The sequence below is a fragment of the Nuphar pumila genome, chromosome 4, assembly GCF_984573655.1.
Source record: "Nuphar pumila chromosome 4, dmNupPumi1.hap1.1, whole genome shotgun sequence".
NCBI lineage: Eukaryota > Viridiplantae > Streptophyta > Magnoliopsida > Nymphaeales > Nymphaeaceae > Nuphar > Nuphar pumila.
Genome location: NC_143252.1, coordinates 24,778,548 through 24,850,636, shown reverse-complemented (window position 1 = coordinate 24,850,636; position 72,089 = coordinate 24,778,548). Strand labels below are relative to the sequence as shown.

The following is a 72,089-nucleotide window of genomic DNA, read 5'->3' as shown; positions in this document are numbered from 1 at the left end:
CTCTAAACCACCACATTCCCGTAAGTCATGAAAGTGTTTCACCATATTAGTTGAAGCCAAGAAATGGTCCAGTTTTCTCATCACCAGGGGACCCCTATCATTCTCATTTTTTTTAAACATTGTTCCCCCTGTCTTGTTCTCACCATAACAAGGGGCAGAATAGTGAAACATCATTCCAAAGATGCGACAGACGTACATTGTGCACGTCTGGCACATCTAATGTTTGATTGCGGCACCATTTCACGCATCTACAGTGTCTTGCTCGATGCATGAGACACGATTAAACAACCCCTTAATATACAAGTTGAGTATTAACGTAACAAGCTGACCATGTATGCATGTCCCTTGATAAGTTTCACACCAAGACAAAATTGGGTTTATGACGGTTTATGCACTCATCAGAAAGGCTATCGGATTGCTCCATCAATCTGTGGGAAAACCTATGGACCTAATGTTCATCTATCTATAGGATGATCCTAAGATAGGACTGGGTAGGCTTTTCCTAATAAGACAATTGGGTTTCTAAGAACTGTGTCAGCTGCAAGAAATCTTGTCAGTAACATGCAGAAAAATGCATATGACATAACATGATGCATGATGAAATGCTTTGACTTTATCCATTTTGATCAAGGTGATCCCGAAGCAAGTTCTTAAAGCAAATCTTTCTAACGCATGAAAGATCTATTTTTTTAGAAAAAAATACATAAGACACATGTCATTAGCTTGCTTGAAGTTGATATTATCATCTTTGACGAAAAATATCTATGTTGACAAAATACATTTTCAGACGTTCCTCACTCTTTGGCTTAGTGATTAGCCATTCAAGGTGGGAGGTCGTGCTAACGACCAACCATTTGTCTTAAGACCAAGAAGGAACCTTGTTTCACATAAGGGTCTCCCCGACGAAACAAGTCAGACAAAGACATATTTTTAAAAGATTGACTCTAAATGACACTTCTTGCAAAAGCTATGACAATGATCTGTGCATTATGAAAAGCCCAATTTGGATAAAATTGGCAAAGATTGTAGAAATATTTTGTCAAAACAATCTTATCGTAGGATCAACTTGTAGACCTTTATAAATCAAATGAGATAACATGAATGAATGATTCCAATATAAATGCTATGGATAAGACAATCTTGCTAAAAATTTTGAAAATAAATTTTGGAAATAAAAATTTTCATCTAACTAAATACTTGCCACAAAATTTGTTGCAGACATGAGGAGTGAGTGCATAAGTGAGTGTATGCAACTTGCATTACTCAGTAGCAGTTTGATTCTTTTCCAATATTGACTTTACTTTACTTTTTAGTTTTTTTCTTTTAATTGATGTCATCATAAAATAAACAAGCTCGCTCTTTTTTACTAAAATAAAACTTTTGTTTACCCCTTAACTTTCAAAGAAACTAATCATACTTTGATAGATGTCAGTCTAATCTCACAAGGATTGAGCTTCTAAGAATTTCCAAATGATCAAGACTCCTTGTCCACGTAGGCCTGAAAATGAGAGCTCCAAGCGCATTAAAGCCTAGGACTTTCCAATCTGATGCACTTTAACCTCCTCACTTCAAAGCTTGCATCAAACTAATCTATATTGAATATTTTCAAATAGTCAAATTTTTTTTAAAGACTTTAAAGAAAATAAATAGGACATAGGTTATTAAACAAAGTGAATGATAATGATGGCAAGGGATGAAATGGTAATGACTTTATTTTTTTCAACTTTTGATATCACAAAGCTCAAAAGGGGTACTAATGAAGGTTGGACACGATATTTTTTTTAACGTGAAGCTAAAAAAAAAGCAATTGGGTAAAGGATTCATGGGCATCTCTTACTTGCGATCTTCGATTCCAGAGGAAGCATTGAATTTTTTGGAGCTTTCTCACATTTTTCTCTCTTTTTTTTTAAATGCTTCTCTTTTTTTGCATTTGACATTTTGGCATTTTAAAAAAAAAAAAAACTTTTTCCTTTATTCTCGTCTTCATAAAATGTCACATAATAAGCTCTGAATGGGTAGGTTTTGCTTTATACAATAATATAACCAACTTAGTCCTTTTTAAAGATATTGAAATAAGATTTAGGATCATATGGTACTAGAGCATAAGATGGATAAGTCCACAAGACTGACCAAAGGAGGGGATAAGGAGTAAAGACACAACCGAAGATAGTTTTGGCATCTTTCAGTTTGAAGAGTTTTTTCTCTAAGTGAATCATCATGGTCTTAATCGTAGAATATTAGCTTGTACATGCCCCTGTATGATTCATCCTTTGTTATTTTCAGGATTTTACAAAGAGATTTATCCTTCTATTTCATTGTAAGCTTCTTCATCTCATGTCGTCTTCTCATAAAGAACTTGACCTTCAAGTTTACTCTTCACAACAATGAAAAAAAATAAATATTGTTAATTATGCAAGGAGTGAGATGAAGTGCTTGTGAATTTCTCATAAATGCAATGATTTCTTAGAGAAATTCATCCAAATGATAAAATGTTTGCAACAAAAGAGGCAATCCTTTTGAAATTTTTGAATTTTTTTATTTTTTGGATTTTTGAGAATTTTTTATTTTATTTTTTATTTTTTATTTTTTATTTTTAATTTTTTATTTTTTTATTTTTTATTTTTTTATTTTTATTTTTTTAGATTTTTTTTTAGATTTTTAAATAACTATTTACAAAGACAATTAGACAATTTATTCACATCTCCAAAAGATGTGGGAATGATGGACGCTTGACTTCATACTATAAGAGTTTGAAAACAAACCTGATCTAAATGGTGCAGTCTTACCTTATGTGACTCTCTGACCTGATGTAGAGGACAAAGTGCTCTTTGGATCTCACCAAGTGATAGACTACAATTGTTGTAAGGATAGGTCCATGACATTTTTCTCTTAGAGTTAACATGTATTCTGATTTTGTCCTCCTCTTTTTCAACCTCGATTTTTTAAAAGATTGAGATTTGGACTTTTTCTCTGATGTTGTCCTATATGTGGTTCTATGAAAAGAAAGATAATGTATATCTTCCATATTATAAAAAATATTCATTGACTTTTTTGCTCTCTTGACCCAGCATAGACTTGTTTTGTTTAGTGCAAATTAAAGGTGACCCCTTCAACATTTTCAACATCAGAAGTAGAGGTTCGAGCTGAATGTGTGAGGATCTCGGTTATTCCATGGATATTGCTCAAGGTCCAGGTCAAGATCACAAGACTGAGGAATAACATGAGCATAGAGGTTTTGGGGATGGCTTTGTTCTAAGAGATCTAGGTTGCATTGCAAAGCAATGTTATAGGGCCATGATATTTTGGCTGAATGTCTTTGGTGACAAAGATTTGGACACATATATGTTTTTTATTTTTTAATACTTTTTGTAGATTTTGCTAAAATTTTGACAAAAATATTAATCACCTTTAGGGATGCAAACGGTTCGGATATGTAACAGCTAAATAATGGTGATTCGAATTCAAATTGGATTCGAAACAGCTAAAAATTGCAAAACCTCCATTTTGGATCCAACCCATTTGCATCTCTAGCTAATCTCCTTAGAGGTCTTACGGGTTTCAAATGTGATTTCTAAAGAATGTAATTTCATTCCTATGCAGTTAGAAAAGTTGGGAGTCACTGGTTATCATTATTTTTTAAAGCACAAACCACCAGAATGGTCTCTTTCATGTCTATGTGGTCTTTTGTCTAAATGCTATATAACTGGTCGCGGTTAGCCGAACCCCAGCTTCCTATTCATAAAAGAAAAAAAAGTCTGGTTGTACTACATTTGTGGCATAGCCACTAAGTCTCCATTGGCTATCATGATGAAAACGAGTCTTTACAATTATTGTTTTCTAGCTCATGATTGTATTGTGCCTTAAAGGTGCCAACTAATTAGATTGTCATATTGATTTTACAAGAGCGCCCTGAATTGGGCCAAAAAATGACAAGTGACAATGGCAAAATGGCCCATTAGTTGTTGGCAGTTATGGAGAGAACACAGTTTTGTCAAGTGAATGCCTTCATTTTCTCAAGGGTTTCAATCAATGCTGTCAATATCGGTTTTGGATCTAAATCGATTCAAAGAATTGGTTGATTCAAACTCGAAACCAATTGAGCTGAATAGGTCAATCTTATTTTTTTTAATTTAAAAGTATTAAAAATAAAAAGAATTAAAAAAAAAGGCAGAATTGGTCGGTTCAACCCTAATTCAGCCCAAGTTGACCGATTCAGGCTGAATAAGGGATGAATCTTATGATTCCATAAGGGGACTGCCGAACCTGCACCCTTATAGAATGGATTTTGGGCCGATTCACATCAGTAATAAAAAAAAAACTTTCATTTTCTTTCTATATATTTTCCCGCTTCTACACACCCGTACCCTGCCACTGGTGTACTACTCTCACAATTTCCTCACTGGGTAAGTTTCCTGGTTGTTCCTGCTTGGCACGTTTCCTGCATGAGCCCTTTGATATAAGTATATGAATATAATACCAACTGGGCTCCCCTTGTGTGGCAGGAGCAGTTAGTGCACGTCACCTTGTGTTGGGACGTTGTAAGTTCTAATCCTTATGCTATAGTCCTATAACTGGTAGGAGTTTGCCTAACCCCAGCTTTCTCTGTCGAAAAAAAACAAAGTATATGAATATAATCTGAAAAATCTAAGATTAATAGGCATATCTCTCGGGAATTCGCAGCAACAGCTTTCAGTTTGTTTAGGGTATTCCATCTCATGGATTTCAGATATCGTGAGATTTAGAAAGTGAATCTCATTTGCACAGCACCCCACATGCAACCTTACTGTTTTCTTTGATTGCACTTTGGGCATCCTTTATTTACAAGTGCTTATCACATCAGACCCAGCACTGACGGGTTACCATGGATGGATTCTACACCTTCTTTTCAGAGCCGTTGATGCCCTGGATGAATGGCATCTAAGGTTTTTAAAATGAAGGTAGTTCCTTCATGGTAGTTGGGATGCCGTTCATCGCATGGAAAGCTACTGTGAGTGCTTGCTCTGACCTGATACCCAGTCTTTATTTATGGGACACCAACCATTACAGAAACACAGGTTACAGTGCTGGAGTGACAATAAAACCCAAAATTCCTTAAGCTGCTTATAAAACCCTAAAAATAATGAGTAAACCGTACAAAAGTTGCTTAAGAATATAACCAATGAAAGTTCACGACTTGGCCCTGATTAGGGCCACGGATGACAAACATGGGGATACAAGCCACACGTGCTTACATATATGGTGTTCATTGGGCCCAAACAGGTGGGTGGGTGGGTGGGGGGGGGGCATATAACCTGCTTCGGTTTAACCAGGTGCGGCTTGGACCAAGCAGCATAGGCCATGACCTACGCTCATCAAGTTGGAAACACACACACGCCTTACTAATGATAGGGTGTGGAACACACACAAGCCTTAGTAATGATAGATAGGGTGTGGCTCTAATTTCAATGTTGTAAATACACACGTATCAGTAATGATAGGGTACACTGCCACACCTGCGCTCATCAAGTTCGAAATCATGCAGTGTGCCCTGACGGTATTTGGTCAGAGCACTTCTGGATGTCGTTGATCTCAGGATGAACAGCATTTAAAACCTGTTCGAATGGGATGCCCATCGCTTGGATGGGACCCCACTCTTTTTCCTGATGTCATTCGTGTTTCGGATGGACGGACGACATCTGAATGGTGTAAAATGAACGGCTCACAATGAGCTTGTTCATTGTATTGGTGAGTGGCGTTTATTTTTAAGATGAACGACATTCAAGGCACGTGAGACGGTGTTATCCTCAAAGGTGTGCCTCTGACGTGATCCTCTCTCTAAATGTATTCATCATATTTTAATGATTGCAACTTGAACGTCAAAACACTATTTTTTTTGCATTGTGAGTGCATGATGATTTTTGAAGCTATCGAAAAACTTGCATGCATATCACAAACTTGGTTTTGTCTTATACAAAATATGTCGATGTTATAGCTTTAACTTTGGGGTCTAATCGACAAGAAAAATAATACTTGATTAAAAAATGAAAATTTGTGGTCTCTAGTTGATGGGTGTAGGACCGTAGGTGCACTCAGTGTGTGTGTGTGTGTGTGTTTATCCTGTTAAAGAGTTCCATTCATTCATTTATAGGGGCGCGTGAGTGGGACCCTTTGAGCTTGTTGAAATTGGCATATGCATGGCTGGCTGTATGGCATGCATGCAGAAGAAGGTGGTTGTGATTATAGGGTTTAACTGTTTCCTCCGGTGAAGGAGCCGTCACACATGGTGGAGCCAACTTGAATGAGCCAGCTATGCCTCATTCATTTATGGCCGGCATCCTAGCCTATGCCCCCTTCATTCCATAAATCGCCCATTAAGGCCTGTAAGAGGTAAAGTGACCATGCACGTGAAACTTTAAAGTGTCATGTTTTTCTAGGGTTTTTGGTAGGGCTAATTAGACATGACATTTCTGGTGCCACCAATTCGTGTGTGGAAGAGAGAGAGAGGTGGTGGCTAACATAGACACCTTGCGTGGAGATACTTTCAACAATGTGGTGCTCATCAATATTATGATGTGAACCCTTTCCTTCTCCTTTGGATCCGCTGTGCACAGTTGGAATTTATATTTTCCTCTCTATTAATAAACATTTGGAGTTTCTTTTTAGCCCATGCAATCATAAATGATCATAACTTGTATTTATGTTCAATAATTCATTAACTACTTCTATGAATGATCTTTCCAACGTACAATATAGTGGATGGCCATAAGTGTAAACATCATAGATCCCGGGGAACAGAATAACCGAATTCTATCATCAACATCACTACTACAATCATCACCATCATGTAGGCTAGCGCAAAACATCAAAAGTAGTACCTTTTAATGATCCAAGAAGGCAAGAATCTCAAGATCCAGACCCCATTTTTAATGTTTTTGGATCTAGACATGAATATGAGGGATCCTTATTTATTGTTGGAGTGAAAGCTACTGCTTGTTGGCTACAACGTCTCCGTTCATTTGGCTAGCGGTGTCGGTTCAAGGTATTCCAAGTTAAAGGATATCATGAGCTCGATACTCACGGTGTGCATCCCTCTCTACAAAGCTGTCACAATAACACGTCATTTTGGTGGCTAGTATTTTATTACTTTTTAATAATATTTCAATAAAAATACATTTTGATATATTAAAATATCAAACAAACAGTGGAGAACGCAGCTGCAGAATTTACGCATCTCAAATACATAGTGGTACGGGCATAGGGTATTTGATTTCGCCATTTGAAAGAAAAATCAAGTTAGTCATGTGGAACTTAAGGGGCTTGGGAAGCAGGCCTAAAAAAGAATTCTTAGCAAATTACATAAAGCAAGGAAAATTCGACATGGTAGAAATTTCAGAAACAAAGCTTCCCACAATCAATCTGAATTTAATGATAGCAACTTCGTCTTCTCCCCCTCAAACGGAAGGGCGGGCGGCTTGTTGGTAGCATGGCACAGATCGTTGAATGGAGAAGTAGCTACCTTTACGATCACATTTAAATTTTCTTGCATGAATTTTAATCAATTCTTTCACTTCAGTGTATGGACCCAAATTTTTATAGAGTGAATTAGAAGAGATAGGGAAAATAAGATTATCCCCTTGGTGTGTGGGGGGTGGGAAAGGTAGTGATGAGTGGAAGGATCCACCTTGGCTTCACTCCCTCACTTAGGCAAACACGCATGGAGGCTTGAGTCTGTATCTCAATGAAAGTACATGGTTGAACTATGAATATGTGGCCACCCATAAATTCACTTGCCTTGGATTTTTTGCAAAGTGGACTAGGCCGCTCTCAAGGAGGATGGGATGATGCAGATCCAATTTTTGATAAAATGGATCAGAATCTGAAATCTATTCAACCCTGAGCTTGTGGCTTGTGAAACCCACCATGGGGAGCATCCACCCTTATTTTTGGAGCTAGCTAAGAGTGGAGAGAACCTCTTGCCTTGGCTATTTTTGAAGAGCCTAAGTTTAGCCTAAGCCTATTTTTGGGAGACCTAAATATGAAGCTTACTATTTTTGGAGTTCGTAAAAGTGGGAAAACTAAGAATAGAGAGGAGTAAGTGAAACCCACCCTAGGGGGCATCCTCTCCTACTTTTGGAGCTCTCTAAGGAGGTGTGTCAATTGAAATTTATGAAGAATCTATGAATGGAGTGGTAGATCAAAGACTGGTCTATTTCTAGGGGTCTAGAAATAGACTAGTCAAAATAAGTTTAACTAGATTTAGTTTTTGGCTATTTAGGTTTTATCTAGTTTTAGGTTTTCATTTAAGGATTGCTTTGCAAATGGTGTAAGGCTTTTATGAGCACTCTTGGGCTATATATAGGGGCCTTGTTATAAGCTTAAGCAAATGAATTAAATAAGAACTTGAATCTTGTCTCTCATCTCTCTCAATCAAATTCTTCCCTCTCTCTCTAAGGATGACTTGTCGTCATTCTCAAGGTTGACAAAGCTCTCGAAGGACTGTTGGAGAAGAAGTCTCACCCAGTTCCTTCGTCAGTCCAAACAGTCTTGTTGGTCATTGGTCGTTGATTTAACGAAAGCCAAAATCCAAATGGCACTTCGGGGTGCTAAGACCAAACTCACAAGATCATTTGTACTAAGAATTGAAAGCTTTCATAGCCATCAACTTCACGTACCTCAAATTGTAATGAACCTAGGATCATCCAAGAAAATGACCACCCTTTATTATGGTGTTGGTGGAGGCAACCCCATCCTTATATGTTGCCCATCAACTGGAAGGCATCTGTATTTCCAAATGAATCATGTCCTTGATATGGTGTTGGACCCGAAGCTCGCAATAGGCAAAGGCCCTTGCGATGATCAGGATGAGGGAGGCAAAAGTGCCTACTCTCTCATGTGCAAGAGAGAGCTCTTCTTGCTAAGCACTGCGAGGAAGAAGCTCTGCATGTGGGCTGGGCCATTGATGCTACCAAAGATGGTCATCCCATCCTTTAAGGACCTCGAGCTAGACATGTTCCCAGATGTGTTAAGGTTGTTCTTTCTCAGTGGTCGCTCACTCTTTTTTGTATTAAGGAGCTCTCTCTCTCTCTCTCTCTCTCTCTCTCTCTCTCTCTCTCTCTCTCTCTCTCTCTCTCTCTCTCTCCATAGCCTCTGAGGATATCCCTTTCCCATGACGACCCAACCCCGCACTCACATGAGCCCATCTACTCCCCTCTTTCCCAATGGACCATCTTTTAGCTCCTTCGAGGAAGCCTCTATGCAAGGTCTCTATGGTCCAAAAAACTAAATGTGATGTCTCGTTATGTGGGCTACATTGCGTTGAAGACATTTGTTGAGTCAAGAAAGGATGACTGGTCTTATACCTACAACATTGATCATCAATGGAATGAAGTGCAAAGACAAATGATAGTCCCAAAAGACTGGTGTATTGAGGATTTGTATGAACTTAAGATCGACCTATACAAGCGGGTGAAGATAGCTATCAAATCGAAGGGAAGGATGTTGGGTGACTTGATTGGGAAGGCACACAAGGCTCATGCTATGAGATGGTTGTCTGCTTTTGGCAAGGATCAAGTCCAAGGACATGAGGCAGCTAGACATTAATTGCTCGTTGAGACCATAATTTGGCTATTGCCTACAGAAAAAGGGAGTGTATCTTGTGCATTCTTGCTCAAGCTCTCGAAGAACATTGGTATGCAGCTCATAAAAAGGGGCCAATATGATGTGGGTCTTGCAATGCTTAAGACTTCGTTGGCCAAGGCTAGATGTCCTAGCAAAGTTGTTGCACTGTGAAAGCACGATGGGCCTGAGTAGGACCCAAGAATGGCTTTAGAGGATCCACTTGATTATGATGATTGGGGTCACCTAGTCCATTTACAACCAGGGGGATCAATGACTGTCAAGCTGGTGAGTGTGATGTGGGAAGCTTATGAAGCCAACCGGAGTACTCATGGTATATGCATTTTGATTGAGTGGGATGGTTTGGAAAGAGACAGAGCAGAAAAAGGTGCAGAAGTTGGTGATAAGTGGAAGGATCCACCTTGGCTTCACTCCCTCACTTGGGCGAGCACGCATCGAGGCTTGAGTTTGTATCTCAATGAAAACACGTGGTTAAACTATGAATATGTGGCCACCCATAAATCCACTTGGCTTTGATTCATGCCTAGTGAACTAGGCAGCTCTCAAGAGGGAGAGGATGATGCAGATCCAATCTTTGATAACATGGATCAGGTTGATCGAGATCCAAAATAAATTTAACCCATGGGGGGTATCCGCCCCTATTTTTGGAGCTAGCTAAGAGTGGAGAACCTCTTTATGGCTTTGGATATTTTTGAAGAGCCTAAGTTTAGCCTAGGACTATTTCTGGGAGGCCTAAATGTGGAGCTAACTATTTTTGGACTCTCTAAAAGTGTAAAAACTAAGAATAGAGAAGAACCAAGTGGGACCCAACCTAGGGGGCATCCTCCCCTATTTCTGGAGCTCTCTAAGGAGGTGTGCCAGCTGAAATTTATGAAGGATCTAAGAATGGAGTGGAAGACCAAGGACTGGTCTATTATGAGCGGTCCAAAAATAAACTAGTCAAAATAAGTTTAACTAGATTTAGTTTTTATCTAGTTTTAGGTTTTCATTTAAGGATTGCTTTGCAGTTGGTGTAAGTTTTTTAGAAGCCCCTTGGCTTATATATAAAGGTCTTGTTTTAAGCTTGAGTAAATGAATGAAATTAGAACTTGAATCTTGTATCTCATCTCTCTCTCTCAAATTTGTCCCTCTCTCTCTCTAAGGATGACTCTCTCTAGTTCGAGTCTCTACCCCTGACTCGTCTCTCTCAAGGGATAGTCCCTCTCATGTTTAGGTGTGTTGATCCCTAGTGGGTCTTCCCACTTCAATGGACCAAGGCGGTAGCCAAGGCCCACCTCAACTAGATGTGCTCGATCTTGTGTCCTTGGCGGTTTCTACCTTGCCCAAGCTCAATCGAGTGAATGGTTCAGAATATTGTATAATCAAAACTCTTTTTTATACCAGACTCTGATCCTTTAGGGATTCATAGGGATGTGGTCTGGGTAAAGCTTAATCCATGATCACCATTCTGACTATGGTCTTAATCGGTTATGGTAAAATATTACATATCTAAGGATGCAATCCTGCCAAATCTATATCATATTGACACATATAAAGTTTATGACAATGTAATGTTTTCCTTCAAATACCAAAAAAAACAATAAAAAATTCAAGTAATGAAAATGGAACTGTAGGCTCCTATGTTTTCAATATTTGCTAGTGTCATGTGTGTATCTTTTTTTATCTTGCTCAAGTTACACATTTATCCTTATTGAAGAAGAATCACAAAACCTCAGTTAAATATTTAGGAAAGTAACAGATGGTTAAAAAATCATCTAGAGAAGTGGCCTGGACATGCTCATGTACGAGTGTAACACTTGAGAATTTTCCATAATTTTATGATAAATAAAGATGAAATGTATATCTTAAATTTGGTTTGAATTTTAATTGAGAATTTTATTTTATTTTATTTAGAATTGAATTTCAATTTGAGTTTGAATCTCAAGTTAAATTTAATTGCAGTTTGGATTTGAATTTACATTTAAATTTAATTTAGAATTTAATTAGATTTTGGAGTCAATTTGTAGTAAATCAAGGAAACTTGATCCATAGGGTGGGATGCCCCCTTATGTGTGCCCCTCTTGGATTTTTAGAGTTCATATAAAAAGGATTCAATATAAGTTAGTTAAATTCTTAATGAACTAAAGTCAAACTAGCTAATTAGTTTTTTATTTCATTAATAGGCCTAGTTAGCTAACATATTTATTAGTTTTCATAATATATATGAATCCTAATTAGCCTAGAATTTCATAAATTTACATATAATATAATTAAAATATAAATGAGGTAAGCTTAGGAGGGATTTTCTTTATGGGATTAGGAAATTTCACATTGAGGCTATAAAAAGGAGGCCTTCCTACCTCCTCCCATATGCCTATTCTTTTTTCCCTATATATATATATATATATATATATATATATATATATATATATATATATATATATATATATATATATCCCTTCTCTCTTCCTTCTTCCTCCCACATGCCCCACCTTGGAGGAGTTGTTGTGGAGGTTGGAATGGTTGCATCTTGGTGTTGCATATGTAGAAGGGTTCAGTTTGTGAAAACAAATTTGAAGAGCTTTTCTAGTAGTTTTTCTGATGTTGAGGTAGGTATACTGTAACCTTGCATGTGTGTATGGGGCTAGAAACATAAATAGGCTGTGGAATATTCTTAGATGTGTATCATCATGCATATCATTCTAGATCCATCTAGGAAGTGATGTGATTTTGAGTATGAAGGTTCTAATAAGCTAAAATCCTTTTTTCAAAAATTGTTTTGAGAAAAATGTATTTTCTATGGGATTGTGTATGATTTTAGTTGTAGATCCATTTTATGAATTATATTTCTATGATTACAACATGATTTAATTTGTGCAAGCATGAATATAATATGTTCTTGACAGACCAAAATCGTTGGATACATGTTTTTGGTGTTTTCTTTATGAAAATCATGAACTTCTTATTACTTCTTTAAAACTACATGTTGTTTTGTATATTTTAATTTGTCCAGTTGTAAAAATAAATTAGGTTCTACAAAATGGTGAACTCATAAATCTTATAAAATTATAAGAATATTTCATACATATGAAAACAATCCTACTTAAAATCTTGAACTCAAATTATCATGGTTTGGGAGATACGACATTTGCAATTCTTCACATGAATTCTATTGTGATAGAGAAACTATGAAGACAAAAACTTTGTACAAATCATACCTCTCAAAATATCCAGGATTTATGGCTGAGATTTTTATGTTAGTCTGTATATAGAAGAATACACAATAAAAAACTTGGAAGCAAATTCCTCACGGTTTAGAAATTAAAAATCATGGAAGTTTGGTCCAAAACTATAATTTCTGGAAAATAGTCTATTAAATTACATAAATAGCTTGTATTATGTGATTTTTAATTCTTTGTTGGAAATGAATTTAAGTTTGGGTTTTTGGGGACTTGTGTCAGAAATACCAATCCAACCACAGTAAAAAATCTCAACATTTTATTTGTTTTATGAGTTTTGGTGGATTTTACATTGGAAAGACTAATTTGATTAAGATTGTTCTGTGAACAAAAAATAGTTTATACTTACAGAATTTTTAATTCTTGATCCAAAATGAGTTTAGGTCTAGGTTTTTTTTATATACAGTTAACATGAATCTACAGTAAAAATCTCAGAGCTAAAATTACTTTGTATAATTTATCTAATGTCTAAGAAATTTTGTCCAAACAGTTCCAAATTGGAAACTTGTAGTTGAATGCATGTCATGGTTTCAAAAGTGAACCAAATAGCCATGGCTTGGTTTCAGAGATAAACCAGATTGACACACAACTTGTTGTTGTACTATATGTGAGCCTAATGAGACTGTGCGGTTGTGTCATCACTTATAAGCATATTTTTGTAATGCTATGCTATAAATTTATGTCATAATGGTATAATGGGATGCTACAACATGATGTTATGATATGTAACATAATGTTATATGATGTTATGATGTACTATAAGACATAAAATGCATACATGCAAATATGGATGCTCATAAATGAGCTTATGGTTTAAAAGAACCAATATGGTGTCATGAGTGCACAAATATGTTGTGTTGCATATGATGATAGTGTGTTGTAAGGAATAAAAAATATGCATGCATACAAGATCGCTCATGAAGGAGCAATGAATTGAAAATAACTCATAGGGTGTTAAAGGTGCACTAAGTTATAAAAAGAATATACTTGCACACATAACATAAGGATACCTCAGAGTTGATGTATGGGGTATAATTACTCAAAGTCACCTCAGAGCGGATGCAGGGTTATGTACCACGAGCATTTTAAATGAGTTATTAACTTAAATGAGCAAATAAATTGTGTAACTACCTCGGAGCAGATATGGGAATATAATTGCTCAAGGTCACCTTAGAGTGGATGCGAGGGTGCATACCGAAGGCATTCTAAATGGGTTATTAACTTAAATGAGTAAATAAAATGTATAACTACCTTAGAGCGGATACAGGGATAATCAATCAAAAAGGGTCAAATATTGTATGGCACATATGATAAAATGCAACAAACCCTTGTTATAATAAAAACACCCAATAACCCATTTAGACTAGCCATACCTTGAAGATGATAGGTGGTACAAAACTCCTTTGGACCGTTATGTGTTTGTGGGAGCAAGGCGTCTCATTTGATCTTGAGTCCTCAGAGTTAGGGGGTCAGACTACTAATATGCCCTAAGTGGTATGTTCATGTCTTCTTTAAAAGTGTTAGGATGCATCCTATTTGCCGTCACTGATGAGGTTTTCTCTCGATTATGGACCGCCCTTAGTAGAATCCTCTTCAGTAAGTCACTCGTACGAATTAAAATACATAACATAATAAACACTTGAGTAGTCTCCTCTGATGTGATGACTTGACCTGTGCATAGCCGTAGGAGTGGTAAAAGGAGAAACAAAAGCCTTACACTTAAGCATAATTATTTTGTATGAAAACTTATATTGAAACATGCCTTAATAATTCAGATGTATAATCATGGATATGTAATGTTTTGGAATCTGCTGCATAGATTTGAATGCTATACTTGCTCAGCTGAATGCATGAATTCATTGTTATAGTTGTTTATTAGAATGCATTATGATATGATGACGTGTCATAAATGTTCTAAAAGATGGTATGATTTCTTGTATGTTTATCTCTGCATATACATGCAGCGTTATTGTGTTCGTACTGAGACTTGATGAGTCTGACTCCTATATTATAAATATTTAGGTAATGACTAGGAAGTTGAAGCATTGATGGGATGCTAGGGGTGGTGCCAAGAACCAAATGCTTAAATCTAGGATTAGTTTAATTTGAAAGACTTGTCAATTTGTGTCACAGTTGTTTAGAAACAATTCATTTAATTGATGAATGTTTTAAATTTATTCATGCATTGTATTGTATCTTTTATGTTTTGAATTCGGATACTTGAGTTAAAATCAAATTATGAGTTAAACTTGGACTCAAGTCCAATACAAAAATTGGATCCAATCTCATGTTGTGTTTAAATACCTATAGCCCACTCAAAATTCTAACCAAAACTAAAATAAATGTTTTTTGCTATATTTTTGTTTTCTTGATAAAGGGTTTTTGTCCTTGGTTATCTCTTTGTCGAACTTAAGTCTAGTTGGGTAATATACAATAGTGCTTGTGCACAAGTGGGTTCTCTAATGCCAAGTCATGTTAGAGCAATGTCATCGATAAAGCCTTGCAATAAGATATAAAAAACATGTATTTTGGGGTTAAAATTTTGAGGTGTTACAACAAGACTAGATGACATCAGGTCAAAGTATCTTCTGAAGGTATTAAGTTAGAGTACTTATGGATGTAATTGATTTCAAGATAAACAATATTCAAAACTTGTATGAATGTGATGCCCATCACTTGGATGGACCCCACTCCTTTTTCCAATGTCGTTTGCATTTCAGATAGACTGCATCGAAATGGTTTAAAATGAATGGCTGATAATGACCTTGTTTCTTGTTTTGATGTGTGTCATTCATTTTTAAGATAAATGACATCCAAGGTAGCTCAGACGCTATTACCATTAGAGTTGCCTTTGACGTGATCCTTTCTCAAAAGAGACATTGAGTCTTTCTAGAAACAAAATTTTATGTTTAGCTACCTAACCTATGATAAAATTATGTTTAACCGCCTGTCTTTCAAAACTTTTTGAATGGGCATTTGAGGTTTCAGCATACTTCTTATATGTCCGCTTGAGGCTACTTTTTTATCATTTGACTCCAAATGACTTATTGAAATGACATTTTAACCATTTCTTTTTTTTTAAATGATTGAATGTCACTTTTTAACTCCGCCTGTGAATAACTGTTTAGTTATACACTGCCGGTCCCAAGCCCAGATAAAGGAGGAGGGTTGTGGTAGGCCAGTGACAGCCAGCATAAAAACTTAGTCATACCTTATGAATATGAACCAATATGAGAATTTCGTTGGGGCGTTTCCTACTAAGCGACGCACTGTACTCTATAGGCTCGAAGGCAGTGATAAATGGACAAGGGTTGCTAGGTCGTCGCTCGGAAGCGACGCGTCACACCAGCGCCTGGGTGTGGTGTCAAATAGGCAAGGGTTCCCTCACTTTATTGGATGGGTGGGGGTAAAGAAGTTAGTCCAAGACCATAAAATTAGGTTAGCCACTTGGAACATAGGGTCTTTAACTGGTAAGTTGGTAGAGTTAGTAGATGTTATGTGTAGGAGAAAGATTGATATTTTATGTCTACAAGAGACCAAATGGGTAGGTGAGAAAGCAAAAGTGATAGAACCTTGGGGATATAAGATTTGGTATACAGGAATAAATAGGAATAAAAATGGAGTAGGGATTGTTATGAGTCGTGAGTTTATAGATAATGTAGTTGAGGTCTGTAGGAAGGGTGATAGGATTTTACTTATTAAATTAGTATTAGGTACGGATATTATTAATATTATTAGTGTTTATGCAGCTCAAGTAGGTTTATATGATTTCATTAAGTGTCAATTTTGGGAAGATTTAGATAGAGTAGTACAAGGGATATCTTATGAAGAAAAGTTTTTCATCGGCGGTAACCTTAATGGACATGTAGGCATTAGTAGGGATGGATTTGAGAGTATCCATGGAGGCTATGGTATAGGAGAAAGAAACGAAAGTAGAGAAAGGATTTTAGATTTTGGTTTATCCTATGATATGATCTTAGCAAACACTTGGTTTAGGAAGAGGGAGTCTCACCTAGTGTAAACACCCCAAATTTTTTAAAATTTTGTAAATATTCCTTTTTTGCCCTTGGCCCCCATTTTCTGAGTAAATTGAGTCATTTTCGCTCAAAATTCCAGTTTATTCCTCGGATTTACTGGAATCAACGTCATTTTATATATCTGACTCAAATTTCGGATCCGAATCCAGTTCAAATCCAAATCTGAGCCCCGTTGTCTAATTTTTAAATTAAAATTACAAAAATACCAAAAATAGCTTTTGAATGGCTCGGACAGTCCATCCGACATTCGTTTGGATTCACTGCTCTATATTTCTCGATTCGAGGTTCAAAACTTGAAAATTTTCTCAAATTTTGAATCCAAACCCGTTTTCTGAAGAATTTTTCAAAGAATAGCCTTGAATTCTCGAAAAACCTTTCTTTTGTAAATATTTTCAAATTTTACAAAAATATGTCAAAAATCCTTTATTTTCTCGTAAATTTTAGAGTCTTATTTCCAAAATAACAAAAAAATCAGAAAATACCAAGAAAATGAACAAAAAATTCAAAATACAAAGGAAATTACAAAAACCTCTTTTAGAGAAAGTTTTAGAACCTTGTTTTAAAAAATCGGAGAACCCTCTTTTTGAAAAATCATAAAAAATTGCAAACGGTCTCTTTCTCTCTCTGTCCCGGCTTCACAAACTCTCTCTCTCTCTCTCTCTCTCTCCCTCTTGGATGCTCTCTCGCTCAAATCCTTCCTCAACCATTCGATCAGCTACCTCACAGATCTACCATTCGTCTCTAACTTCCTCCATCGGCTTCTCCATCGCCCTCCCTTGATCGATCAATCGATCTACCGACCATCGCCAACAACCTTGATGTATCCTCCTTCATTCGTCAATCTTCAACTGACGCCCCTTCCGAATTCTTCCTCTTCCCCTTTAAAAGGGGCATGCAAGGGACTCCACGGGAGGATCCGTTTTCACCTTCACTGCCTCTTCACCCCCGCGCCCCTCTCCTCTTCGATCGCTTGTTTCACCTCTCAATCCCCTCTTCCTCAGCTTCTGGCTGGTGGTTCTCATCGAAAGGGGTTCCCATCCTGAATCATTAGTCGTGGAATCCATCCTGTGTTTCACCCCCACACCTCCCATCTTCTTCACGATCCATTCCTCACCCCTTCACAACCGATCCTCTTCCTCTTCTTTTTTTCTTCCGATCTCTCTGATTTTCCCCCATTTGACTGAAGGAAGCCGATCACCCTCAAACAAGCTATGGTAAGTATTCTTTCTCGTTTTGTTTTTTGATTTTTCCCTTTTTGTTCACTTGCTTCAAGCCCCATTAATGCACCCCTTGTAAATCCGGTTTGCAGATAGCAATGTCGGTTTACACAGTGCAAAATCAATGGGATATATCTATTCCAACAATTTTTTTTCTCCTATTTTGTTTTCCTTTTTTTTTATCAGTGAGTTTCAGCGGTTTTATATGTGTCGATTCTCTGATTTTCTTAGATTATGATTCTAATCCATGTCTTGTTTATTTTGTTTTCTTATTTATGTTTCTCTTTCATATATATATATATATATATATATATATATATATATATATATATATATATATATATATATATATATTTAGTTCCTTTATGATAATCGACTTATGCTTTGCTCACTTGTTAATTTCTGGATCCCTGCTTTGTTTTGATCATTTGTGGATTCATATTTTTATCTTGATAATCTGTTGTGTCGCATATGTCATTAGGTCGCCACATCTCCTGTTGGTTCTGCATAGCATCATTTGCACTTGTATATCACGCATTACCTCTGATCTCCTGTTTTCTTTTTCAATCGTCTGTTTTATATTTGCCTTTCTGATTTCCCATGTTCACTTCCTTTCACGATTCGTATTTTCCATGTCTCATCTTGTACATAGCATCATCTAACTCTTTGGGTTCAATCCCTGCTGTATTTTGTTTAAAGCATTATCAACTTTATTCTGATAGCATCAGCAGCATTGCGTTAGTTATATTAGCATAAGTTGTTTATCGTCATTAGCTTCTTTTTCCCCTTTTTTTTCTTGATATCGCATTTTATGTGAATGTATCGCTTGGCTCGCCTAGATCTCACCATAAATCGAATGTGATACATTGTAGGACATGCTGCAAAAAACCCTGCATGCTCGGCCCTCTGCGGGATCAGATTCAATTAACCTCCACGAGCATCCTTATTTGAGATATTTAGCTTAAATTCTTCAGAAGATCTCACCGGATTTTTTTGGCCATAAATCCACAAGTAGAGAGGGCCTATCCCTGTTTTGTTTAAAGTGTTTCCTGCAACGTCCTTTTTCAAATTCTTTTACTGCATCATGTTTTAGATAACATCTACATTCACTCTGTCCTCATTGCATCATTTACATTGCATCATCATCAAACGCTCCTATGTTTTACATCTATTTAACTCATCATTTCGTTTAGCATCATGTTTTTCTGCTGAAATTTGTTGGATGTTCGTGCACCTCTGCTTCAAGTCCTTTACACCATCATGCTGAGTTGAGGTTTTGCAGTGGATGGATTGTTTTTCTGTTAGAGGGTTTAGGGTTTTGTAGTTGAGGCGGTCAGTTTTGGTTGTTGTTTGTGCTACTTGCTGATGGTAGAAGCTTGATGGCAGCCTCTTTGATAGAAAACTCGGTTGTGGGAATGATGAAAGCTGGTGTGATTAGATTGGCGTGGTGGAAGCTATGAGCATTTTTTTTAGAGCTTGATCATGAGTGTTTTGGTTGTTGATTATAACCAAAGGGACACTTGCTTCTTCGTTTTTTTAAGCTTACTGTAAAACAAATTCCATGGCCTAGGTGCTGGGGGACTGCCCTAATTGATGCTGCAGGTGGCTATCGCGCAACGTGCTCATATAAGATGGCGTTGTCATCTGGTTGTGGAACCATTTTGTCCCAGATCGATGAATATACACAACATCCAATGTCCCTGGCTAACAATCACCGGCCTTGTCTTGCTGAAATATTTGTATCTGATGGTTTTGGCATATATAGGTGAACCAATGGTATGTTAATAAGTATAATAGTTCATCTTGTTACTAATCTTTAAGAATCACTTTGACGTCACAGGTTTGACAGCAAGAGATTTTGCAGCAATCATAGTGGAAATGGCATTCGTGAGTTCAAAGAGTTAAAGGAACTGTTGCACAAATTGATTTTGTGTAGTAGATATGGCTTTTCAACGTGAGCGGTAGTAGATATGGCTTTTCAATGTGAGCGGAGGGAAAATCAGATATTTTGGGATTTGTAGATGTTGATATGAATGGGGGTTCCCAAGCAGATGGATTGAATTTGTCTGGTTTAAGTGCATGCTTCATTACATTACAAGCTTGGAGGCTAAATGGTCGTTGCATTCATTTTCACATGCAAATCAGATTGTTGTTGTTAAGCATTGAAGGCATCACATCAACAGGTAAATTCAAATGAGTGGCATATTGATACCTCTGTAGTTGCTGCTGGAAGATTGAAGATTCTATAGTTTGCAGTGCGAAGTTCATCAGCATCCATCAAGGATAAGGTCTTGAAAATTGGATATCCCCATCTTAGTCACCTCTTTTATGCCCATATTCCCAGTTGCTGCAGTCTGCCATGTCGTTCTGCCAGTCATGTTAGGAATGTAAGTCTTAATGCTTTTATTATATTTTTTGGTATGCATCTGGTTAGTAAGCTAATTTTGGATGAAAATTCATGAGCATAACATGTACAGGTGTATGTTGGGTGGTTGATTCTCCAACGTGAACGATTTTGTAAACACTTATTAATTATTATCCAATGTTTTTTTTTCTTTCTTTTTTTCTCTTTCTTATTGTGGTGATCATCTCAATGCTTGTTCACTGATTACTTCTGAGCATAAAAACTTGCTCTACCACTGTGAGTTTGATATAAAATTAAGATTGAAGAGATCTCATAATCATTAATGTTTGGGCATTATTTTTGTTAGTTATATACCATCTGCAGAAGAGCGCCCTCTGGCTCTGCAACTTCCTAATGGCAACATTTCTGGTATCAATGGATTTACATCTCCAATGTGGGGAGCATTGTTATTTGGAACCCACCTGGTTGTTCTAAGGATTCTCAAAGAGTGCAACCTTCAAATAGTTCTCTTTCTTCCCAGGATCTGGAATAAGTCTTCAAAGTTTTTATAAGGCAACTGATGCTGCTTTTTGCTCTCCTTCCTGACAATTCACAGAGCGAGGACTTGAATGTCTTGGCCAGTGAAACAAGCTTTACAGCACGGATATCATCGACCACCTGATCAACAATTCTTGCTGCTAGCGAATCCAATATGCACCTCATCAGGTTAGTATCTGACTTCCCCTGTTAATTTGTTTTTTTTAAGCAACTGCAATTCTATTCTACCTTTTGATAAGCTAATGATAGTCGTTGTCATCCCCGCAGCCTTTACCCAGCCCCGGCTATGATTACTTGTTGTATGCTTGCACATCTTTGCCCAAATCTGATCCATTCAATAACCTTTGCTCCACATCTCAACTGTACAGCGTAAAACTTCTTGCAATTTACATTCCTGTGTTTATGTTTGGGGTTCCTTAAAACCTTAAAGATGATCTTCTAAAATATTTGATCCTGTATATGACCACGGATCTCACTACAGGACGGTGGTTTTTTTTTTCTTTCCTCACAGTGGTTCACAAGGAACCACTGTGGCTTTTTCCTTGTTATGGTAGTTCATCTAGAACTATCATAACTGTCATTCTTTTACAGTGGTTCACAAGGAATCACTGTGGCTTTTTCTTTGTTATGGTAGTTCATCTAGAACTATCATAATTGTCATTCTTTTACAGTGATTCACAAGGAACCACTGTGGCTTTTTCTTTGTTATGGTAGTTCATCTAGAACTATCATAACTGTCATTCTTTTACAGTGGTTCACAAGGAACCACTGTGGCTTTTTTTTTGTTATGGTAGTTCATCTAGAACTACCATAACTGTCATTCTTTTACAGTGGTTCACAAGGAACCACTGTGGCTTTTTCTTTGTTATGGTAGTTCATCTAGAATTATCATAATTGTCATTCATTTTCTTACAATGGTTCACAAGGAACCATTATGGTCTCCCTTTGCTATAGTAGTTCATCAAGAATTCCTATGGTTGCATTTTTTTTCACAGTGGTTTACAAAACACCACCATGGTTTTTTTTTTTTTCATTTCCATAGTAGCTCATCATGAGCTGCTATGGCTATTGCACTTCATGATGGTTCCCCTTGGACCATCTTGGCCCTTGCCTTTGTCCATTGTATATGCCTTCTCACATATGGATTCTCATTTGCCCATGGTATTTCCCATATATATATATATATATATATATATATATATATATATATATATATATATATTCTCACCAATACAGGGTATGCCATATGCCTTTCTCGTTTAGCGAGTATATCATCTTGCATTAGAATTAGCATAACCATCTGCATCTATATTTGCATTTCAAACCTAATTTCTTTCATTTCCTTTTATCTTTGCATTGTGTTAACTCTGTTTTACAGGAATATGTGAAAAGCTTGAATTCCTTTCTTAGATTAGAAATTTTTGATATTTTTCAATTCCAATGTTGTAATAAGCTAGATATTAATAAAAACTTTACATTTCCAGTCTTAGATAGAATGAATGAGAATGTGAATGTCATAAATTGCTTGTTTCATGTCATTTTTCCCTTATTTTTCAAAATCCACAAATGGGAACATGAATGGTACGTGCACCATTTTATAAAAGGTGATTAAATCCTAAGTTGATGATTTGCATCAATGGCCATAGTCAGGATGTAAACAAAACTTAGGATTTTCATCTTTTATGGAGTAACATTGGATCCACATTGGATCTTTTTTCAAAAATCATCATATTTTTAAAAAAATTCTTCCTTTATTAGAGTTTAACTTAAAATTAACTCAAGATATATATCAATGGCCATAGTCAGGATATATTAAGGGTTAATTTCATTTTAAACTCTATAAAGGCACCAAAAATGTATTTTATTCTTCACTTGAATTAAAATATGATTACCATATAATACATTCAATGACCATAGTCAGGGATGTATTATATTTTCAATCTTATTTCAAATTCACTTAAAGAATAAAATATGCTTTTTAAATTTCAATCTTAAAATAAATTTTAAATTCATTCATCATTTAGGATAGAATTGCATTCTTTCTCAAATTTTTTTCAAGTTACTTTTAAATTCCATTGAATTTTGAAATAAATTTTCAAAACTCAACTTTTATTTTCTAAATTCAAAATCAATTTTGATTTCCATCTATAAATTCAGATTTATTCTTTTACTCCTAAAGCCAGTTTTTTTAAATTTCAAATTCTCAAATTTTCATTTCTGAATTTCATTCAAACTCTTGATTCTCATTTCAAAATCTGAGTTTTATTTCAAACTGACTTTGAGATTCTAAATTTGAGATTGATTTTGGATTTTCGAATTCTTTTCTGATTTTAGAGTCCAAGTTCAAATTCAAACTTTATTTTCAAGTTTAATTTAAAACTCTGAGTTTTTTATCTCCCATTCAATTCATTCTAAAATTCAAATGTTGATATAGATTTTGAACTTCAAAATCGATATTTCTAATTTCAATTCTAATTTTCAGATAAAATTCAAAGTCAATTCTAGATTTTCAAATTTCAATTCAGCTTTCACATCCAACTTTGATTTCAAGTCTTAAATTCAATTTCCAATTCTAGATTCATCTCTAAAGTCAAAGTTTAAATTCAATCTCAAATTCAAAGTCTAAATTAAATCTCAAATTCCAAATTCAATTTCAAATTCAAATTCGAAGTCTGAAATCAATCTCAAATTTTAAATTCATTTTAGATTCCAAGTCTAGATTGCTCTTTTCCCAAATCCAATTCATTTTTTTTCAAACTTATTTCAAAATCACTTGGGAAAACTCAAAATTCCTGAAGTACTTCTCAAAAGCATATATTTCAGCATTTGCATTACACAAGCATGATTCTTTGTACATTTAGGACTTAGAATAAATTCTTAGATATTATTTAGGCAAAGCAAAAAGGCATAAATTTGATCATTGGTTCGATTATCCCTGGTAAAGGTGCCAATAACGGTCGAACCTTGTACCGATGAGCGAATCCCGTCTCTCAATTTTTCTCGCAAATTTTTAAAATGGAGGCGAGTGATTTTTTAAACATTTCTCTGGTCAGATGAGACCTTGCAGAAGAGTTCCTCTATCTTCTTCTTTTTCTTTTCTCTATTCTTTTCTATCTTTTTATTCCTCTTCAAAAAAAGAGAATAGAGGCTAGAAAGGCAAAGAGAAGGAAAAGAGGAACGAGAGGAAAAATTTTGCATGATCACACCTAGTAACATTTAAAAGTGGGGTTAATACGAGTCAGATAGATTTTTTCCTACTTAGAAAGAGAGATAGGGGTTGTTGCATCAATTGTAAGGTTATATCGGGAGAAAGTGTAGCTACACAACATAGAGTCTTAATTTTAGATCTTAGAATTAGACAATGCCGCAAAAGGGATAGACATAGGATAGTTCCTAGAATTAAGTGGTGGGCACTGAAAGGAGCTAAACAAGGTATGTTTGTAGGGCAGGTAGTTAAGGAAACTGATTGGTGTCTCGAGGAGGATTCAGAATCAATGTGGAATAAGATAGCGGGTGGCATGAGAAAGGTGGCTAAGGAGGTATTGGGTGAGTCTAAAGGCGGTGCACCGCTAGGTAAGGATACATCATGGTAGAACGAGGATGTCAAATTAGCTATTAAGGTTAAAAGAGAGTGTTATAGAAATCTAAGAGTCGTGATAATGAGAATTTGGAGAAGTATATGATAGCAAATAAGGAAGCTAAAAAAGTATTTCGAAACGCGAGGGATAAGGTATATAAGGAGGTTTATAACAAGTTGGATACCAAAGAGGGCGAGAAGGATATTTATAGGTTTGCAAAGATGAGAGATAGAAAATCGAGGGATCTGGGTATGGTTAGATGTATCAAAGATGAAACACAAAGAGTTTTAGTCAAAGATGAGGAGATTAAGGAGAGATGGAAATATTATTTTGATAATCTATTTAATGGAAGTCATGCTCAGGATCTTGGAGACTTCTCCATTCCTTTTCATGAGATGAATCGTGACTTCATGCGCAAGATTCAAAACAAAGAAATTGCGGAGGTTTTGAAGAAAATGAAATAAAAAAGGGCAGTTGGCCCAGATGGTATACCTATCGAGGCTTGGAAATGCTTGGGAGAGAAAGGTTTAGAATGGTTGACAAATCTTTTTAACAAGATTTGGCGGACAAATAAGATGCCTAATGAGTGGAGGAAGAGTACTTTGGTGCCTCTATATAAGAATAAGGGTGATATACAAGATTGCACAAACTATCATGGTATAAAACTCATGAGTCATACTATGAAACTTTGGGAGAGGGTGATTGAGTCTAGGTTGTCATGATATCGGAGAATCAATTTGGTTTTATGCCTGGAAGATCAGCTATGAAAGCTATACATCTTCTTAGACAACTTATTGAGAGAAATAGAGAGAGGAATAAAGATTTGCATATGGTTTTTATTGATTTGGAGAAGGCATACGATAGAGTACCGAGGGATGTTCTCTGGTGGACAATGATAAAGAAAGGTCTTTCTCTCAAGTACATTAGTATAATTAAAGATATGTATGAAGAAGTAGTAACCAATGTCCACACTTGTGGAGGGGTGACAACCAATTTTTCTATAACGGTTGGGTTACATCAAGGATCTGCTTTAAGCCCTTTCCTATTTGCTATAGTGATGGATGAGCTTACGAGATCAATTCAAGAAAATGTGTCATGGAGTATGTTGTTTGCTGATGATATTGTTTTGATTTATGAGTCTAGAGCTGGGGTTAATGCTAAGTTAGAATTATGGAGACAGACATTGGAAGCAAGAGGTTTTAAGTTGTGTAAGAGTAAGACCGAATATATGGAATGTCAGTTTAGTAAGCAATGAAGTAGTGATGAGAGTGTAGTGAAGCTTGGTGAGCAAGAAATACCGGTGGATGATTGTTTCAAATATTTGGGATCTATCATTCAAAAGTGTGGAGAAATTGATGGAGATGTAAATCATAGGATAAATGTTGGGTGGATGAAATGGAAAAGTGCAACTGGAGTGTTGTGCGATCGTAGAATGTCATTGCGGTTGAAGGGAAAGTTTTATAGGATGACTATTAGACCCGCTTTACTATATGATACAGAATGTTGGGCTGCCAAGAGACATCATATTCAAAAAATGAGTGTAGCTGAGATGCGTATGCTTAGATGGATGTGTGGAAATACAATAAAAGATAAGATTCAGAACGAGGAGATACGTAAGAAGGTAGGTGTTGCACCCATTGAAAATAAGATGAGAGAGAATCATTTACAGTGGTTTGGACATATTCGGCGAAGGCCTAATGATGCTCCAGTTAGAAGGATGGAGAAATGGAAAAATATATTAGTTAAAAGAGGTTGGGGTAGGCCTAGGAAGACATGGATGGAGATGATAGGAAAGGATATGAATGCTTTGAACCTCACCGAGGACATGGCATTGGATAGAAATGATTGGAGGAGAAGGATTCATGTGGAAGACCCAGAATGATTTTCTTTTTTGGTTCATATCGTCGACCCCAATTGTTTTGGGATGAAGGCGTAGTAGTTGTTGTTGTTGATTGAATGTCACTTTTTGTAGTTGCACTATAGTTAAGGGTAAATAAGTAACTTCAGATTGACTCTTTAAAATGACCCTTTAACCATTTTTTTTTGAATAATTGAATGTATCTTTTGGTGGTTGTAGTACAGATAAGGTTAAATCAGTAACTTTAGCAAAGAAAGTGATACATGGTTATAGTGATGAATTTAACACCACCTTTGCATAGCACAAGCTCAAGGAGGTCTGGATGCAATGATCTAGACCTAGACTTGGCAGGTAACTTCAGTAGAGTGAGGGTATTTAGGTTAAGTTAGATTCTCATAGCAGCAACAATCTCACACTTAGGATCTAGATGTTGAACTAGAGAGCCTATGCCTCTGTTTGTAGATTTTTTGTTGGGTACGAATCTTAATCTTATTGGGTTTTGAATCTAACTACCGTGATCCACCTGCTATACATCAAGCTAAAACTGATTGGTCAAATGATTTGCATGGCTTCTTCTAATTGGTTCTTGGTTTTTAGGTTGAATCCTATTGGTTCGAGTTATCTAACTTAAGAATTAAGAAAATTGAGATTGTTTGGTGATCATGCATATATTTTTACATTTTATTCATACTATTTTATGCATGATCCATAGAAAATTTGTATTAAAACCCATTTTTATCGTTAGTTTTGAGAAATCGCTTTCAAATGGAAAATATCAGAAAATCACCAATTTCAAAGCTTACCCTGCATTTTTTTTAGTGTTTTATATAATTTAGGAGTTTTTAATTTGTAGTCTAAATTAGATTCGGAGAGTAGTTACTAAGTTTAATTAGTTTAGAAAAAACCCTTTTTGAAAAACACATTTTTGATGAAGACTTGTTTTGATATTTCTAAAAAAAAAAATTGGACTTCCATAGAAAATTGTCTTGACCTAATTTTTATTATAAATAGAATTCTTCCAGCAGCAGCCTATGTTTTTTCTTCTTGAAGTTGACGCCCCCCTCTGCCTCTCTCCCCTCTTCTTTCCCTCTTCTTTCATACTGGTTTCTTTCTTCTCTTCTTCTCTCTTCTTCTTTCTCTTCTTCTTCTTCTTGCCCCTATTTTTGTCGGTCTTCCTTTCTTTTTCATCAAGAGGTGTTTGCGATAAATGGAAAAGTTGTTTCTTCTTCTCAACCTGTCTATCGGAAGCGGATCTATGGTTTGCTTCTTCTTCCCCATCTCTTTACTTGTTTTTGCATAGAGTTAGATTTAAATACTTTCATGGCATAGATTAAGTGTGTTTTTGGCATATAGCATAGATTTGCTTGCCATTTTAGTATAAGATAGAGTAAAATACATTGATTTTATGTGTCTCTTGTTACTGCCCCCATCAGTGCAAAATCGGGACCAGATCTGCCATCATTGACAGACCTAACTATCGATTGGATTGATGCAAGGTAGATCAGGTTGTATTTAATCTCGTCCCTTTACAGTCAGGTTGTGTGCGAATCAAATATATTTTGGATGTTGTAAATAGTTTCAATAGGTCGATGTGCATGATTTTGAAATCATGCAAATCAGCGAAAGTGCAGAATATGCAGTCCCCATAAATTCTTTTATGTTGGATGCAGTCGGTTTTTGCAGCAATGCTTGATGTGCCACTCACACACAACCAGGTGTAGTTATTGTATGTTATTATTGCCAAACACGCAACAGTGTGATTGACATTAATAAAAATATTTTCTTTGGCAGCAAGACTGTTGTACAAGTCAGTTTTCGTAAGACGTCTGAAAGTTTTAGCGTCATGGCCATAGTTTATTTGCTTTGATATAGCGTGCTTTCATCGTGGTAGCATAGGTTAAGATTACTATTTTTTTCTTGCATAATTAGCATCAGTACATTAGTTTGATTGATTTCTAGATTCTTTAGTTAGATTAGAGTTTTTATTGTATAGAGTCAATTAGTTCCTTTCTTTCTTTTTCATTCATGTCTATTTCCAATTAGAAATCGTATTATTATTTTTATACAGGTTCAGCCATTCATTGTTTAATGCATTCAATAGACTTTGGTGTTTATATCAAATTGATTGATTAGGTTTATGTCATCATCCTTGAGTGGTTTTACATTCAGCCAATTTTTGTAGCTAGTTACCTAGCTATCGTTTTAGTAGTTGAATTTGAGTAGATTGATAAATAATCAATTTTAGTATATGTTTCCTTTCTTGGACTAACATTAAGTAGTTTGTGAGTTAGATTGTAGTTAGCTAATGTTGATCACGTTTTGTTTATTTCATAATTAGTTTGTTATTTGATTAGTTCATGTTATTAGATTGATTATATTTCTATGTCTTTATTGAAAATTATTTAGTTGGATTGCTAGAAGTTTTATAAATGGTTATTAGTTTGTTACATTGAATAATTTATTGCTTGTTAGTTAGTTAGTTTTGCTATTTTGTCATTTAGTGTAGTAGTTAGTTTCAAGTAGTTAGTTTATTTCATGTTAGTTTAATTCATGATTTTTAGCTCAAACTAACATTGAATTTCTGTGAGTTTTTATATTTCATTTTTTTTATTCTTGCAGTGAAGCATTTAGACGTGTGGTGAGCCCTCAAAAGTACTCCCGAAGAGCCCTTTGAGGTCCCTAAAAGGTCCCTTCAAAAGGCCCTTCAGGCCCCTCAAAGCCCCTCAGAGAGCCCTCAAAGATCCAAAGATCAAGAGATTAGCTAGCAGGTAGAAGAAAAAATCAAGGACAAGAAGCTGAAGCACTGAAGACCGTTTTTTCCTTTATTTTAGCTTAGGGTTTATTTTATTTTATTCAATTCAATTTGGGTTTATAATAAAGCACTTTATTTTTATTGTTTAAGCCCTCTGTAGGGGCATCACTCTCATTTAATTAATTAATTTTTATTTTCAAGGTAATAAAGAGTAGTTTAACTTTTCTGTGGAATACAAAATATTTTTTCCGTTCTCTGAGTTCGACCCGAACTCCACCACTAGTGAGAGTCAGTTTTTATTTATTTGGTGTGTGACTTTCACATTGTTTTTACATAAAATATTGTTTTAAAAATCGTTTTCATAAAACTCACACCATTTGGGTTCATTGAATGCTTCTAGAGGTATCCTAGGATAGGAATGGTGAGTTAGGATGAGGCTTATGTTCATGACCCATGTGTTATTGGCCAAATGTAGGCAAAACCTTGCTAACAACAATTCATTGAAGATAATTCATGCTAATGACAGTTGGCATCCTAACAACAGGATGTTAATGGCAATCAATGCTAACAAGTGTATCTCGAGAGTTCATTCTTAACAATAATCAGGTTCATTGCTAATGACAAGTATACCTTTGAGGTTCACTTTTGATAACAATTGGGTTCATTGCTGATGACAAGTGTACCGCTAGAGTCAATCTCAAATGACAATTGGGTTTTGACGACAATTCAGGGTTTTGTCGATAGAAATAGGTCTTGCCTATATTGACATGTTAAATTGTTTTAACCATATCTCTCTAACTGGATGTTAGATTCAGACAAGATTTAATGTGTTGGAAAGCTAACATCCTCAACTTTGATTTTTCTTTTAAGTATAAAACTAAATTCAATCATTTTGAGGGTCAAAATTATACTCAAAATCAGACCTACCTAAAAAGATAGGTTTTGACCATGCGAATCACCTTGTTTTGACTATGACTTCTTATCCCAAAGTCATATTGACCTGATTTTTGTCACTTTGTGAAGCTAAGACCCTCTAGTTTAAACTTTCTTAACAACAAATCTTAATGACAATTCAGGGATTCTTAGTGATAATCTTTTAATTACTAATGATAATCCAATTGTTATTAGATATAAACCAAGACTGCATTGACCGGTTGACTTATTTTGGTTATTGTGTTGGAAAGCTAATATCCTCAAATTTAACTCATATTTTAGGCAAAAACCAAATTCAATTATTTTGATAGTAAAAAATGCATTCAAAATAAAATATAGCTGAAAAACATGATTTTGACTAGACAAGTAATTTGTTTTGGTCATAACTTTTGGTTCCAATGTTGGATTGACCAGATTTTTAGCTTGTTCAAGACCTGAAATTCTCTAGTTTATTTTAGCTTTTTGGGCAAAAACTTTTATAAGGCTGTTTTGAATGTAAAATATAGGATTAAACTATGACTTGCCTTGAAAAAGGCCAGAAGCCTTGCTTTCAAAAAAAAACTTTTGCCAAAACTATTTTGGTCAAAATTTGGGTGTCTATAACAGGTTGTTCAAAAACCTGTTATCTCAAAAAACCAGTATGACAAAGTTGGTTTGGTCTCAAATAGACAAGTTGCTTGGGTTTAATATTGCAATGCCAACCCAATTGCAATAGTAAGACTCACAATGATAGAGCATGTCAGGGTGGAGAGGCATTATGCAAAGTCTAGAATCTCACGATCATTTAAAGTTAATGAATTGGTTTTCGTCCACATCCCTCTTGGAAGTGGAGGCCAATTTGGTCGAACACGTGGTGAGGCAAGTCCTACCTAAAAGCTCCTATAGGCTTCTTGATGTCGATGGAGTAGAGCTATCTTAACCACTCAATGCAAAGTATTTGAAAAAACTATTAGCAATGATTGGATCTATTTCTAAACTCTTTTCAAAATAGTCTTAATTTCATGAAAATTTATTGAATAGCTTTTTTCTAAATACCAACAAGAAATTGAGTTGCTCAAGTTTGAAACTAATGGAAGGAATCATTATGGAGTAAAGGCCTGCAATGAAGCTTAGAGCCTTAATCTAGATAGTTAGTTCCAAGACTATGAATGGTGAATCATTGGAGCCCAGGTTGGACATCAGTGCACAAAATGTAAGAGGATTGTTTAGGAAACTATCTCTTTAAGCTTAAAAGTAGGCCCAAAGTCGCCTCAACTTGGCCTTATGAGTTTTCTGCTTTAATTAAAAATAGTACTTCGACCCTTAGTGTCCTTATCACTCTCAATATTTTATTGGGTATAAATGAATATTCAAAGTCAAAGATGACATTCTTGAGAGATAGAAGGCACATCATGTGGCCAAAGGTTATGATCAGGAAAAAAGGTATCGATTATTTTGAGACCTTTAATCTGGTAATCAAACCCATGACAGTGTGCATTGTTCTTTCTATTGTCATCAGTAATCACTGGCTCATTCGTCAGTTGGATGTTCATAATGACTTTATTCGTGGAGATCTTAATGAAATTGTATACATGAAACATTCACTTGGATTTAAAGATTCAGTCCATCCTGATCATATTAGTTGACTTCGAAAGGCTCTCTATAGCCTTAAACTTAAACAAGCTCTCCCGAGTTTGGTACCAAAGGCTTAGCTCAGCATTGTTGTCTATGAGGTTTATGAGTTCTCGAACAGATATTTAAATAAGGCCACATGGTAAAGCATGTGTTTGTCTATGTCAATATATTTGTTTCAAGAAACTCCTTACAACATGTTTGCTGTTATTCAAAAACTCAATTAGGACTTGGCCTTGAAGGACCTTGGTCAGTTACACTTCTTCCTAAGCATTGAAGTTGTCCAGTAGGGTCGATTATTATCGGAGGAAATACATTTTGGATCTCCTCCATTGAAAAGATATGGCTGGTGCTAAGCCAGTCTCCAATCCCTTATCTAGTTCAGAGACTGGCTGTTGGATCTGGTCCAAATTTTCATGATTGGGCCTTATGCAAAAGCATAGTGGGTGCCCTTCAATACCTCACTCCATCTTGTCGGGACTTCATGTATGTGGTTAATGAAATTTGTCAATTCATGTAAAGTCCTACTATAGATCATTGGATAGCAGTCAAACGGATCAAGCATATATAATCCATTATGGACTTTTTATTTGTCATGCCTCCAATTTTTCTCTTCATGATGTAGATTGGGCCAGATGTGATCTTGATGATCGTAAGTCTATTGAAGGTTATGCAATTATTTTAGAACCCAACCAAGCAAAACATCATTGCAAAATCCAGCATTGAAGCTGAATATTGGGTCGTGGCCAAATTATAGCAGAACTAATTTAGATCCAGAATCTCTTGCAAGAATTGGGATTATCTATGAGCTCTACTCCTACATTATGGTGCAATAATGTCAATGCCACCTATATGGCAGCTCACCCAATATTTCATAATCGAAGCAAACATGTAGAGATTGACTTACACTTTGTATCAAGGGGGGATCCACGGGGGGAGAGGAGGGGATCGAGCCCCTCCTAAAGTTTTGAAAATTATTAAGCATGTGGCAGTCAGTATTTGGTAGATTTGACCCCCACAGATTTCTTGAAATGGTTCATTCTTAGCAGTACCACTTTTGGTAAAGTGGTTTTTACAGAAAAACAGAAATTTTGCAATCATAAAATTTGGTACTATGCAGGCTGTTGATTTTAAAATGTTTAAAAATCACCTCACGTAACATAATGGAATGATACAAATTATGTTTTTGACTAGAGGTCATTCTCCAATCTTGGCATTTCTCGGCACCCATATATGCCCACCATGCAGCAATGCTGCATATAATGTGGAGTCTTTTGACTAAACAATCTATCTAGCACACATCCAAAGCAATGTTGTCAATATCCAGGCCATGAAACGATTCAGGTGAATCGGCCAGTTCCGATTGAGCTGAATGGAACTCAATCAGCCAATTTTCAACTTGGTTGAAAGTATATTAAAATAATATTTAAATTTATTGAAAATATTAAAAAAAAATAACCATTTTTTTTAAAATTTTAATACTTAAGCCGAATCTTCCTTCTACCATATCGATTTCTAGCTGATACGAAGCAAATTGGCCGATTCAGACAGATTTGTGCCGATATTGGAGTGAAACTTTTTTTTTTCTTTTGGTTAGGCAATGGATTGGAATAATTAATTCTAAACTTTCTTTGAAAGTGATAAATAAATGAGACAAAAACATAACTTGAAAAAGTAAAAACTGAAAAAAGCAAAACAACCTTTAGTAAAATAGCAAAAGCAAAAGCTATTTTCTAAGGTAAAAATTGTGAAGAACGAAGGACATAATTCTCAAGTTTGCTGCACCTATTTTTTGGGTTGTCTTTGTCTCTCTCTCCAATCTTTTGCAAGCTGCTCTATTTTCTTGGACCTCTTTCTTGAATGGTTGATTGTCTCGGTCTCCCTTTGTGCACATCTATCTTTCTTTATGCAATAAGAGCAAAAATCAAGTTAGCAACAAAATACTTGCTTGATTGGTTTATTTATCAATTTATGTATTTGAAATTTGAGTTTTTTGAAATTTTGTGCTTACCCGTTTCACCTATTCTTTTAGTATTTCATTAATATGGTCAATTTTTTTATCATCATGATCTTATTTCTTTCGGGATAAGGCCCATAAATAACCCTATTTTGGACTATTTTATTTTATTTTATTATAAAAAATGTTTGCCCCCTTTAAGCAAAATCCTGAACCCACTGCTTTCTATGGAACCATGTTGCTGACCGATGTGCTCACCAAACCTCTTCCTTTGACCGAATTGTATGATCTTTAGAGCAAACTCAGCATCCACCCGAGAGTTGAGTTTGAGGGGTGGGCGGTGTCAGAGATAATGCAGGATCTGATCCAATCAAACTGAATCTAGACTCAAAGGAGGATGTCGCCAAATGATTAAAGATAAAGATTAGCCAGCCTGTGGGGATGTGTTTATCACTGAACCACGTAATCTCTGGTTTTCTTGGTTTTGGTTTTGGTTCTGTATTATTGTTTATTCCTCTTCTTGAGTTGGTGCTATGTTTTTACCATGGATTATTTACTATATTAGAAGGTTTTATCATGTCTAATATACCACAAGATTCTATTTTTTAGACAGTAAAAAATCATAATTTACCAAGATAAGGGCAGTTTAATTATAAATTATATGGAAAAATTTGGCTCCACTCCTGGGTTCTGGATCCCCTCATAGGGACAGGCTCTGTTGACCAAATCCGACCTCATAGATATATTTAACATGACCCAAAGAGTAGGAATCGACTCCTTTTTTTAGAAGGGCAAAACTCCGATAACATTATTGGCCTTTGATTTTTCAACCGAGATGGGCAGCTGCATAAAATGTGAAAATAAAAAAAGATGGTAACTTTTACATAAAATCCTATCCTATAGAAAATGTTATGAATGAATATTTTGTTAATAATTAACTGTCCTAACTTCTGCTTTTACGTGTTGTATGATGAGTGATTGTGTTGTTGGTGCAGAGTATGCAAAAGTCTCTCTCTCTCTCTCATGTACTGGTCGGGGTCTGCCTAGCCCCACCTTGATTATCAAAAAAAAAGAGAGGCAAGAAGCGTATTATTCCTTAATTTGTAAGGAATAGAAAACATTTGACAAACAGATTACTAAAATCTTAAACCATATCAAAAGTTGCCGACCCACTAGATTGGAATTAGAACGGTGGTATTAAGCAAGGTTGTTAAATGCGATGAGGCGAAGCGAGGCGTTGAGCCTGGGCTTCGCCTATGAGGCGTACGCCTCTCACAACTGGTATGGAAGTGAAGCGGTGGGAGGGGAGGCAGGGAGCGGCGGAGGAGCAGTTGGCCGGCACGTGGCGGTGGATCCACCGGCACTTGGGGTTAGCACCGCCGACGAATCGGGCGGAGGAGGAAGACTTGGGGATGAAGGAGGGGGTTCTGGAGGTTGATGAGGGGCAATTTGCGCATCACAGCACGCCTGAATACCTTGAGGGTGTGCCTCGCCTCTGAGGCGTACGCTTCAGGTACTGAGGCGTACGCCTCTCACAACACTGGTATTAAGAGCTCCACTCACCCAGTAGGTGTGTGACTTGTGAATGTCATCAAATTGATGGGACGGCACAAGTTCGAAACCTATGGGTGGCGTCCCTTGCCACAAGGTTGAAGCTGGGTGATAAAAGTAAGCAGCGGCATTAATGAAACATCTGCATGCACAGAGCTAGGAAGTGGAGATGGAGTATGTTGCAATTGCTAAAGTCAAGAATGACCCAAGGGGTTTGGTGTAGTGGGATGGGGCCTAGACCGTTTGATGGGCAGTCTAGCTTCAAATCCCATGGGCATCACCCTGTGTGTAAGCCGAACCTTAGTGACTCCCTAGGGTCGAGGGATAAGCCCTCGGAGTTTTACGCTGACATGAACAGAGACCGTAAGTACAGCATGCTGAGCCAGTGCGGCTAAGTCTCTGCACCTGGAGCGGTTTCTCCGACTAAAAATCAAAAGAAAAAAAATTGCTCAAGTCAAGAATGCTTTGTGATGTTGCATTGCAATTAAGGTCCAGATTTTCTCAAACTTTGTAACCACATTTATCTTTTGCAACATTAGCTTACACTAACAAGAAGAACGTTCTATAGATTTTTATTTTACAAAAAAACAAAAAACAAAATTTGTGTATATATTCACATTTCAGTAGGCTTTCTTATGCAATATGCTCTAGAAATTCTCCTTATGAAAGTGGAAGCGAGCGGTAGTGCTGTGGCTGAATTCCTGGCAAAGCTCCCTTAGCGTTTTTGTCAGAGTAGGGCTTCCACAGTAGAAAACACCTGCAAGTTTTTGCATTATACACCATGCATGTGGTAGGAAAAGTAAAATCTACTTAATACCTAGACTTTGTCTTACCTATTTTGGATGATTTTATGGTTATTGGCTATTTCAGTGAATACTTTTCACCAGTTTGGTCTTGCAAAATGTGTTCGAATCTGCTAAAACCATCATGTTAGAATCTTGAAAGAATAGGAAATTTGATGAACAGAAATAGCTGGCTACATAGGAACCATACCCGGCTTCCTGATACAATATCGACTCCATTTTTTGCATGTTGGAGAGACTGAACCATTATGATGAGTGCCTCTAATTTATTAGATAAATAAACTTAAAATTTATATATTTAGGTTGTTAAAGGATATTGTATTGTTTTAATTGTTTATTTGTATTTTGATCCCAGATATCCTGTTTGGATCTTCGATGTCGAATCCTTATTGTCTGTCTCGATTCTTCAATATTGAACCCCAAACATCTTAATTTAATATAAATGCCAGTCAATGGATCAGATCTCTGATATTGAACATTTAATAATAAACTTTGGACAAATGGATTAGATCTTTGGGATTAGAACCTCAATATCATGGTCAAATTTGATATTGGATTCAGGTCAAATTCAGTGGATCCGTGAAGTTTAAATCCAATGTTAAGGAGAAATTTTTTATATTGGGCCTATAACACTTTAGAGGGATCCAAAATAGCACAGACGATGATTGGATTCACATTTGGATCCTGGACATCGAAGAGGTAAATAAGGTAGGATCCAATCAATTTTTTTTTGTGTGAATCCATACTAGCTTTGTCTGGATCCATGTATCTTAATTCAGATCCATAGTGTGAAGAAACTTCAGATCCTTGGATCTGGATTTCTTAAAGGGTTTCATGAGCAAGATGGATCTTGGATCCATAGTAAATTATGTGGGATCTATAACACGGTCATTGGACCCAAATAAAATTTTAACTGAGGTTATATTTGAAAATTAAAAAATTAATACTTTAAAATCTAAGAGGAGATCTGGATGCATGGATCCGAATAGACCCAAGTGTGGACCCATTGAGGATTTGGGTTGTGGGTCACGGGTGTGGTCAAACCAAACCCGTACCCAATGGAGCGTTAAAAGGTAAGGACAAAAAGAAAATCTAAAAGAATATACGGATCCGCGGATGGATCTGGATGGGCCCAAAACGCTGACCCAATTACAATTACTAGTGGGTTGCGGGTCACGGTCGAACCGAAACCGCACCCACTGTCACGTTAAGTGAAAAAAAAAAAGAAGGTAAGATAAAAAGGGTTCAGCCGCTACAGGGCCAAACCCGATAAAGAGAGAGATGGGGGAGGGCGTTAGGGTTCAAAACCCTAACCCTGTGCAAGTTTTCGGGGAGGGGTTTTGCGCACGACATGAAGGGGAGGGTAACGGATCCCCTTCCGTTTCGGGCTCCTTCCCTACTTATTCCCTTCTTCCCTCTTCTCACTTCCTCTCACGCTCTCTCTTCCCCTCTCTGTTTCCCCAACTTCCTCCCTCTCTCGTTCTCTCTCTCCCTCTCATCCTCCCTTTCACGGCAGAGGAGCGGGTGTGGCCGGTTGCGTTCCCGAACCGTGGCTGAGCAGAGGAGCGAATCGGCACTCAGGTAGGATGATACTGTTTTCTTTCTTTCAATGGTGCGTCGTGGGTCGAGCATGAGGTGTGGGGTGCTGTAAATCCCCAAATCACGAGAAGGTTACGAGAAGGTTCTTTTTGACTGCCGTAAAACCCAAATTGGCAGATTTAGGGGTTTCGGCTGCTATGAACCCAAATAAAAAAAAGAAATAATAATGAGATGTAGGATTTCCTGTTTTTCTTCTTTAGGGTTCCCATCTGTCGAGAGATGTGTGTGTGGGTTCCGTGAATGGCAACCCGAATTGTTATTTTGGGGATTTCGGTTTTTCCTGTCCGAAGGGTTTTGATTCATGTTATGAACTATAGAAAAAAAATGTGAATCGCGTACACGTGAATACTTGTAGATTTAAACCCATGAACAGTAATGTAGTTCATATTATAGTTTTATTTCAGTTTTCTTTTGGTATCAGTTTCTGATGTGATGGTCTTATTAGTATTCCCTGAGTTTTAGAAGTGCTGCCTCTATCAATGATAAGTTGTAAAGTTACCTGAATATAAGTTTCTTATTCAAACCAAGCCTTAGTAAACCTAAGATGTTTCATCCTTTACAGTAACATTAACATCATCCTATGACTGATATTTCGCTTCTCAGTACACTCTGTGCACTTATTGAATTATAAATGTTATGGTACACTAGTATAAGATTTTGGTAGTTCAGGTTAAACAAATTTTTTTGTGATCTCAAGGTATCATGCAAATATGTGTTGTGTCTGTTCATGTCAATGCATAAAAGATATCCTCACCCACATATGAACTATTGCTTCCTTTCCTTCAGAATAAAAAGGATTAGCAGTCTGCATGTTTTTATTGGGCTAGATTGTTTTTCTGTATTATTTGCAATGTCAAGTCATTACTTGTATGATCTGTTACTTAATTCCTGCATAAATAAAAACAATGGACAGAAATCCATGAATAACGTGTTTGTATAAGGCACCAGTTCTGTGTTAGGACTATGCGATAAACTCGTAAAATGGTTACTCTCTGGAAAGGTGATGCATGGTTAAGTATACTACAGATTCCTGTACACGCTAAAATATTAGATGGGATGACTTGTGTTTTAATTGATCATCATATTGTTGCAGTATGTGCTAATGAAATATATATATTGTGTTATGTTAATGACAAGAATGGATGTCTCCAGCTGGATCAGGACTTGTGCATATTTTTTTGATTTTCATATGAGTAATCAATGACAGTTTAGCTGCCTATTATAATGATCTTCGATTTCACACGAAGCTGCCTGTGTTTCATATTTCCAAATGTCAAGTTAGCTACCTGATATTATGATATTCTGTTTCATATGAAATTGCACATTAATCTGATGCTTACTGCCTAGGTAGCTGCCTATTATGATGATATTCTGTTTCATAGGATGCTGTATATTAATCTGATGCCTGTGTATCTGTACATTAAACGGGTGTTCAACCTCATACTAGGCTGCATATCAAACTGATACTTAATGCCTTTTTAGATGCATATTGAGTGGCAATTCGAGTTACTATTTAGCTGCATATGAAATTGATATACATAAATGGGTTATAACACTCTTGAGATTTCATGGTATGATCCCTAAATGAATCAGTTAGGTCAATATAACTAAATGAATACCCGATGCGGGTACTTGGGCTGTTAACTTGTGTGCTATGACAATAACACTGATGAAAAATTTAATCTTAAATGTTATGTGCTTGACCAGTTTAAAGGTACTAGGCATCGGTGTTTGCCGGTTTAAAGGTACTGAAGCACTCTGGGTAATAACCTTAAAACTGATGAGAAACTTAAATTTAAATTCTGTGGCCTGACTGGTTTAAAGGTATTGAAGCTTATGTGCTTGACTTGTTTAAAGGTACTGAAGCACTCTGAGTGGGTTTTTGCAATTAAAATGAAAAAAAAATGGAATGTGTATGCCTTGGTAAAATGACTAAGGTTGGGGATCTGCTACTATGATAATAGGAGGTAGTTTGGGGAAATTTCCTTCTACTTTGGGTAATTTAAATAAATGAAAAGATTAACCCATTCAGTTTCAGGCTTACCTTGGAGATGGTAGGTGGTACAAAACTCCGGGGACATGTGTTTAATTGTTTCGAGCTAAAGTGACTCGTTGGTCTTCAGTCCTCGGAGTTGGGGGAACCCGGACTACCAATGTGTCATAGGTGGTAGCCCTTTGTTCTTCAGCAGAAGTTAGAGATGCATCTTATTTTGGTTTTGACCTTTGAGAGGTTCTTTTGGTCACTGGTCGTTCCCTTAGGATTTACAGTTTCGGTTAAAACGTTCGGGTTAATAAAACATCAATGAATAAGAAACCCCCGAATGTTTTCTTCCATTACGGGTGATTCGGCCCGCGTGTACCCACAGGATAATTAAAGATAAACATTTGAATTATATCATCTTATGTATCACATATGAGTAGGTACTGATAGATTTACAGTTTTATACATATACAGTTACTTGTGACATGCGAATATTTAATTTTAGCATGCAATGAAATTTGTGTCTATGTGATATTTAAATTCTGCTAATGATGTTATTTGCTAGTTAGCTTCTGATAAATTATTTACAGTCGTAGCATAAAACTTTATTTATTCTTGTATATACTGAAAATCATACACGACACCCACATCACATACTTGACACATGATATGCCTGTAAGAAAAATTATAGTAATTCCTACTTAGATAGTTGTAGTCTAATTCCTATAAATTTATCATTTTTAGATGAAGAATATAGTTTGAGCGGGTGTGAGATGAGGCTTGGATTGAAATTTTGGATTTATTATTTTCAGGTATTTTGATTTTCTTTTTAATTATTAGAACATGTTATTAAACTCTGATGTTATTATTCATTTGATAATGAAATAAAATAAATGATTTGACTTGCTCTCCATTGTAATGTTTCGTAATGTTTAACCTTATAGTACTTGTTGTTTCCGCTGTATAAAAAAATCCTCAAAATGTGGGTTAAATTTTTGGGGTGTTACAATTATATCCCAAATTTTGAGAATTTTTTTTATAACAACGAAAACAAGTAATACTATAAGGTTAAACATTCCTGAACATTACAGTGGAGAGCAAGCCAAAACATTTATTTCATTTCATTATCAAATGAATAATAACATCAGAGTTTAATGACATGTTCTAATAATTTAAAGAAAACCAAAATATCCCGGAAACAGTAAATCCAAAGTCTCGATTGAAGCCTCATCACACAGTCGCTCATAAACTCTATTCTTCACCTGAAAAGATTATAAATTTATAGGAATTAGACTACAACTGTCTAAGTAGGAATTACTGTAATTTTTGTTGCAGATACATCATGTGTCAAGTATGTAATGTGGGTGTCGTGTGTGATTTTCAGTATATACAAGAATAAATAAAGCTCTATGCTATGACAATCAATAATTTATCAGAAGGTAATTAGCAAGTAACATCATTAGCAAAATTTAAATATCACATAGACACAAATTTCATTGCATGCTGAAATTAAATATTCACTTGTCACAAGTAACTGTATATGTATAAAATTATAAATCTATCATTACCTACTCAGATGTGATACTTAAGATGATCTAATTCAAATGTTTATTTTTAATTATCCCGCGGGTACACGTAGGCCGAATCACCCTTAATGGAAGAAAACATTCAGGGGTTTATTATTCATGGATGCTTTTTTAACCCAATCGTTCTAACCGCAACTGTAAATCCTAAGGGAACGACTAGTGACCGAGAGAACCTCCCAAAGGTCAAAACCAAAATAAGATGCATCCCTAACTTCTGCTGAAGAACAAAGGGCTACCACCTATGACACATTGATAGTCCGGGTTTCCCCAACTCCGAGGACTTGGGACCTACGAGTCACTTTAGCTCGAAACAATTAAACATGTCCCCAGAGTTTTGTACTACTTACCTTCTCTAAGGTAAGCCCGAATCTGAGTGGGTTAATTTTTTTATTTATTTAAATTACCTAAAGTACAATGGTATTTTCCCAAACCACCTCTTACTATCATAGTAGTAGGTCCCCAACCTTAGTCATTTTACCAAGGCATACACATTCCATTTTTTTTCATTTTGATTGCAAAAACCCACTCATAGTGTTCTAGTACTTTTAAACTAGTCAAGCACACAAGCCCCGATACCTTTAAACCAGTCGGACAACAATATTGTGTTCTCATTTTCATGTGAATTCACATCATAACTTCGATGGTCTATGCATGACCCTCAACACGCTGGCTTGACACTCATATGTCTACAACAAACCAACCCATAGGTTCGGTTACCTGATTATTATTATTATTATTATTATTTATTTTCCCCTCAACTCCGAGGACTGGGGACCAACGAGTCACTTTAGCTCGAAACAATTCAACACGTCCCCTGAGTTTTGTACCACTTATCCTTTCTAAGGTAAGCCCAAATTTGAGTGGGTTAATCTTTTCATTTATTTAAATTACCCAAAGTACAATGGCATTTCCCCAAACTACCTCCTACTATTCATAGTAGTAGGTCCCCAACCTTAGTCATTTTACCAAGGCATACACATTTCATTTTTTTTTCATTTTGATATCAAAAACCCACTCAGAGTGCTCCGGTACCTTTAAACCAGTCAAGCACACAAGCCCCGGTACCTTTAAACCAGTCAGACAACAATATTGTGTTCTCATTTTCATGTGAATTCACATCATAAGTTCGATGGTCTATGCATGACCCTCAACACACTGGCTTGACACTCATATGTCTACAACAAACCGACCCATTACCAGATCATCATTATTATTATTTATTTATTCTTCAATAGCAAATCGCCACAACGTACCATTAGGTTTTGACTTGTGACATCCCAACACATGGTGGCATGCACTAAAAGCTCTGTTAAACAAGCAGAGACACTGTTGGTGTCCTTTATTGAGCATGCAGTGTAATCTTAGAGATTTGGTAATACAACTATATACTTTTCTCCCAACACATTAACATTTGAACATTCTAAAAGATATACACTTAATGGGCCTTTTGAACATTTTAATAAATATGCATTTGAACATACTAAATTATGCAGCTTAGTATATAGAATTGAATATCATTTTAGTATGCAACTAAATATGCATTTGATCATTAGTTTAATATACAACTTTATGTAACGGTGAATAACAACCTAATATGCAGTTTCATATGGAACCGAACATCAACCTATAATCATCTAAATAGGAATTTGCATATCAACTGAACATGCAGGTAAATGTTAACTTGAATTTCAACTTAATATGAATCCAACTAGATTCTCATTTATACATGCTTCCTAGATTTTTCCCACAAGAGATTACGCATAACAGAAATTTAAAATACTTGAGAATATTTCCTATTCACGCACACAGATCAGAAAGTCTCAACCAGGTATGTATATTCAGAAATAGCAAATGTTTCAATCCATTTCCAAATAATTTTAACGATCCCACAAAATAAGCATGGTAATTCCTAATCCTAAACACGCTGTTATGAACCTATAGATTTCATTTAATAGAGATCACTAATATCACATACATGGATAATCAAACTAAATTTCTAGAATCCTATGATGAAACAACAAAATAGATTAACCTTGATCCTCCTTTGAGGTCCAATAATAGTATAACTAGTATGGACATTTTAAAAGAATCAACAATTAAGAGAAGTCGACATTTTCAGAGCCACACTTAGCACACATATATCAAAGAACTTATTGTTTAATTACACAGAAAAGTCGACATTTAAATAGAAATATTGCACCACTATGGTTCATTTGAATTGCAGGCTATGCTACGAACCCACTTTTGTTTACCTTGTTATTCTTGATCCTAAAGAACAATATTTTCGATTCTCATGAACAAATCAAGCATGTGATAGTTAAACTTTAAATTCAATAAGTTTAACACATCATGTTCAATGCAATATAGACTCCACTGGGATTTTGCAAGATTGAAATAGTGGCCAGCAGACCCACGAGTGTCATTGCTTAGCGGGACATCAAACATAACCCAGCCATTAGATGGGGTTCAATGATAAATTAACAATTAGAACATTAACGCAGGAGGTTGATAATAGAGTTAAAGAATTCAATGTTATTTACTGAACAATGCTTTTGAATAGCGCATACATAACATTCATTCAAGACATGTAACTAATGACTAATTTGCAACATTGATGACAATAAACAAAACAAATTTTCTGTTCAGTCCCATCAGAGGAAACATTGGTAACATTTGATTGCCAAATAGATTTTCCAATCGGAACCTCCCACTATCGAAGATCCAAAAGCAACCTATGTCTAACACCTAACCTGCTTGAAATAGAACACACACTAATATATATATATATATATATATATATATATATAGAGAGAGAGAGAGAGAGAGAGAGAGAGAGAGAGAGAGAGAGAGAGAGACGGTAAGATACTACTTCTCACTATGCCTTTCGTTTTGGATTTCACAGCAACTGAAATCCCCAAAGATACTACTCACTATTTTAGGACTATGCCATAAACTCGTAAAATGGGTACTCTCTGGAAAGGTGATGCATGGTTAAGTATACTACATATTCCTGTACACGCTAAAATATTAGATGAGATTACTTGTGTTTTAATTGATCATCAAATTGTTGCAGTATTTGCTAATGAAATATATATATATATATATATTGTGTTATCTTAATGACAAGAATGGATGTCTCCAGCTGGATCAGGACCTGTGCATATTTTTTTGATTTTCATATGAGTAATCAATGACAATTTAGCCGCCTATTATAATGATCTTCGATTTTACATGAAGCTGCCTGTGTTCTATATTTCCAAATGTCAAATTAGCTGCATGCATGTTATTATGATATTCTGTTTCATATGAAATTGCACATTAATTTGATGCTTACTGCCTAGTTAGTATTGCATGTGTAACTGTACATTAAGCGGGTGTTCAACCTCATACTAGGCTGCATATCAAACTGATACTTAATGCCTTTTTAGATGCATATTGAGTGGCTATTCAAGTTACTATTTAGCTGCATATGAAATTGATATACATAAATGGGTTATAACACTCTTGAGATTTAATGGTATGATCCCTAAATGAATCAGTTGGGTCAACATAACTAAATGAATACCTGATGCGGGTACTTGGGCTATTAACTTGTGTGCTATGACAATAACACTGATGAAAAACTTAATCTTAAATGTTGTGTGCCTGATTGGTTTAAAGGTATCACGACATCGGTTTTTGCCGGTTTAAAGGTACCGAAGCACTCTGGGTAATAACCATAATACTGATGAGAAACTTAAATTTAAATTACTAGTTTAAAGTTACCGGGGCTTTTGTGCTTGACTGGTTTAAAGGTATCGGAGCACTTTGAGTGGATTTTTGCAATCAAAATGACAAAAAAAATGGAATGTGTATGCCTTGATAAAATGACTAAGGTTGGGGACATACTACTATGATAGTAGGAGGTAGTTTGGGGAAATGCCCCTGTACTTTGGGTAATTTAAATAAATGAAAAGATTAACCCGCTCAGATTCGGGCTTACCTTGGAGAAAATAGGTTGTACAAAATTCTGGGAATATGTGTTTAACTGTTTCAAGCTAAAGTAATTCGTTGGTCCTCAGTCCTCAGAGTTGGGGGGACCCGGACTACCAATGTGTCCTAGGTGGTAGCTCCTTGTTCTTCTGGAGAAGTCAGGGATGCATCATGTTTTGGTTTTGGCCTTTTGGAGGTTCTCTCGGTCATTGGCCGCTCGCTTAGGATTTATAGTTTCGGTTATAACGATCGGGTTAATAAAACATCCATGATTAATAAATCCCCGAATGTTCTCTTCCGTTACAGGTGATTCAGCCTGCGTGTACCCTCGAGATAATTAAAGATAAACATTTGAACTAGATCATCTTAGGTATCACATCTGAGTATATACTGATAGATTTACAATTTTATGCATATACAATTACTTTTGACCTGCTGAATATTTAATTTCAGCATGTAATGAAATTTGTGTCTATGTGATATTTAAATTCTGTTAATGATGTTATTTGCTAGTTAGCTTCTGATAAATTATTGACTGTCGTAGTAACAACAACAACAACAACAACTATGCCTTCATCCCAAAACAATTGGGGTCGGCGATATGAACCAAAAAAGAAAATCATTCTGGGTCTTCCACATGAATCCTTCTCCAATCATTTCTATCCAATGCCATGTCCTTGGTGAGGTTCAAAGCATTCATATCCTTTCCTATCATCTCCATCCACGTCTTCCTAGGCCTACCCCGACCTCTTTTAACTAATATATTTTCCCATTTCTCCATCCTTCTAACTGGAGCATCATTAGACCTTCACCGAATATGTCCAAACCACCGTAAACGATTCTCTCTCATCTTATTTTCAATGGGTGCAACACCTACCTTCTTATGTATCTCCTCGTTCCGAATCTTATCTTTTATTGTATTTTCACACATCCATCTAAGCATACGTATCTCAGCTACACTCATTTTTTGAATATGATGTCTCTTGGCAGCCCAACATTCTGTACCATATAGTAAAGCGGGCCTAATAGTCGTCCTATAAAACTTTTCCTTCAACCGCAATGGCATTCTACAATCGCACAACACTCCAGTTGCATTTTTCCATTTCATCCACCCAACCTTTATCCTATGATTTACATCTCCATCAATTTCTCCATACTTTTGAATGATAGATCCCAAATATTTGAAACAATCATCCACCGGTATTTCTTGCTCACCAAGCTTCACTACACTCCCATCACTACTTCGTTGCTTACTAAATCGACATTCCATATATTATGTCTTACTATTACTCAACTTAAAACCTCTTACTTCCAATGTCTGTCTCCATAATTCTAACTTAGCATTAACCCCAGCTCTAGACTCATCAATCAAAACAATATCATCAGCAAACAACATACATCACTACACATTTTCTTGAATTGATCTCGTAAGCTCATCCATCACTATAGCAAATAGGAAAGGGATCCTTGATGTAACACAACCGTTATATTAAAATTGGTTGACACCCCTTCACAAGTGCGAACATTGGTTACTACTCCTTCGTACATATCTTTAATTATACTAATGTACATGAGAGAAACACCTTTCTTCATCATTGTCCACCAGAGAACATCCCTAGGTACTCTATCATATGCCTTCTCCAAATCAATAAGAACCATATGCAAATCTTTGTTTCTCTCTCTATATCTCTCAATAAGTTGTCTAAGAAGACGTATAGCTTCCATAGTTGATCTTCCAAGTATAAAACCAAATTGATTCTCGGATATCATGACAACCCTCCTCAATCTAGACTCAATCACCCTCTCTCAAAGTTTCATAGTGACTCATGAGTTTTATACTACGATAGTTTGTGCAATCTTGTATATCACCCTTATTCTTATATAGAGGCACCAAAGTACTCTTCCTCCACTTATTAGGCATCTTATTTGTCCACCAAATCTTGTTAAAAAGATTTGTCAACCATTCTAAACCTTTCTCTCCCAAGCATTTCCAAGCCTAATGATTGTCGTAGTATAAAGCTTTATTTATTCTTGTATATACTGAAAATCACACACGATACCCATATCACATACTTGACACATAATGTACGTGCAAGAAAAATTACAGTAATTCCTATTTAGATAGTTGTAGTCTAATTCCTATAAATTTATCATTTTTTCAGGTGAAGAATATAGTTTATGAGCGGCTGCGGGATGAGGTTTGGATCGAGATTTTGTATTTACTGTTCCCGTGATATTTTGGTTTCTTTTTTAATTATTAGAACATGTCATTAAACTTTGATATTATTTGATAATGAAATGAAATAAATGATTTAGCTTGCTCTCTACCATAATGTTTCAGAATGCTTAACCTTGTAGTACTTATTGTTTTCACTGTATAAAAAAATCCTCAAAATGTGGGTTACAATTTTAGCGCGTTACAGTTATGGTATCAGAGTCTGGGAATAATAAATCAAAGATCACGGTCGTGCCACATCTTGCAATCGTTTTGTGAGTATATTTTATTTTGTTTTGTTATTGGTTATGTTACTTGTTCTTTTTATTGTGATGCTTATATTATCATATAGGTGAATTCACGCCTACCAATGATTAATTTTGACCTATTAGGTTAATAACACATCACACCCACAAATGATTGGTTTTTAGGTTGTTGACTTATCATCCTACAAATCATTAGTATCGACCTAGTAGGTGAATGATGTATCACACATACATTGTAGATGATTGTATTATGATTGTCTGAAATAATTAAGATGCCCATGCCAGACATGCTTAGAGTTATATTGCTTCTGCAGTTCATATTTTCTTGTTTGCATGCTCATGGGTCGAGGTACAATTTCATTCTTCGATTATTATTTTGTGTAGTTGTTTATGAATTTGAGGTGTGGTTTCGTACTTCTTGCAATACCTATGCCATTGTTTGATTGCATACATTTTTGCCTGCACGTTTCCTTTAAGCGAGGTACGACTTCTGGTCTCATGTATTACTTATGACCTTATGTGTTTGTCTATCTAAGTGGCCAAGGTATGGTTTTGGTACCTCGTGTGTTACTTATGTGCTTTTTGCTCGAGGTGCGGCATCGCAAGTCGAGAGTTGTTTGTCGTCATGTTATAACATGCATATGTTGACACTTATGGTAAATATGTACCTACATAAATATAGCCTTGTGCCATCCTGATTTCACTTGTTTTCAAAACACTAAAAGTTGTGCTTGTGCATTTCAGTTCTCTAAAAACGAGTTTCCTTCTGCGAACCCGGTGCTCTTCAAAATGCACAACTTTTGCAAAGTATGATTAAGTCTTGCAGGATTGCGAAGTCACATTTGGCCCCTCCCAAGTCCACACACTTGGGAGAAATGTTTTATAACCTTGATTCAAGTTGCGGCTCATTTTGAATAACCCCGATTGGGGGCAGGAGTCTATGATTGAGTGAGGTTCTGTTGAAGGACCCATTCTTCATTTATTAAACTTAGTGTTGCGTGTCGTGCGAATCATGTCGATATTAAGATAAATTTTGGATGCAAGATTGTTAGTGTTGTGCTTCGTGTGAATGACTTAATGGGGGCATTGTGGCTTTTAAGGATGAATCGTGCCAAATGAGTACTCCTATATTCTTTGGATCGTTATGAAGTTGTGTGTTGGGTGTTCCTTTTGAGAAGCCTACGCACCTCCCTTTTCCAGTGTTGTGTCCTTTTAGTCATACATGACATGTTAAGTACTTTGTTGATCGGACGAGAGATCCGAGACGACCTCGTATCACGAAATATGCAAAATATTGTTGAAATGAATTCAAGACTTATCTTGCTAAATTGTGTTGTGTTACTTCTTTTGCAGATAATATCTGTTGAGGTTTCTTTGGTGAAATCATATCCCTTTCATCGTAGTCGTACTTTTGACAAGTACGTCCGTACTTTTTGACAAGTACGTCTTCTTACGTTGCGATGATTGGATGAGTAGGTTGTGGCAACCTTGATGATTGCAAATAAAAAAAATGCTGAGATCACCTAAATAAGTGATGATTCCGCCTTCACCGGCAAGATACTCGAGTTTGGTCGAAAGACTAGAGTATGTAGAATGGGTCTTCAGTTAACTACCCCTGATGTACTCATTCAAACCGCTGACTCCTGTCAGGAGAGAGGACGAGAAGGTACAAAAACTTTGATGGACAAGCCATTAATGGCAGTTACGAGCAAAAGACTCGGCTTTCCCAGTCATCGGAGTTAGGGGAAAGGGACTACCATAATTATCTTAGGTGGTAGCTCTTCATGTTCGGGATGCATCCACTGTTTATGCTGCTTTGGAGATTTCTCTCTTGGTCACTGATCGTCCCCTTAGGTGCGGACTCAGTCAGCTATCCAGGTTATCATAAAATACATAGCATAATAAACCCCCCGATCAGTCTAGGTTGTTTCTAGAGTCGTGCCTTGTGCATGCCCACTAGGCCAGTTAATATCGAAACATAATTTAAATCCTATCACACAATTTGTTGAGTTATGCACGTATGAAAGCTATAGCATGTAACGGGTTTCAATACTTATGAAATTGTGTGTGTGGTTGATATAGCATCGTATTTTGCTTGCTTATGCAGTGTTTTGCTTATAATAATTAGCCTACTTGTGCCAGTGAAATGCTTGTAATAGTTTTAGCATTTTGCTCATGATAGTTGTTTCATGAATCTGTTGAAATTAAATCACTATATAATTGCCTGTCTACTTGATATATTAAATTATTTTGCTTAACTATGTTCTATATCGTCCTGTATGTGCACCTACCAGTTTTTAGTGAAACTGACCCATTTTATGGGCATGTGATGTATAGGTGATACACTCTGCGATGGCACGATAGCGCGATGAGATCAAGATAGAGCTCTTTCCTTGACATTTCGCTCCTGAGGACATGTTGGTAAATTTGGTATAAAGTGTATTTCAAAATTTCTTTTTTTATTAAACCTTGAGTTACTAAAACTGTTTTAGTAAACTTCTTCTTGGTTTCAACAAACAAATTCTCAACCATTGAAATTGCATTTTAAAACCATTTGATTTCAATAGTTGTGCGAAATTCGGTAAAGGAAAGTTTACGCTGTAATGCGCTCAAGGTCCATTGACTTGTAGTTCTAAAAAATATCATTTTCCGCTGAAGTACTATTTAAACTCTGATTATTGTATGATTTCAAAGCTTTCTAAACTATTCTAAAAGTTACAAGTCCTGGATTTTTGGGGCGTTACATCTGTGAAGTTTAAATCCAATGTTAATGAGGAATTTTTTATATTGGGACTATAACACTTTAGAGGGATTCGAAATAGCACAGGCGATGGTTGGATCCACATTTGGATCCTGGACATCGGAGAGGTAAATAGGGTAGGATCCAATCAAATTTTGGTGTGGATCCATACTAGCTTTGTCTGGATCCATGTATCTTAATTTAGATCCATAGTGTGAAGAAACTTCAGATCCTTGGATCTGGATTTCTTAATGGGTTTCATGAGCAAGATGGATCTTGGATCCATAGTAAATTATATGGGATCTATAACAAGGTTACTGGACCCAAATAAAATTTTAACTGAGGTTATATTTGAAAATTAAAAAATTAATACTTTAAAATCTAAGAGGAGATCTGGATGCATGGATCCAAATAGACCCAAGTGTAGACCCATTGAGGATTTGGGTTGTGGGTCACGGGTGTGGTCAAACCAAACCCGTATCCAATGGAGCGTTAAAAGGTAAGAACAAAAAGAAAATCTAAAAGAATATACGGATCCGCGGATGGATCTGGATGGGCCCAAAACGCTGACCCAATTACAATTACAAGTGGGTTGCGGGTCACGGTCGAACCGAAACCGCACCCGCTGTCACGTTAAGTGAAAAAAAAGAAGGCAAGATAAAAAGGGTTCAGCCGCTACTGGGCCAAACCTGATAAGGAGAGAGATGGGGGAGGGCGTTAGGGTTCAAAACCCTAACCCTGTGCAAGTTTTCGGGGAGGGGTTTTGCGCATGACATGAAGGGGAGGGTAATGGATCCCCTTCCGTTTCGGGCTCCTTCCCTACTTATTCCCTTCTTCCCTCTTCTCTCTTCCTCTCACGCTCTCTCTTCCCCTCTCTGTTTCCCCAACTTCCTCCCTCTCTCGTTCTCTCTCATCCTCCCTTTCACGGTAGAGGAGCGGGTGTGGCCGGTTGTGTTCCCGAACCGTGGCTGAGCAGAGGAGCGAATCGACACTCAGGTAGGATGATACTGTTTTCTTTCTTTCAATGGTGCATCGTGGGTTGAGCATGAGGTGTGGGGTGCTGTAAATCTCCAAATCACGGGAAGGTTCTTTTTGACTGCCGTAAAAGCCAAATCGGCAGATTTAGGGGTTTCGGCTGCTATGAACCCAAATAAAAAAAAGAAATAATAATGAGATGTAGGATTTCCTGTTTTTCTTCTTTAGGGTTCCCATCTGTCGAGAGATGTGTGTGTGGGTTCCGTGAATGGCAACCCGAATTGTTATTTTGGGGATTTCAGATTTTCCTGACAGAAGGGGGTTTTGATTCCTGTTATGAACTATAGAAAAAAAATGTGAATCGCGTACACGTGAATACTTCAGATTTAAACCCATGAATAGTAATGTAGTTCATATTATAGTTTTATTTCAGTTTTCTTTTGGTATCCATCTGGTAGTTTCTGATGTGATGGTCTTATTAGTATTCCCTGAGTTTTAGAAGTGCTGCCTCTATCAATGATAAGTTGTAAAGTTACCTGAATATAAGTTTCTTATTTAAACCAAGCCTTAAACCTAAGATGTTTCATCCTTTACAATAACATTAACATCATATAAATGTTATGGTACACTAGTATAAGAATTTGGTAGTTCAGATTAAACAATTTTTTTTTGTGATCTCAAGGTATCATGCAAATATGTGTTGTGTCTGTGCATGTCAATGCATAAAAGATATCCTTGCCCACATATGAACTATTGCTTCCTTTCCTTCAGAAAAAAAAGGATTAGCAGTCTGCATGTTTTTATTGGGCTAGATTGTTTTTCTGTATTATTTGCAATGTCAAGTCATTACTTATATGATCTGTTACTTAATTCCTGCATAAAGAAAGACAATGGACAGAAATCCATGAATAATGTGTTTGTATAAGGCACCAGTTCTGTGTTAGGACTATGCGATAAACTCGTAAAATGGTTACTCTCTGGAAAGGTGATGCATGATTAAGTATACTACATATTCCTGTATATGCTGAAATATTAGATGGGATCACTTGTGTTTTAATTGATCATCAGATTGTTGCAGTATGTGCTAAGAATATATATATATTGTGTTATCTTAATGACAAGAATGGATGTCTCCAGCTGGATCTGGTCTTGTGCATATTTTTTTGATTTTCATGAGTAATCAATGACAATTTAGCTGCCTATTATAATGATCTTAGATTTCACACTAAGCTGCCTGTGTTCCATATTTCCAAATGTCAAGTTAGCTGCCTGTTATTATGATATTCTGTTTCATATGAAATTGCACATTAATCTGATGCTTACTGCCTAGTTAGCTGCCTATTATGATGATATTCTGTTTCATAGGAAGCTGTATTTTAATCTGATGCCTGTGTAACTGTACATTAAGCGGGTGTTCAACCTTATACTAGGCTGCATATCAAGCTGATACTTATTGCCTTTTTAGATGCATATTAAGTGGCTATTCGAGTTACTATTTAGATGCATATGAAATTGGTATACATAAATGGGTTATGACACTCTTGAGATTTCATGGTATGGTCCCTAAATGAATCTTTTGGGTCAACATAACTAAATGAATACTCGATGCGGGTACTTGGGCTTTTAACTTGTGTGCTATGACAATAACACTGATGAAAAACTTAATCTTAAATGTTGTGTGTTCGATTGGTTTAAAGGTACCGGGGCATCGGGTTTTGCCGGTTTAAAGGTACCGAAGCACTCTGGGTAATAACCATAATACTGATGAGAAACTTAAATTTAAATTCTGTGGCCTAACTTGTTTAAAGGTATCGGAGCACTCTGAATTGGTTTTTGCAATTAAAATGAAAAAAAAATGTAATGTGTATGCCTTGGTAAAATGACTAAGGTTGGGAACCTACTACTATGATAGTAGGATGTAGTTTGGGGAAATGCCTCTTTACTTTGGGTAATTTAAATAAATGAAAAGATTAACCCACTCAGATTCGGGCTTACCTTGGAGAGGGTAGGTAGTACAAAACTCCGGAGACATGTGTTTAACTGTTTCGAGCTAAAGTGACTTGGGCATCGGTTTTTGCTGGTTTAAAGGTACCGAAGCACTCTGGGTAATAACCATAATACTGATGAGAAACTTAAATTTAAATTCTGTGGCCTAACTGGTTTAAAGGTATCGGAGCACTCTTAATTGGTTTTTGCAATCAAAATGAAAAAAAATGGAATGTGTATGCCTTGGTAAAATGACTAAAGTTGGGAACCTACTACTATGATAGTAGGAGGTAGTTTGGGGAAATGCTCCTTTACTTTGGGTAATTTAAATAAATAAAAAGATTAACCCACTCAGATTCGGGCTTACCTTGGAGAGGGTAGGTAGTACAAAACTCCGGAGACGTGTGTTTAACTGTTTCGAGCTAAAGTGACTTGTTGGTCTCCAGTCCTCGGAGCTTGGGGGACCCGGACTACCAATGTGTCTTAGGTGGTAGCTCTTTGTTCTTCTGGAGAAGTTAGGGATGCATCCTGTTTTGGTTTTGGCCTTTGAGAGGTTCTCTCGGTCATTGGCCGCTCCCTTAGGATTTATAGTTTCGGTTAGAACATTCGGGTTAATAAAACATCCATGAATAATAAGCCACCGAATGTTCTCTTCCGTTACAGGTGATTCGGCTCGTGTGTACTCGCGAGATAATTAAAGATAAACATTTGAATTAGATCATCTTAGGTATTACATCTGAGTATGTACTGATAGATTTACAATTTTATACATATACATTTACTTGTGACATGTTAATATTAAATTTCAGTATGTAATAAAATTTTTGTGTATGTGATATTTAAATTCTGCTAATGATATTAGTTAGCTTCTGATAAATTATTGACTGTTGTAATATAAAACTTTATTTATTCTTGTATATACTGAAAATCACACACGACACTCACATCACATACTTGGCATATGATACCTGGAAGAAAAATTACAGTAATTTCTACTTAGACAATTGTAGTCTAATTCATATAAATTTATCTTTTTTCAGGTGAAGAATAAAGTTTATGAGCGGCTGTGGAATGAGGCTTGGATCGAGATTTTGGATTTACTGTTATCGGGATATTTTGGTTTCTTTTTTAATTATTAGAACATGTCATTAAACTCTGATGTTATTATTCATTTGATAATGAAATGAAATAAATGATTTGGCTTTCTCTCCACTGTAATGCTCCGTAATGCTTAAGCTCATAGTACTTGTTGTTTTCGCTGTATAAAAAAATCCTTAAAATGTGGGTTAAAATTTCGGGGCGTTACAATGCCGACCGTGTATCTCCTTCATATACATTGGTTAAGTAATTGTGCATTTCCATGACCTTGCAATCTTCATGGTTTTTGTCGGTTTGGACTATGAATGAACAAAACTATATGAAACTGGCATTTAAGGGTGTGCGTACATACATCATGGTCAATCTCTGCAACATCATTCATGACTCCTTTAAACCATTGAAAAGAGCCTTGCTCTCTTGTAACCCAGTATAAGTATGCCCTTCCTAGGCCTTTTCCTTTGCTTCTGCTTGTATCTGACACTGGTTAGCTTCCTTGTCTTCCTGGAGTTTCCTGCATCATTTGAGAGTAAAGGAGCTTTCACAATTCTATTTGATACACATGCAAAAGTCCAGGGTACTAAAATGGGACTTGGCCTGAGTTCTAGTCAGTGTCAAACCAGAGTTACCAGTCAAGGGAAGTGAGAGCGGGAAGTGATACAGGTAGTGGGAGTGGGAAGCGAGGCACTTTCAAAAATTTAGGAAGCGGGGAAGCGTGGGACCACTTAAAAGAAAATTACGAACCGTCTCGGAAGCGACCTAGGAAGCGAACCGGAAGCGAGGGGAAGCGGAAAAAAATGAAAAAATGGGAAAGCGTGGTGGAAGCGAGGGGGAAGCGCATCCCAAAAAAGGGGGATGCTTCCCCACGCGTTTCGGAAGGGCGCTTCCCCTTTTACCTAGGCGCTTCCGGTAACTCTGGGTCAAACAGTTTGTTAGAAGCTCTAGTGGCTTGTAGAAAAAAGTTGCTAGAGTCGGTTAGTGGATCAGTCAAGTACATTCAATCTGTAATTATGTCTCAAGTCAATTGTGAGGACCAACTTAACATATGAGTGAGTTAACCCATGAGGCCTTATTGGCTTCCTAACTCTGAATGTTCAATGGTCCAAATTTTATATGATTTAAGGCTACTCATGGCATTGGCTTCATTTGCCTTGATATCATTCAGGAGATCCTTCAGTATGCTGATGAATGGAGTTGCTCCTATGCCCAGCCCAATGAGCAATAAGATATCATACTTCTTATAGTTTTGAGCAGGGGGCACCATAAGGTCCATCAATGACCAGCCTTGGAACTGTTCTGTTAAATGTTTCAAACACACAATAAGCCAGGATTTTCTCACTGTGAGGTATGATGTGTAAAAATCAAAGATTAGTTTGTAGTTACCTCGAGTCTATGACTTCATGGTCAGCGATCATAGTTGACTCAAGTCTAACCAGGCCTCCCCTTGTGGTGCTTGGTGTTTCACACACCTGCATTTGGTATGACAGTTATTTGTTAATGTATCAAATTATATTTCACTTCAAGAGCAGAGACATTTCATTAAATGTAGCTCAGATACCAGGGAAAGACCTTAGAGAATAGCCATTTAAGCTCTGATGTTCAGTCTCCCAACGTTCGGATATGGACACTCACGTAGTCATCTCCTGGTGCGGAAGTGATGGAGAAGGAATGCTTGATGAGATCAAACAGAAATTAAATAGATAAAACTTGGAAAGGAAAACCTGTTCTGGAGTTATGTTAATGATATCTTACCATTCAAAGGATGAGACATCAAGACATTTAATGAAAAGGTACATGCCACTCTTGTACTTGAACCCTGGAGGTTTGTTCATGTGTAGTGAAAGAACATTTCCTGGATAGATTGCAACCTGTGTAGACAATACACAAGATCACAGTTGTGGTTTTGTTCTTCCTTGGAAAACTGAAGTTTGGTTCTGCTATGGTTCATTTACCATTGAAAATGATTTATTGTCCCAGCTGTGTAGATTTGGAGCAGCAAGTCTTGAACTGGTTGCTGCCTTGTCACAAGTTTCAACCCCAAAATCTGCTCCAGTTTTCTGTTAGTTCTAAAAGTACCTTTTATTTGCAATTGGTAGCATGATATGATACAAGGAGACCATTATGTTAGTGCCATATGTTATTTGACAAATAAGGCCCATTACCAGCTTGATGCTATCCATAAATGTGTGACAGTAGTTTCTAAAATCTCTCTTGTTAGTTCACACTTCACAAAATGCTTTGTAAATACTGCAGCAATATTCTAAATGGAGTCACCTTATCACCACTTGAAAATATGTATAATTTAAAAGATGACTTGGTCTAGGACTGAGCCAGGCAACTATGGCCCAGCCATTGTTGTCTGGCTTTCAATTATTAATTGGTGCATACCTTCATTATGCTGACACGATATTGCTTTTCTCTGAATGCTCTGATTAGTCTCTCAGTACTGTAAAAAATGACTGGGATTGCAATATACATCCATGTTTGTAAACATTCAAAATCAGTTTATCTAAAGATTTATCATGTAACAATTTATGATTTCAAGAACTGAGTTGGCTACTTACTGTCTTTTTGTACCATTCTTTTGTGAGGAAAATGAAGGAATGGATGACAAGGAGAAGGTAGACAAGGGCCAGTACGAGATGGGCATACCAGAAGGCATTGAATCCAGCTAGGTGGTGGAAGGGCCATGACAACTTAACTACATTTCTTCTGAAACTATGTGTTGCTAGTGTGAACGAGGACATAAAACATACCATTAGAATACCATTAACACCAGCAGCACGCCCCCAAAATTTTAACCTTAATTATTGTTCAAATATTGAAATTTCGAAACCATTTTTTTTATAAGTATAAGTAAATCAGATCTTATAATGCGGAAATGATTTTAAAAAACGGTTAGGACTTTGTACAAGGTTACACTAAAAGTAGCAATCAAATCAAAATGTACATGATATACACATTTTAAACCATGTACAATATAAGACTGAAATATGAAGAGTTTTAATTTCATTTCAAATCAGAGTATAAAAATAATAGTTCAGTTTCTACATGATCAAGTATTTAAAGGTAAAAACATGATATATTATTCATCAATCTATCAGGTGATAGACAAGGAAACAACATCGTATGAATCATTCATTTCAAGCATTCGAACATAAAACATTTAAAAGCATTTCATCACTTGATATTCTATTCAACATTAACTCACATAATAAAATATAATCTATATGGATTCAAGTCATACAAGTCATTGCATATATATATATATATATAATACATTCAGGGTCATGCACACCCTCACAAAGAGTCTTTTGGGAACAGTTCTTCAATGAGTACCATATCCAGTGAAAACTATTGTGATACATGCATCAATACAACTAACCACTCTTAGGGTCGATAGCCACCAACAAGGGCACAAGCATGCATACAATCAATATGCATCACATCATACATTATTTTATATAGCACTTAAATCATAAAATCACACATTTAATCAATAAGGTTCCATGAATCATAGTTCACTATTGAACTTAAATATTTATCACATGTATTCATAATTTCATATCTCGTGACATTTAAATCATATCATACAAAAGTATATTATCTTACATATCATATCATCGCCACAAGGAACATTGCATTTCGTAAATTAAATATCGAAGCATGCGTAAACAAAATATCAGTTCTGTGCATGCATACGTGAACATGCATATTTCATAATATGAAGCAACTCAACCTCTACATATGTAACTCCTACTTTGTTTGAGTTATGCACACAAGATTCAAGTCATGTGCATTGTTTCACCATATGAATCAATATGCAAAGCATTTCATGCATAATGTGTCTCACACATAGTATATATACAACAACAACAACTACACCTTCATCCCAAAACAATTGGGGTCGGCGATATGAACAAAAAAAAATCATTCTGGGTCTTCCACATGAATCCTTCTCCTCCAATCATTTCTATCCAATGCCATGTCCTCGGTGAGGTTCAAAGCATTCATATCCTTTCCTATCATCTCCATCCAAGTCTTCCTAGGCCTACCCCGACCTCTTTTAACTAATATATTTTTTTATTTCTCCATCCTTTTAACAGAAGCATCATTTGGCCTTCGCCGAATATGTCCAAACCACCGTAAACGATTCTCTCTCATCTTATTTACACCTACCTTCTTACGTATCTCCTCGTTCCGAATCTTATCTTTTATTGTATTTTCACACATCCATCTAAGCATACGCATCTCAGCTACACTCATTTTTTGAATATGATGTCTCTTGGCAGCCCAACATTCTATACCATATAGTAAAGCAGGCCTAATAGTCGTCCTATAAAACTTTCCCTTCAACCGCAATGGCATTCTACGATCACACAACACTCCAGTTGCATTTTTCCATTTCATCCACCCAACCTTTATCCTATGATTTACATCTCTATCAATTTCTCCATACTTTTGAATGATAGATCCCAAATATTTGAAACAATCATCCACCGGTATTTCTTGCTCACCAAGCTTCACTACACTCCCATCACTACTTCGTTGCTTACTAAACCGACATTCCATATATTCTTTCTTAATCTTACTCAACTTAAAACCTCTTGCTTCCAATGTCTGTTTCCATAATTCTAACTTAGCATTAACCCCAGCTCTAGACTCATCAATCAAAACAATATCATCAGCAAACAACATACTCCATGACACATTTTCTTGAATTGATCTCGTAAGCTCATCCATCACTATAGCAAATAGGAAAGGGCTTAAAGCGGATCCTTGATGTAACCCAACTGTTATAGGAAAATTGGTTGTCACCCCTCCACAAGTGCGGACATTGGTTACTACTTCTTCATACATATCTTTAATTATACTAATGTACTTGAGAGAACACCTTTCTTCATCATTGTCCACCAGAGAACGCCCCTAGATTCTCTATCGTATGCCTTCTCCAAATCAATAAAAACCATATGCAAATCTTTGTTCCTCTCTCTATATCGCTCAATAAGTTGTCTAAGAAGATGTATAGCTTTCATAGTTGATCTTTCAGGCATAAAACCAAATTGATTCTCCGATATCATGACAACCTTCCTCAACCTAGACTCAATTATCCTCTCCCAAAGTTTCATAGTATGACTCATGAGTTTTATACCACGATAGTTTGTGCAATCTTGTATATCACCCTTATTCTTATATAGAGGCACCAAAGTACTCTTCCTCCACTTATTAGGCATCTTATTTGTCCGCCAAATCTTGTTAAAAAGATTTGTCAACCATTCTAAACCTTTCTTTCCCAAGCATTTCCAGGCCTCAATAGGTATACCATCTGGGCCAACTGCCCTTCTTGATTTCATTTTCTTCAAAGCCTCTGCAATTTCTTTCTTTTGAATTTTGCGCATGAAGCCACGATTCATCTCATTGAAAGGAATGTAGAAGTCTCCAAGATCCTGAGCATGACTTCCATTAAATAGCTTATCAAAATAATCTTTCCATCTCTCCTTAATCTCTTCATCTTTGACTAAAACTCTTTGCGTTTCATCTTTGATACATCTGACCATACCTAGATCCCTGGATTTCCTATCTCTCATCTTTGCAAGCCTATAAATATCCTTCTTGCCCTTTTTGGTATCCAATTTGTCATAAACCTCCTTATATACCTTATGCCTCGCGTTTCGAACTACTTTTTTAGCTTTCTTCTTTGCTATCATATACTTCTCCAAATTTTCATTATCACGACTCTTGCTTAGATTTCTATAACACTCTCTTTTAATCTTAATAGCTAATTTGACATCCTCGTTCCACCATGATGTATCCTTACCTAGCGGTGCACCCCCTTTAGACTCACCCAATACCTCCTTAGCCACTTTTCTCGTGCTACTCACTATCTTATTCCACATTGATTCTGATTCCTCTTCGAGACACCAATCAGCTTCCTTAACTACCTGCTCTATAAACATTCCTTGTTTAGCTCCTTTCAGTGCCCACCACTTAATTCTAGGATCTATCCTATGTCTATCCCTTTTGCGGCATTGTCTAATTCTAAGATCTAAAATTAAGACTCTATGTTGTGTAGCTACACTTTCTCCAGGTATAACCTTACAATCGATGCAACAACCCCTATCTCTCTTTCTAAGTAGGAAAAAATCTATCTGGCTCGTATTAACCCCACTTTTAAATGTACTAGGTGAGACTCCCTCTTCCTAAACCAAGTGTTTGCTAAGATCATATCATATGATAAACCAAAATCTAAAATCCTTTTTCTACTTTCGTTTCTTTCTCCTATACCATAGCCGCCATGGATACTCTCAAATCCATCCCTACTAATGCCTACATGTCCATTAAGGTCACCGCCTATGAAAAGCTTTTCTCCATAAGATATCCCTTGTACTACTCCATCTAAATCTTCCCAAAATTGATGCTTAATGAAATCATCTAAACCTACTTGAGGTGTATAAACACTAATAATATTAATAATATCCGTACCTAATATTAATTTAATAAGTAAAATCCTATCACCCTTCCTACGGACCTCAACTATATTATCTATAAACTCACGACTCATAACAATCCCTACTCCATTCCTATTCCTATTTATTCCTGTATACCAAATCTTATATCCCCAAGGTTCTATCACTTTTGCTTTCTCACCTACCTATTTGGTCTCTTGTAGACATAAAATATCAATCCTTCTCCTATACATAACCTCTACTAACTCTACCAACTTACCAGTTAAAGACCCTATGTTCCAAGGCTAACCTAATTTTATGGTCTTGGACTAACTTCTTTACCCCCACCCGTCCAATAAAGTGAGGGAACCCTTGCCTATTTGACACCACACTCGGGCGCCGGTGTGACGCGTCGCTTCTGGGCGACGACCTAGCAACCCTTGCCCATTTATCACTGCCTCCGGGCCTATGGTGTACAACGCATCGCTCAGTAGGGAACGCCCCAACGAAATTCTCATATTGGTTCATATTCATAGGGTATGACTAAGTTTTTATGCTGGCTGTCACTGGCCTACCACAACTCTCCTCCTTTATCCGGGCTTGGGACCGGTAGCGTATAACTAAACAGTTATACACAGGCGGAGTTATACATAGTATATATATATATATATATATTAATAGCATTTACATAAATCATGGTTTGTTCATGAGAGCACGGGACGTATCAATCCATGATAACCGTATTTGCATAATCCTATCATGAATATGATTCTATCGCTCATGCTTTTGTGCATGATTACATAATTATTATTTCACATTAGCATTCAATATGGTCATGTCAAACCAGAGTTATCAGTCAAGAAAGCGAGAGCGGGAAGCGATACGGGAAGCGGGAAGCGTGGGACCACTTAGAAGAAAATTACGAACTGTCTCGGAAGCGAACCAGAAGTGACCTAGGAAGCGAACCAGAAGCGAGGGGGAAGCAAAAAAATGAAAAAATGGGGAAGCGCGCTTCCCAAAAAAAGGGAACGCTTCCCCACGCATTTCGGAATCGCGATGTTTCGCGCTTTTGAAGCGCGCTTCCCCTTTTACCTAGGCGCTTCCGGTAACTCAGTGTCAAACACATCAATTTATGCAACATTCATTCACACAAATGCATGCTCAAACATGTACCTTGAACAAACACACTCCACATTTCACTATCTAAAATCATGACTAACATAATCTCTGAACTACAACAAGAAAATCATTTCTATTTTCGTACATTTAAATCATGCTCAGTATAATCTTCAAACTACAATCACAACAGTCCTAGATATCCACAGTTATTCGGTGTTTGTGAGCAGAAAAGTGTTGCATACAATAAAAATAACTTTATTGGGTGATGCATTTGCACCACGTACTTACTACGGGCATTTACCCGATTTGCATTTCACATTGCATTACATTCAATGCACAATAGCTTATAGTTGTTTTGATACTTAGCGTAAGTATCACATTTTTAGTATATCCTACACTCAAATTAGTTAAACATATAGGCAACCATATCACCCCTAGATATCTACAACTACGTGCGGTGTGTGCGCATAACTTGTATTTGCAATTCATTGAAGTATTTAGCAAAACATCATGCTTACGCAATTAGTGCCTAAACATGCTTTCTACAAGTTTAGTTAAGGAAATTTACTTTAATAATGTAAAGTACAATGAATCGAAACCCAAATGACCAAGAGGTTTTGAAGTCCACAAAGACCGCTACATAAGCAATACAACGAACACTTCGTGTGCGATCACAAATGCCAAAAACTCCAAAAATACCAATTATACCAAGATTAGCCAAAAATGATAAATTACTCTATAAACCATTACCAAGAGCCATATAACACACAAATACACTCCAATAATTTACAAACTCCATTAAAAATATATTTATTTATAATTTATATATAAATAGTGATTTATAGCCCGAAATAGTTCTATAAATGCAAATTATGCTATGATTGGCCAGAAATGAACAAATGAACATGTAATATATCAATAAATGAAATTCAAAAGCTAGAAACACATATCTAATTTGGAGATAAAAAATGAATTATTTATTTATTAATAATCCTTAAAAATTATGGGGTTTATAAGCACTGACCAATAGTTCTGGTTATGTGGGTTGTTGATAATTGAAATTAGGTCCTAGATATCTTATAAACTTTTTCTGTGGACAAGTGATAAGCCTTGGAAAGTCACATGCAACATGAGCAATTGTGTGGACAGATACTCCAGTTGCAATTGCCAATGCTATGACCTGAAATTCATGGCAAGAACAGAATAATAAAAGAAATATATAAGATCTTCTGAATGTTCTAGCTGAACTAGTGCTAGTGGTCATAGTTGCTTAAATTGGGATCCCTGCTTCACTCAATTCGGTGGCATGTGGGCTGTCATCAGACAGGGGTGCTGATGAACTCAGGCTCAGTCATTGTGAAAAAAAAATAAAAGACAGAAGTTTGACGTTGATGTATTTATCGAAATATTTTAAAATTTTTCAAATTCTTGGATCTTTACCAGGAATTTTTTGTCAAAATAACAATCAGTTAAATAAGTACAAGAAAGTAAAATTCGAAGGAAAACTGAAAATTTTCAGAGAAATTGCCAAAAAAATTTTGAAAGTATCACTGTTTTGTGATGTGTTCATTTTAACAAAAATATCAGGATAATTTCAGTATGTCAATTTTGTTGCCTACTTTAGCTTTTGCTGCATGCATTTTGAAAGATGTAGTGATATGTGTGCCACTCTGTGATCAGGGTGTTGAAAGTCTGAAACCAACAGGAGTGATGAAATGAACTGAGTTGGGTCGATGTGGATTTTGAATTCAAGGATCTCAGGCCAGGTAGATAAACTCCAATGTTAGTCAACATATTGGCATAGTCCTGAGCCCATATAACTCATGGCACTGATTAAACAATCTGCCTGTCACCTGAGTTGGGTTGCTCAACTTTTGGAGGATTGATAATAAAGAACAGATGTGGAAGCTAACCTTGTGAAAGTTTATGTTGTCATCAAAGGAAATTATTGAGCTGAGAACGGTCGATCTGAGACTTGTTATGCTGTTTCTACATACAGGAAAGAGTATTAGTGCCATGTTCAGCTTGAGGGTCTCTACTGCGCCTTTGGCTATGCAGACACAATATCCCATCACTTGGAATGCAGATCTGTCTGTACTGTAAAAATTTCCATGTAAACAGAATCACATTTATGATGATCCAGAGAAGGACCCATATTCGTTTCCAGTTATCATGTACACATTCATTAGCTCTTTCAAGAAACTTGTTAACTGGATTCCTGTATCTCCGTGGTATCATGGTCTTGCTGAGTGTCTGACTGCGCTTAATAAAGCTTTCACTTGTGATCTTACCATTCCTTGTAGTAACATTTCCAGTTGCCATATCTGCAGAAAGAGAAAGAAGAGGTTTTGAATCTTACATAGAGCTGAGCTCTCTCGCTTCATATTTCAATTGTTGATAGATAAACAGTTTATCTCTATATAATCCAGGTGGTCAGGATCTAGTTCCTCTATTATCAATACTGCATAGGTTTCAGCATGTCCTTTGAGCTTTGCAAGCTTGTTGGCAGAGGCATTCAAAATGATCACCTGACGGTCTCGGGGTCAACATACTGAAAATGGTGTAAGTGAAATTCAGAAGGTGTTTAGATCATACCTCCTTAACTTCCTCTTCCAAAACATTGCCATCGCCATTCTTGTCACACCTACATAATCGTATAACCACAATTACCATACTACATGAAAATGCCTGTTATGGCTGTCGAATACTTAACAAGCATAAGTCCTTACATGTCAAAGAATATTTGAAACCGAGAATCAAAGTTTTGATCAGACATTTTTTCCCCGAACTCTCTAAGTTCATCCTTGGTGATGCCATCTGCTGTGTTTATGTTCTTGTGCCTTGCTAGTGCATCAAAGAGCTGGGCTGCAAAATCCTTTGTATCATACATACCTTCAGAACAGTTGAAGCTGATTAGAAACATCAAAATTGCCTTTTCTTTTTCTCATTCAGGTTTATGCATCTGTAATAGCACTAAATAAGTGAATTTTACTGAAGTTCTTTCATTTAGACTGAGTATTATTTCTTTTATGATAAGCAGGAATAGATAGTTCGGCTTGGGGTTCCTCTCAATAAGTTGACAATCCTTGACTTTGTGAAAGAACCCCAATAAATCGAACTGATGCCCATTTGTAAGTTGAAATGCTAAGAGGTCCAACTTCAGTGGAATCATGACTAGAAGCATCCAACAAGGCATGAAAGTAGGTGAAAGCAGTGGTAGGAAGTAGGATAAATGTTGAAAAAATGAAGGCTGTGCAAAGGATCACTCATATCTTAAATATTCTTTCTACAAAGAAAAAGGGAATTTCCTGCTGTTTTCTGTGTTGAAATAATAATGCCTTTGGATCTCATATGTGCAAATTGAATAAATATTGCTTGCAGGTTTACAATAACCTCTTTGGATTCCTAATAAATATGGCAGAAAGACAAAAGAGGGGCAAGAGAAATTCAATTAGCAAATGGAATTTCTTCAATGAACCTATAAAATGAAAAAAGACTAGCTGAAAAGGATTTTTCATGTTCTGATTTGCTGTGAAAAAATGACAATCTTGGGTTTTTGTCATATATCAAAATCCTTATTAATTGATTATTCTGTTATAGCTTATTATCACATCACTAACATCAAAGTTACAGTTCAAATCACCTATAGAGCGGCCAAAATTGTCTCTGGACAGCCTTTCATTTGTAGCATACTGGTAGAACCGCTTCTCAACTGCCTGCCATGTCTCTCCTTCCTTCCCAGCCAACGCTGTGTCGAGGAACTGTCGAGGAACCATAAGCTCTTAAGCCCCCACTCGATGCTGAACCTTGTCCGGACCACCTTCAGCGGCTGCTTCTCAGCTGCATTGATCATGCTCTTCTCCATCGTTAGTGACGAGAGACTCCTAACCTGTGTCATGATCCTTGATGGAAAAAATTGGCTGACTGCTTTTGTCAGGTCTCCAGTCGGCTTCGGCACCCGAACGGCTGACAGAATCTCCGGCCTCGATCGCAACTGCAATCGCCTCCCTGGACTTCTGCAATTCGTCCTGAACAATGGTGCTTTCGAGCACCCAGCATGATCACCATTGTTGGGGTTCAGCCTCTACTTTGAGCCCATCATCCTTCTCTGGAGATTTCTCTGTCTAAATGCAGAATTGCCTATTTTTGGAGAACTGAAACTGTTGTCGTCATCACAATCTATGTTTTAGAAAAAAATTTAAAACCATTTAACCTTTTGCCTGGAAAAAGAGGCTTCTAAGCCTCTGAAATGTGCTTGTTTAGTAGTTAGTTATGGGAGGCATGGTTGCTTGATGAGTACCTTCACTTTCCTACAAATGTCCTCTGGTTTCCTACCCGCACCTGCAAGGCATATTACATATTGAAATTGAACTCTTTATGTTGACTTAACCTCCTCCCCCACTAACTCCTTACTAATGAGTGGACCTTATTTGAAATATTCAACATTCTCTCACTCGACTCATTGACACGAAAAAGCACAAAATCAATGTTCTCTTAATCCAATTTTTATGTGGGTTCACTTGCTATCTGGTATCACAAGAATGAATCATGAGTCATAGAAATAAACACCTTTTTATAAAATATTATATTTTTATGTACTATAATATAATTCTTTTTCAGTACTTTAGCATGTCAAGATTACCTTTGTGAATAGGTTAGTTTCTAATATATTTTATTGGTCTTTCAATATTATTATCATGTTATTCTCTCAAACCAAATGAGAGATCATTTATGCAGAATCAATAATACACAAAGCTATAGATAATCAATTTAGTTTCACAAATGTGATCACATATAATCATAATGTATTATCATACATCAGAAGAAATCAAACAGACTCATCTCCTTTACATATTGAGAATATAATCCTGGTGCTAGCCCTTTAGTAAGAGGATTCATTGTCATTCTCTTCGTATCGATTGTATCAATACACACCAGATGATTCTCAGTTATTTCTTTAACAACAAAGTACTTTAACTTTATATGTCAACACGAGGTTGAGCTCTTGTTGTTATTTGATGACACATCAACTTCATTGTCACAAAAGATCTTTAATGGTCTCTCAATAGTGTCCACAATCACAAGACTCATAATAAAGTTTCTTATCCAAATGGCTTGAGATGAAGTATCGTATAGAGCAATGGATTTTGCCTCCATGGTAGCAGAAATTATAGACTGCTTTCCGCTTCTCCATGAAACGACACCACCTGTCAGTAGAAAGATGTATTTAGTAGTAGACTTTCTACTGTTGAGACATCCTCCTAAGTCCGCATTAGAGTATTCAATGACCTTCGTTGTTTTATAATGCGCAATATTTGAATTTGACTAATATCTATGAAGCATTCTCGCAACAAATGTGATATCTCATCGTATGCAGGCTTGCGTGTACTACAAACTCTTAACCATCCAAGCATATGAGACAATTGTCATCTGAGCCTTCTCATTATCATCTTGAGGATAATCTTTTAGGTTCAATTTATTCTCTTTTACTATGGATGCAGAACGAGAAGAATAATTCTCCATCCCATATCTTTTAAGAACCTTAAGGATATAGGATTTCTGAAAGAAGCCCATGACACTCTTAGTTCTATCACGACAGATCTCAATTTTAAGGACATATGTGGCCTTACCCATGTCCTTCATGTCAAAATGAAAGGAAAGAAAATCTTATGTATGATTAGTATGATCAAATCATTAGTTGTAAGAAGAATATCATTAACATATAAAACAAAAATTATGAACTTACTTACACTAGCCTTAAGGTATATGCACAGATCAACAATGTTTTCAGTGAATCCAAAGTTCAAAATTATCTGATTAAACTTTTTATACCACTGGTGGGAGGCTTGTTTAAGTCCATAAATTGACTTCTTCAATTTGCAAACTAAATGATTTGAGTCATATATACTGAAACCGGGAGGTTGTTGCATATATAGCTCCTCTTCTAGATCTCCATTCAAGAAAATAATTTTCGCATCCATTTGATGTAGCTCTAAATCAAAATGAGCTACGAGGGCCATGATTATCCTCAACTATTTCTTAGTTTAGACAGGAGAAAAAATCTCATTATAATCAATGCTCTTCATCTGTGTGAAACCATTTGCAATGAGTCTAGCCTTATACCTCTCTACTTGCCCTTTGAAGTCTATCTTGATCTTAAAAACCCATTTACAACCAACAGATTTTACTCCATCAGGTTGAGGTACAAGATTTCACACTTGGTTCTTTGTCATAGCATCGAGTTATTCTTTTATGACATTGATCCAATGTGTTGATCTTTCACTTTCAATAGCTTTTACAAATGTGAAGGGATCATCATCAATGTCTATCAAATCATTAGGCTCTTACAAATACACCACATAGTCTGGATAGATAGTAGATTTTTTAGTCCTCGTAGACCTCCATACAGGTGTTACAGGTGGTTTAAAATAAACCTCTGCATCCTGTTATTGTTATATATCATCATCAACAACTTGTTCTATTTGGGATTGATGTTCATTAACCGATTTTTTTTTGGCATTATCCAAAGGGACAATGATAGAAAAAACTTGGTCTTTTTCCTTTACAGGTATGGAACCTGAATCTTGCATTTCCTCAAATTCAAAACTTTGAGATGCATCTATCCTGATAGAATTATTTTCAATAAATCTTGCTTTATTTGTTTCCACTATCTGTGGTGTATGAGATGGACAATAAAACCTAAAGCCCTTTGATCTTTCTTGATAATCAATGAAAAATCAACTAGTCGTCCTAGGATCAAAGACTTTTATATATGGGTTATACAATTTAGCTTCAGCTGGACATCCCCATATGTGCATATATAATAAAAAAGGTTTTCTACCAGACCATAGCTCATGAGTTTTTTGGATGACCTTCATAGAAACCTTATTCAAAATATCCATTATCGTCCTAAGAGTTTCACCCTACAAGGTCAAGAGAAGGTTTGAGTGATTCAATATCGCTCGAACCATTTCTTTAAGTGTAACAATTTTTTCTTTTAACTACATCATTCTGGTAAGCACTATCAGTCATGGTATATTGAGGTACAATACCTTTTTCTTTTAGAAACCGCTAATGACCCTTCATTTTGTCTCATCTCAGTGAAACGACCATAATATTGACCACCTCTTTCAGACCTAACAATTTTAATAACTTCACCAGTTTATTTTTCTACTTCTTTCTTGAAGTTCTTAAAAACCTGAAAGACTTCAGATTTTTCAAATAATAAGAGATACATATACTGTGAATAATCATCTATAAATGTGACAATTTTTTTTTTACCAATATAACACGGGGAAAAAGGCCCAAAACATTCGTATGCATGACTTCAATTTTCTATTGTTGCATTTGGCATCTTTCTTATATGTGTTAGACTGCTTAGCTTTTGTGTAGTCAACACATGGTTTTGTATATTTGAAATCAAGGGATCTAAGAATTTCTTCTTTCATAAGTCTTTAGACTTTCTCTCTTTCGAGATGTGTCCTAACCTTCGATGCCAAAACAAATAAGATTGATCATCCTTTAGGCCACGTTTATTGCCAATCATTGTGTTTTCAACAGAGTGAGATTCATGAATTTAGAACTTGATTTTCAAATGATACAAACCATTACACACATATAGAGAACCTATAAGAATATAATTTTTAAAAATAATAAGCTTGAAATTTTCAAATTTAAAAACAAAACCAAACTTATCAAGTTTTGAAATCTAAATAAGGTTTCCACTATAGGATGAAATATAAAATATATCGACCAAATATAACCAAATTTAAAATGAATCCTGATTCCAACACAACTCTGCAGGTCCTAATGTTCTTGACATATGAACACATCTTATTTCTTGAGAAAATATTTCTTTCGTGCTCTGTTGGTTTCCTTTTGTTCAAAAATGCCTACAAAGAGTTGACAATATGCAGAGTGACACCAGAATCAATCCACCAACTATGCAATGGAATATGGGTTAAATTGCACTTATGAGAAATGAATGACTTATTACCTTTATTCTTGAGTCATTTCTTATGCTTCAGGCAATCCACCTTCTTATGTCCTTTCTTCTTACAGAAGAAACACTTTTTAGAAGAACCTCATGCTTGGGAGTTGGCTTTCGCCTGAGAGTTTAAACTCTCCCCAGATGTTTTCTTTTTGTTCTTCTTCTTGAAGGAACATTTTTTTGCCTACGACCTATATTTTTTCTATTGAGAGGTCATATGTGCACTCGACACCCTCTCACCCTTTAGTCTTTCATCTTCAACACACTTTGAAAAGAGGTCATTAAAATATCACTCATCGTTATGTGTGTTGTAGGAGATCTTGAAGGGTCCATATTCACTAGGCAATGAGGTCAAAATCAGATGAACCAAAAAAGAGTCTAAAATGACAAATTTTATGTCATTCAACTGAAATGCAAGGTTTCTTATCTCCAAGACATGCTATCGGATGTGACTCTCACTAGAATATTTCATAGATACCAACTTGAACATCAGTGTACTGGCTCTAGCCTTATTAGAACTGAGTCTCAATGGCTCCCAGGAATTTCTTTATTGTCTTACAGTGAGGGATGATGCCTTGAATGTTCTTAGTTACTCGAGATTGTAAAAGCAACATGCTAAGCCTATTAGAGTGCTCTCACTTCTCATAGGTAGCCTTTTGCTCGGTTGTACTCTACTCTGTAAGAGTGAGATGTTCCCACTTTGGTGAAAATGATAATACTCATAGTTGCTTTGTTTTCTCAATTTACAAATAATTGTCTTCAATTGGTGAAACTAGCAGATCATGTAACTAGAGGTAATTCAGCACTTTACCTTTAGGTAGGGGTGGCAATCGGGTCGGGTTGGCGGGTCAGCACACCTCAACCCGAACCCGACCCGTTTATTAAACGGGTCGGCTGTGGCAAACACGAACCCGACCCGTTTAATAAACGGGTAACCTGACACGACCCGCCAACCCATTTAATAAATGGGTTGGGTCGGGTAAACAGGTTTTCAGGTTTGCAGATCAGGTTGGCGGCTCGGGTTGGCGGGTTGACGGATCGGGTTGGCAGGTAGGCAGGTTGGCGGGTCGGGTTGACGGGTTGACGGGTCGGGCAGATGGGTTGGCGGGTTGACGGGTCGGGCAGATGGGTTGGCGGGTTGACGGGTCGGGCAGACGGGTTGGCGGGTTGACCCACCCGCATAACCCGTTTATTAAACGGGTCAGCCGGGTTGGCGGGTTGGCATACCCCCAACCCGAACCCGACCTGTTTAATAAACGGGTTACACGGGTCGACCCGTTTATTAAACGGGTTGGCTTAAGTCCAACCCGAACCCGCCTAAGAGGCGGGTTGGGTTGGCGGGTCGTGTCAGAAATTGCCACCCCTACCTTTAGGTACGAACATGCTTCATGGGCTGATATACAAATCTACTATTACACCCTATGTGAATTTGGAACACATTAACCTACCTTTGGGTAGAATCATTGTTTCATAAAGTCGCACATAATCATAAAATCAAATCTTAACATGGTTCAAAGAATCTTCAATCAACACAACTCAACACTTTGGTGATTGCATGAGTCAGTTAGTCAAGATCTTTTATCGCAACCATATTTGTATTATAAAGCATGCCCATGCACACATGATAATGCATGTATATTCATGAAGAAATATGTATTATGTCATCAAAAAATATAAATTCATGCTTTAACTTATATGCATAAATAAATGTTTTTTAAAACACATCACAAATGTCATAAATTTAGTCATAATTCATGCTTAAATATCATGCATAACTTAAATAACATAAAATGCATATATTAGACATGCATAAGTCATGCTTTCTTAACAATAAACACGTATAAAGCATGAAAAAATGACAAAACCATGCTCTTATGGGTAATGCTCGAGGTTCTCAAGTTGGAACTGGTCTAAAAATGCTCCGAATTGATTGAAAATGGACCCAAACCGGTCAACCATGGGCCTGAACCGGTTCTCAAACCATTGAACCAGTCTAAAACATTATAAAAACTCATAAACCCCTAAAACCAAATGAAAATTCTTTTTTCCTCCATAGATTCATAAAAACATGGTTTCTACATTCATGA

At 36.4% G+C, this 72,089-nt stretch overlaps 1 long non-coding RNA gene and 1 pseudogene across 1 annotated transcript; one reads left to right on the top strand and one right to left on the bottom strand.

Moving 5' to 3' along the window:
• Nucleotides 1-35,876: 35,876 nt before the first annotated feature.
• On the bottom strand, nt 35,877-65,877 carry LOC149839678 (putative respiratory burst oxidase homolog protein H; annotated as a pseudogene).
• LOC149839679 (uncharacterized) lies at nt 37,313-54,564 on the top strand. Its single transcript, XR_016431341.1, has 2 exons — nt 37,313-37,613; nt 54,393-54,564. It is a non-coding gene; the product is annotated as an uncharacterized LOC149839679 (long non-coding RNA).
• Nucleotides 65,878-72,089: the final 6,212 nt, after the last annotated feature.